The sequence below is a fragment of the Macaca thibetana genome, chromosome 2, assembly GCF_024542745.1.
Source record: "Macaca thibetana thibetana isolate TM-01 chromosome 2, ASM2454274v1, whole genome shotgun sequence".
NCBI classification, from domain to species: domain Eukaryota; kingdom Metazoa; phylum Chordata; class Mammalia; order Primates; family Cercopithecidae; genus Macaca; species Macaca thibetana.
This window is the reverse complement of record NC_065579.1, coordinates 16,953,740-17,025,828: the sequence shown is the minus strand read 5'-3', so window position 1 is coordinate 17,025,828 and position 72,089 is coordinate 16,953,740. Positions and strand designations below refer to the sequence as shown.

Here is a 72,089-nt window from a genome sequence, read left to right as displayed (position 1 = left end):
CTTTATTTTCAGTCTATGTGTGTTTTTATAGGTGAGGTGTGTTTCTTGTAAGCAACAGATCAATGGGTCTTATTTTTTCATCCATTCAGTCACTCTATGCCTTTTCATTGAAGAGTTTAGCCCATTTATATTCAATGTTATTATTAATAAGTAAGGACTTACTCCTGACATTTTGTTTTTTGTTTTCTGGTTGTTTTGTGGCCTTCTCTTCCTTCTTCCTTTCTTTCCTGTCTTCTGTTAGTGAAGGTGATTTTCTCTGGTGATATGATTTAGTTTCTTTCTCTTTATTTTTTGTGTCTCCCTTGTTTGTTTTCTGGTTTGAAGTTACTGTGAGGCTTGCAAATACTACCTTATAACTCATTATTTTAACCTGATAACAACTTAATGCCCTTTGCACAAACATACAAGTAAAAAGAAAATGAATAAAACTCTATGCCTTAATTTCATGACCCTGCTTTTTAACTTTTTGTTGTTTCTATTTATATTTTATTGTGCTATGTTTTGAAAGGTTGTTGTAGTTAAGTTTTTTCATGTTTTATTTCATGACTACATGCCAGCAGTGTAGTTATCATGTTTGATTAGTTTATTATTTAGTCTTTCTATTAAGATAAGAGTAGTTTACATACAACAGTTGTAGTGTCATCATATTCTGTACTTTTCTGTGTATTTACTATCACTAGTGAGTTTTGTACCTTTAGATAATTTCTATTGCTCATTAGTAGCATTTTCTGTCTGATTGAAGTACTCTCTTAAGAATCTCTTGTAGGATAGGTCTGATGTTGATGAAATCACTATACTTTTGTATGTTGGGAAACTATTTCTCTTACAGGTTTGAAGGATATTTTCACTGAATATACTATTCTAGAGTAAAAGTTCCTTTTTTCCTTCAGCACTTTAAATATGCCATTCTCTCTTGGCCTGTGCCTTAGCCTGTTTTCACACTGCTGATAAAGACATATCTGAGACCACGCAATTTACAAAAGAAAGATGTTTAATAAATTCACAGTTATATGTGGCTGGGGAGGCCTCACAATCATGGCAGAACGTGAAAGGCCCATCTCACATGGCTGCAGACAAGAGAAGAGAATGAGAATCAAGCAAAAGGGGTTTCCCCTTATAAAACCATCAGATCTCTTGAAACTATTCATTACCATGAGAACAGTATGGAAGAAACTGCCCCCATGATTCAATTATCTCCCACTGGGTCTCTCCCACAGCATGTGGGAATTATGGGAGCTATGATTCAGGATGAGATTTGGGTGGGTATACAGCCAAACCATATCATTCCACTTCTGGCCCCGCCTGAATTTTATATCCTCACATTTCAGAACCAATCATGCCTTCCCAACAGCCCCCCAAAGTCTTAACTCACTTTAGCATTAACTCAAAAGTCCACAGTCCAAAGTCTCATCTGAGACAAGGCAAATCCCTACTGTCTATGAGCCTGTAAAATCAAAAGCAAGCTAGTTACTTCCTAGCTATAATGGAGATACAGGCACTGGATAAATACACCCATTCAAAATGGGAGAAATTGACCAAAATGAAGGGGCTAAAGTTCCCATGCAAGTCCAAAATACAGCGAGACAGTCAAATCTTATAGCTCCAAAATGATCTCCTTTGACTCCATGTCTCACATCTGGGTCATGCTAATGCAAGAGGTGGGTTCCATGGTCTTGGGCAGCTCTACCCCTGTGGCTGTGCAGGGTACAGGCTCCTTCCTGGCTGCTTTCATGGGCTGGCATTGAGTGTCTGCAGCTCTTCCAGTCATGCAATGCAAGCTGTTGGCAGATCTACCATTCTGGGATCTGGAGCATGGTGGCCTTCTCATAGACCCACTAGGCAGTGCCCCAGTGGAAACTCTGTGTACGAGTTTCAACCCCACATTTCCCTTCCACACTGCCCAAGCAGAGATTCTCCATGACAGGCCTTCCCTTGAAGCAAACTTCTGCCTGGACACCCAGGTGTTTCCATACAACCTCTGAAATCTAGGCAGAAGTTCCCAAACCTCAGTTCTTAATTTCTGTGTACCTGTAGGCTCAACATCTTGTGGAAGCTGCCAAGGCTTGGGATTTGCACTTTCTGAGGCAAAAGACTAAGCTGTACCTTGGCCCCTTTTAGCCATGGCTAGAGTGGCTGGGAAGCAGGAAACCAACTCCCTAGGTTGCACACAGCATGGGGGCCCTGGGCCCAGCCCACAAAACCATTCTTTCCTCCTAGGCCTCCAGGTCTGTGATGTGAGGGGCTGCCACAAAGGTCTCTGACATGCCCTGGAAACATTTTCCCCATTGTCTTGGCAATTAACATCTAACTCCTCATTACTTATGCAAATTCCTGCAGCTGGCTTGAATTTCTCCTCAGAAAATGGGTTTTTCTTTTCTATCACACTATCAGACAGCAAATTTTCTGAACTTTTATGCTGTTTCCCTTTTAAAATGGAATGCTTTTAACAGCACTCAAGTCACCTCTTGAATGCTTTGCTGCTTAGAAATTTCTTCTGCCAGATACCCTAAATCATCTCTGTCAGGTTCAAAGTTCCATAAATCTCTAGGGCAGGGGAAAAATGCAGCCAGTCTCTTTGCTAAAACATAGCAAGAGTCACCTTTACTACAGTTCCCAACAAGTTCCTCATCTCCATCTGAGACAACTTCAGCTGGATTTCATTGTCCATATCATTACCAGCCTTTTGGTCAAAGCCATTCAACAAGTCTCTAGAAAATTCCAAACTTTCTCCCATTTTCCTGTCTTCTTCTGAGCCCTCTGCACTGTTCTAAACTCTGCCTGTTACCCAGTTCCAAAATTGATTCCACATTTTTTGGGTATCTTTACAGTAGTGCCCCACTCTACCAATACTAATTTACTGTATTAGTCCATTTTCATGCTACTGATAAAGACATACCTGAGACTGGGCATTTACAGAAGAAAGAGGTTTAATGAACTCACAGTTCCACATGACTGGGGAGGCCTCACAATCATGGCAGAAGGTGAAAGACACATCTCACATGGCAGCAGATAAGAGAAGAGAATGAGAATCAAGCAAAAGGGATTTCCCCTTATAAAACCATCAGATCTTGTGAGACTTATTCACTACCATGAGAACATTATGGGGGAAACTGCCCCATGAGTCAATTATCTTCCACCTGGGTCCCTCTCACAACACGTGGGAATTATGGGAGCTACAATGCAAGATGAGATTTGGGTGGGGACACGGTCAAACCACATTCACCTGTAAAGTTTCCACTAAAAAGTCTGCTGCCAGATGTGTTAGAACTCCATTGTATGTTTTTTGTGTTTTTATCTTGCTGCTTTTAGAATCCTTTCTTTATCTTGACTCTTTTGAGTTTGATTATTAAATGCCTTGAGTAGTCTTCTTTGAGTCAAATCTGCTTGGTCTTCTACAACCTTCTTGTACTTGGATATTGATAGCTTTCTCTAGGTTTGGGAAGTTCTTGGTTATCATCCTTTTGAATAAACTTTCTACCCCTCTCTCTTTCTCTACCTCCTCTTTAAGGCCAATAACTCTTATATTTTCCTTTTTGAGGCTATTTTCTAGATGCTGTAGACATGCTTCATTGTCTTTTATTCTTTTTAATTTTGTCTCCTCTGATTGCGTATTTTCAAATAGCTTGTCTTCAAGATCACTAATTCTTCTCCTTGATCAATTATGCTCTTAAAGGACTCTGATGCATTCTTCAGTATATAAACTGTATTTTTCAGCTCCAGAATTTCTGCTTGATTCTTTTTATTTAAATCTGTTAAATTTATCTGATAAAATTCTGAATTCCTTCCCTGTGTTATCTTGAATTTTTTTGAGTTTCCCCGACACATATATTTAAAATGTTCTGTCTGAAAGATCACATATCTCTGTTTCTCCAGGACTGGTCTCTGGTGCCTTATTTAATTCATTTGATGAGGTCATGTTTTCCTGGATGGTGTTGATGCTAAAAGATATTCATTTGTGTCTGGGCATTGAAGAGTTAGGTATTTAATGTAGTCTTCACTGTCTGGGTTTATTCGTACCAATCCTTCTTGGGAAGGCTTTCCAGATATTTGAAAAGACTAGGGTATTGTAATCTAAACTCTATCTGCTTTAGGGCATAATCCAAGCCCAGTAATGCTGTGGCTCTTGTAGACTCATAGGGGTATCACGTTGGTGGTCTTGGACAAGATCCAGAAGAGTTTTCTGGACTAGCAGACAGAGACTCTTATTCTGTTTTCTTACTTTCTCCCAAACAAACAGAATATCTCTCTCTGTGTCTGTTCTGAGCTACTTAAAGCTGGGGGTGGAATGTAGCCACCACCACTATGACTGCACTGGGAAAGACCTGAAACCAGCACAGCACTGGGTCTCATCCAAGGCCTGCTGTAACTACTCCCTGGCTACTGCCTATGATTATTCAAGGCCCCGAGACTCCATAATCAGCTGGTGACAAAGCCAGTCAGGCCTGTGTTCTTCCTTTCAGGGTGATGAACTCCCCCTGGCCTTGGCTGGGTCCAAAGGTGGCATCTGGGATTTAGGAACCATAGAGGTCAAAAATCTTAGACGTCTACATGGTGCTCTATTATACTGCAGCTGAGCTGGCACTCAAACCACAAGATGCAGTCCTCCCACTCTTCCCTCCCCTTTCCAAAGACAGAGGAGCATCACCCCAAAGCCACTGCCATCCCGGGCCACAAGGAGTACTACTAGACTACTGCACATATTCTTTTAAGGCTCAAGTGCTCTTAAATCAACTTGTAGTGAATACTGCCTGGCCTGGGACTCACCCTTCAGAGCAGTGCACTCCCCTCTGGCCCAGGTAAGGTCCAGAAATGCCAGCCAGGGGTCAAGTCCTGGAATCGTGGACCCCAAGAGCCTTGGTGCTCTACTCCCCTGTGACTGTGCTGGTAATGGAAGCCGGTAAATCTCAGAGGCTCACCGAAGGCCCTCGACGTAGTACCTGGGTATCACTACCAGTTGTTCAGGGTCCAAGGGCTCTTCAGTTGGCAGGTGATGAATGCTGCCAGAACTGAGTCCCTCTCATCAAGGCAGTAGGCTCCCTTCTGGCCCAAGATGTGTCTAGAAATGCCATCTGGGAGCTAGGACCTGGAACAGGGGCTTTATGACTCTGACCAGTGCCCTATCCTGTTGTGCCTGAGCTGATATCCAAGATGCAAGACAATCCTCCTCACTCTACCCTCTCCTCTCCACAAGTGGAAGGAAGAGGTCTCTTCTGGAGCCACAAGCTGTGCAGCCTGGGGTTAGAGCAGGGGTGATGCCACACTCCCTTGGCTGCCCCAGCTGGTTTCTCAGTATGTCATTTGCTGTCCGACCCGGTCCCCACCTCCCAATGCCAGTCCACTGTCTCTGGGCCCAATTCAGCACTAGAACTTGCCTAAAAGTTACAGTCCTTATGGCCTAGACTGCCTTTCAAGTTTACTTGGACACACAAAACACTGGAGCCCTCAGTGTTGAGGTTTGCAGGCACTCCAGTTTGGACTTCTGGGATTGGTGATTCCAGGCTGTCTAGGGCTGGGTGAAATGCTCCCTCCATGGGTGGGCATCAGCTGAGTTTGGTCTGGTTTTCCTTTCTTCTCTAACACAATAGCACTGAGTTCAATGCCTCACAGTTGCTGTGTTCTCCCTCCTCCAGTTTCCAGAGAAGCTCTCTGCACCACATTGCGACTGTTGGGAGTGGGAGAATGGTGGTGTTGGTGATTCAGGACTGGTTTTTTCTATCTCTTTGGTCCCACTTTCAGCCATATGAAGTCAAAACCAGGTGCTGTGGGTGCTCACCTGGTGTTTGGTTCTTATAAAGATTTTTTTCTTGTGTGTGTAAATAGGTGTCCAATTGGTGTCCTTGCAGTGGTGGGGGGCAATTGGTGGAGCCTTCTATTTGCTTCACCTTTCCAATTTCCATATTTAAATCAAATTTTTTGGCCCATTTTGAATTAACTTTTGTGCCTGGTAGTGTTTTTTGAAGGAGATTGACAAACTGAATTTTAAATTTTTGTGAAAGAAAACTTTACAAAAAACTGAGAAAATTTTTACGAATAAACGCAAACATGGATGACTTACCCCACCAGCAAGCAAGATATATCACAGAAACATATTACATTAATTAGGATACATTACTAGTTCAATAAGAGAAAACTAGGTCAATGAAATACGAAACTACAGAAGCAGAACTGAAGATGTATATGTGGATTTTCATATATGTGTGTGTATGTGGGTATAGAGTTTGCATCACAAATTAAAAAGAAAATAATTGGACTATTTAGTAAGTGTAGTTAACAAAATTGGTTCACTAGCTGAAGAAAAATAAAGTTAAAATCCATATACAATATATATAAAACTCTCGGTATATTAGAATCTTAAATGGAAATAGTAAAACCATTAAGGCAAAGGTCAAAAATACATTAAAATGTCTCCGAGATGTTAAAGTGGGCAAGGATTTCTTACATAAACTCTAAGAAGTGTCATTGTAACTGAGGTGTAAATTGATTAATTTGTCCATATCAAAATTAAAGCATTTAATTTAACAAAGCACACAAAATTATCATGCAGGTGACAGACTGAGAGAAGACATTTGAGTCATCCAAAACGCACAAGGAATTAATATGTAGAACTATTAGGACATTTATGAAAATCAGCCAAAAAACAAAAGAAAAATGGACTAAGGATAAGATTAGAAACTTCAAAAATTGGGAAACAAATACAAACAGATAATCCTAATAATCATAGAAATGCTAAAAATATAAGATACAACTTCATACAAATAATACTACTAATAATAGAAAACTGGATAACATCAAATGCTTAGAAGTTATCAGAAGAAAAGGAATCCCCACAGACAGCTGATGGAAGTACACAGTAGTTCAGACAGCGTGATGAAAAATTTGGCATTATTCACTCCTAGGAATGAGCCTCAGAGAATCTCTCATACGGGTCCATAAGGAGATGCAAGTGAAGATGTTTACTGCAACATTGTTCTTGAAAGGAATATTCATCTCCAGAAGAATGGATAAGAAGAACTCGACAAGTGCATGTGATTGAATGCTATGAAAACTATGTAATAGTCAGGAGCAATAAACCAGATTTACCAAGTACACATAAATAGTTCTTTAAAACATAACATTGAGTGGAAGTAAAAATGGAAAGAGAATCTGATTTATATCTCAGTTACATTTAACAGATTTAAAACACAAAAACACACACACAACTCCATATATTTTTCCAAGGTATGGCAATATCTAAATAAACATATTTAAGAAACCTAGGAAGGTCACTTATTATAATAAATACACCAGAGTGAGCATCTAAGAGGTAAAAATGGCACTCCAAGTGGGGATGAAAGGGAAAATAACAACAAAATAAACAAAATAGGAGCCACACACAGAATAAAGTGGATAGCATGCCACCAAAGGAAGTATAGAATCAACCCCTTTCTAGGCAGCTGAGTCACAGACACAGTCATTCCTAGGGTATGTTTTTAAATTACCTGTAAATCTATTCAATTCTCTCACCTCACAGCTTTCATTTTATCTACTTATCCATAAAGCTATCAGAGGAGAATAAAAAGTTTTGCTGAGATCACAGAAGAATGTGGAGTAACTTTGAGCTTTCAAAATAGTAACCAGGTCTCTAACAAGTTATTGTTACTGATATGACTGACTTGTATTAGTGACCAAGTCAGCTAGACAGAAAGGATTTATACCAGTAATTGTCAAATTCTTCTCCAAAGTTCCACAAATGAGACACTTCTTAATTATCTTCAAGAAGGGTTTTAGATTTTTCTACATCAAGCTTTAGGTAATTCTTCACATCTCCCTTTTGAAAATCACATCGTATTTTCTCAGGTTTGCCCTTGTTGTGCCTCTCCCATTCTCCAAAAAGTCTCAAAAATGAGGACAATCATCATCATCTTAAAATAATAAGCATAGCGTAAATCTGAAAGTTTCTTTAAGACTTCAGAATATAATCCATCTAGGCTTGGACGGCTAAATGCATTTAAAGTAACTTTGTGATTTTTTTTTACAGACTCATTAATATTTTATGTATTTTAATACTAAAGTATTGATTATGCACTACAGGTCATAGTAGCCTTTGTAAAAGGATTTAGTGATGTAGAACAATACATTAAAAATAAAAACACAACATGGAGATGGCCTTAGCAGTGAAACATATAACTACTGATTCAATATTCGACTGATTATATTTAAAATAGATTTAATGGTGATGTAGTGAGTAAGAATCAAAGATGCAAATTCTAGTTTCAAATTGTCCACTAATGACCTTCATCTCTAAAATGGCATGCTATTTGTCAAGATCAAATGAGATAATGGATGTAAAATATTCCTGTAAACTGCAAAGTAAAAAATAAATGGATATTTTAATTTTTATTTCTAAACTTGTATCCAAAGAAATGGAAGGGTGTATTAGCTAAAATGCTTTTGCTTACATTTAAGAAGCAACCCAATTGCAACTAGCCTAAGCAATAAAAGGAATTTATTAGCTCAATTTCTGAGAAAGCCTGGAGGGAGACTAGATGCATGGGCTGAAACAGGGCAGGCAGGGCCCATTTTTTCTCCCTTTATTTTTCAGCTCCAGCTTCTCAACAGTTCACCACCTTCATAGTCACAAAATGGTTGCCAATAGCATCTAGGCCTACATGTTTCCTGGAACAAATCTAGAAGAAATTTGATCTGCAACCCTGAGAGTTTAAATAAAATCCCTGAAATTAAGTGTCTTTGGCTCTGATTAGCCTGACTTGGGATATGTGCCCATCCACTAACCATCGCTGTGGCCAGCAGCATGGAACATACTGGTGGGCTTAAGGTAATCAGGAATTGTGGCCAAAGTGGTTGCTTTGCAGAGCTCCATGGGGCAGTATTCCCAAATCTTTAAACAATAGATGCTGAAGAGCCAATCAACACAAGTAATTTATTGTGGGTATCCAGGAGAAAAGTTAACATTTACACTAGACGTTTTTTGAGCTGGGAATAAGGCAGTCAGCCTCACTAATTGCAGGCCAAATCAGCGAGAAAAATCCTAGATTTTACTTATTAATAATTTTTCTCACACACAAATGCCCCTACTATGGATGGAAGTGTGTCCGGTCAAAATGCTTATGTCCAAGCCCTGACCCCCAGTGTAACTGCATTTGGATATAAGGCTTACAAGGAAGTAATTAAGTAATTAAATGAGGTTGTAAGAGTATAGTCCTGATCCAATAGGATTAGTGTCCTGGTAAGAAGAAACACCAGAGAGCTATTCCCACCGCCTTCACTGGCACTGTGGAAAGCCCATGTAAGAACACAGTGAGAAGGCAGCCAGGAAGCCAGCCCTCACCAGAAATCAGATTTGCTGGCACCTTGGTCTTCAACTTCCCAGCTTCCAAACCTGTGAGTAGTAAGTGTAAGCCCCCGAGTCTGTGGTATTTTGTTATGGCAGACTGTACAAAGATAGCCCCTCTCCCCATGTCCTTCTGTGTACACGAACACACCTGGGTTTCTGCATTCAGAGCCTTTAAGAGTCATTCACACTCATGGTTTCCACTTCCCACACCCCTTTCCTGTATCAGCTTACTATGAGGATGCTTTCCTTCAATATTCTCGTAAAATTTTCTGGCAAACACTGTGTACTTTTCAGTTCTAATCTCACATGATCATTTAGAATCATGTGACTTCACTGAATGCCCCCTTCTCCTCTACCTTTTATGGAGTCCATGACCCAAATCATGATTTTCGTCTCGCCCTCTGGCTTACTTCAGTTTTCTTTATGGATTTCTTCTTTGTTTTTTGATAAATGTTGGTGTATGTTTTGCCCTCTTCATGTCCTTATTCTCTTGTTATTCCGAGTTCTCAAGAACTTCACACTTATGTGCTGATGACTCCCTCGTGTAAATCCACCCTACCATTCTCATACCTTCAACTTCCTATCAGCCATCTCCAAGTCAGTGACCATCCAGTCCTCAAGCTCAAGCATTCAAAACAAAGTGTATTGATATGATTATATCCACTTCTGAATGAAAACAAAGCCCTCTTACTGTCTGGATAAATGATGCCACTAAACCACACAGCTACTCAAGACGAAAATCTCAGAATTATTCTCAACTCCTTCTCCTTCACTTTCCACATCAACTAGTGACCTACGACTAGTTTTCTCTCCCCAGGTAGTCTCTCTGCTTTCATTTTGTGCATTCTCTGCACATTTAATGCAAAAGAAAAGAAAATATGAAAAATCTTACCACTCCCCTGCTTAAAACCTTGCCATGGTTTCCCAGTACATAGCAAGTAAACTAACCTTTGCCTCAGGGCATGGGATGCTATGTGATGTAACAGGCAGCACCCTCGACAACTTCACCTAAATCAGTGAGTGGATAAAGTATTATAGCAGGTTTGGTCACAATACAGTTCCTCCCTGAACTTAGCACTACAGCCCTGTGGCAGATCATATCATTATCTCATTTATTACACACCATAGCTTTAGGAAGTAAAGCTATCATATTATTCCCATGCTGTAGCTAATGAAACTGAGGAATAGAGAGGTTAAGCAGCTTGCTGAAGATCACACAAGTATCAGAGCAGGTGAATAAATAAATATGGTGGCCTAACTCAAGAGTCCACTTTTTAAACCATCCATGCAAGGAGTTATCATATATCTCAATCGAAGCCCTGTTAATCTGTCTAGGGATAGTTCAATAATTACATTAAAATTATTGTATGGATGTATCTTTTGCTAGGGAGGGGATCCATAGGTTTCCTAAGATTCTCAAAAGAATCCATGGCACAAAGTGCATAAAAAGAAGAAAAAAATCCTGCTATGTGACTGTCATTCCTAGGAACTATAAAGTGACTTCCAGAAATCTTTCTTGGGAGGCACTGAAGGTTGTAGAACTTTGGAACATTTTTTGTTATCATAATATGTTCATTTAAAACTCATCACATCTATGACATCTTCTCTGTATTAATTAAACTTCCTTCCAACAGGGTGAGAGCAAGGTGCTGGCAGGGCAAGTGGTGACCCGTCCAGAGAACTGTGAGTGTCAACAGTCCCTCCAGTCCAGAGGTTGAGGTGAACAGCTGAACATACAAGTTTAGGAAAACAAGCTCACCTTCAACAAAGCATAGATAAACAGAATTCAGGCCTGATCCATAAGGATTTCTCTCAGGTAATAAAGTCCTTCAGGCTGAAGCTCAGTCATTTCCAGGGAGGGCTGAGTCACATTTAGATTCTTCCAGGTATAAGTTTCCTCAATTGAGGTGGTTGGGTTTGCCAGGTCCGGATATTTGCAAAATGCCCTGCTTGCCTTGATTAATGACTTTCTCCATAAAGCCAGTCTTAGTGATGACATGACAAAGCTCCTCTGTCCCTGTGTGTTAATAGTACAGCAAGACCATTAACTGTTGGCAAGTATCCCAAAATTGCTCTGAAGATGTAGAGGAATTCTAATGAAATGTAAAGCATTTATCAGAAAGGAGCACAATAGATTTTTCAGAGCTCATGCTCAGTACTTCCACTTAACAAATGCAATACCATCCCTCTTTAGGAAATATAGACATTTCCCAAGGAAGAAAGAAAACTATTTCAAATTATCCTCTTTACTTTTCTGTATTTTCTAAATTTTAGGTTATCAACATGAGCTAATAGTATTGTTATAAGGGAAAAGAATTCATGGAAATTTTTAAAAATTTTTCTAAAGTCATGTATTCTTGTGGTTCCCAAAAGTGTTTTATTGTCACATAAATGGGGGAAATGCACTAAAATGCAGAGCTACTGAATCAGTATCCCTGGTGCTGGGAGTCTAGATTATTGGCAAGTGGCATCCAGAAGTTCAGTTTATGTCAAGCATTCTTGCTTATAATTGACACAGTTGATTACCCACCCAATACCTTTCACATCTTTCTTTTAATAACTCCCATATGTTTTTTGAATAGCTACATCTCTCCATGCATCCCATATTATTTCGGAATAAGCTCAACCTTCCCCTCACTCCAATAGTTGGTTTTAATCAAGCATGAGTTCAAGGGTGGGCATGTGACCTGTGCAAGCCAATCAAGGTTGATTGCAGGACTCTTGCTCAGAATCTTGGGCCATAAACCCACTGTACCTTACCAGCACTGAAGAGAAACCCTAATACCCCAATGCCTATGACAGCCATCTTAAAGCCATGAGGGCAACCAAACTTAGGAGGAAAATGACACCATGAGAGCCACAGAGGGGAGATGGAAAGAAACTAAGTTTTTAGTGCTGCCCTCAAACTGCTGGATCAGCCAATCATGGAAGCTTTATTGCCTCTTCATGCTCAGGTCCATAAAATAATAAATCCCTTTCATTGAAAAGGTCAACTGAAATTAGATTTTCTGTTCCTTGCAACATGAAATCCTAGCTCATATGGAACTCCTTACAGTTATTGGTTTCAGTTGCAACACAGTGTATCAGCTGATTTAGTTCAGTCCAGCATTTTATTTATTTATTTATTTATTGGCATACCGAGATCAGACTTTAGCCATCCTCCATGGCAATCAAGTAATGTTTACCTATTTTAAAAAGCCAGCTGATGCAGTGTACTTCAGGACTTTCTTCCCATCAATGATTATGACCATAACCGACGTTCCTCTGTAACAAGACTCTGGTTTCAGTGTTTCGTACCTCCATAGATGTCTCAGAATCAGCCCCTCTCTCAGATCTACTCATCCTGCCTTGAGGTCTCTAGTTCTCTCTCATTACTTCTGACTTGGACCTTGACTCCTTGCACAACTATTTTAAACTGACCCTCTATTGGGATAGTCTATGTTATTTTTCAGTTCACTTTTACACCAGATGTTGACTTTCAGATACGCTTACCTTTCTTATTCATCTGCCATGATCTAGCCCAACCTGTCACAATGTCAGGATGCACAAACCCTGGGGTGCATCCAGAGAATTGGGCAGTCTGATCTGGAGATGCTGGAGATACAATAAATAAGCATCAATCTCTGTAAATAAAATGAGAACATTGGATTTAAGATTACTCTGAAATGTCTTCAATTTATAAGATGTAAGAGGCTAGAGACATAGTCCTTACTCTTGAGGTATTAACAAGCCCCGTACTCAGTAGGATGCTGATAATTAGAGGACTCAGTAATCAATATTTTCAAACAGCACTTTTTGTGTAACAACTGAATAGTGTTGAATCCACTCCACAATTGTTAGAAATAGGACACATATTACTTAGTATTTTCAGCTTTATTTTTCAGAATGTAGGACACATTTTAATAATACAAAAAATGTTCTCTCTAAGATAGAAAATGCCATAATATCACTATCTTGGTTAATCCCCAGAGTAGCCTCACCACTGACAGGGAACATTCTTTGCATATAATAAAAGACTACTGGAGATTTATCCATTTTCTACCTCTGTGGCCACATATCTTACTATATCTGTCTCAAATCCTACACTCCAACCTAACCAGATGACCAACAGTCTCTGGAAGTCACAATTTTGTCTTTATCTTTTCTTTTTTCTCTAACCAGAATACTCATACGCAGCTTCTTCATCCAGTGGGCATACTCATCTTTTGAAACCCAGCTAAATTCTTACCTCCTCACATCAACCTTCTCTGATTTTCTGCAAGCTGTGGCTGCACCTTCTATGTAGAAGACAGACAGTGAAGGAAAGATTTCAGAGAAGAGCTGCAAGCCATTTGAAGCCCAGGAATTGCACCAGTTATGCTTCTTAGTGAATGCTTTAGGGTTTAACCAGTCAGATCTACAACTTCTCCTTTGCAAAGGAGCCAAGAAGCAGAATGGAAGAATGGACAAAAAGGTAGATGCTCCTTCCTGCAGTGTGTTACCAAATTAGAATTCAGGCAGAAGTTCCCTCTCCAACATATAGTATGTAAAAACACTTAAAACTTTGTATTGTACATGTGCGTATAATGGGTCGTAGAAGTCTGTGTTGTTCAAGTATGGTTGAACAAGTCTGTGGGCCCCTAACTCAAATATGAGGTTTATGACAGTAAGAACAATAACCTCTTCACAGCACAGGGCCTGTTCTACTATAAGCACTCAATTAATATATTTTTTAATAAAAGTGAATGAAGGACCAAATAAACAATAGTCTTCACATCGAATAAAAGAATACCAAGTGCTAGTGAGAATGTGGAAGAAATGGAACTCTGATCACTAGTGATTGTCAATTGGCACAATCACATTGGAAAACTATTTGGTAGCTCTTCCTAAAACTACACGTAAAACCATGACCCAGTAATTCCACTCCTGAGTATATACCCTAAAGAAATGAGTACATATGTCCACCAGAAGACTTTAGCAAGAATGTTCATAGAAGCTTCATTCAAAATAGACAAAAATTAGAAACAACCCAATTGTTCATCAGCAATCAAGTGGATAAGCAATGGTATATTACTGGTAGCAGAATACTACTCAGAAAGAAAAAAGATAAACTATTGCTAAACAGAACAACATAGATAAATTTTAGAAGTACAATAAAAAGCGAAAAAGACCAGACCTAAAGGAACACATAAGGTGTGATGATTCCATGTGTGAATTATGACCATGAATGTGAATATGAAGTTAAAGAACAGGCTGAGAAGAAGCAAGGCTGTGGTGTTATAAATGTTCTCTATCTTGATCGAGGTGCCGTTTCATGGGTGCGTGCATGTGTATATGTGTGTGTGTGTGTATTTGTACATATACACACATGCGACACATACACACACATACAAATATACATACATAAAAGTTCATAAAGTTGTATATTTAAAGTTTTGTATACTTAATACATATATACATATATACAAATTTTTAACAACTTGAAGGAATTTCAGATTCATTTCATTTTCTGGTTGAACTTGAGAGAACACAGTAAGAAATTTCATCAGAGTCGAAAGTTCAGAGTTGGAAGGAACAATTTCCTTATTTTTCAAATGAGAACACAGAGCCCAAAGTCATTAACTTATTTAACCAGTGACCACTTTTTTTGTTAGTCACAGAGCTAAGTCAATGTTTTCATTACCCCATGCCTTCCAGTCTACACACATGCACACACACATACACACACACACACACACCCCCAAAAAAATACCAACAACAACAACAAAAACTGTGGGCATGTATGTGGAATGGAGAGATGTCAGAGGAGCCTGTAGAAACAAAAGGGGTTTTCTCTAAATCTCATTTTCCTCATTGCCTCTTCCCCATTTCTCCTTGATTTTCCTTTCCTTGACTTAATTCCAGGCATTGTTGACTTCTCTCATCTTCCCTGATGTTTATTCTGCCTTTCTCTACAATTACCCATCCCAGCCAAACACAACTCTATCTTAGTGGATCTCAGGATGGTCCTCAAATGATAAAAATGGAAAAGTAGATAAGAACAAATCATGTTTCTTTAACATATAATTAATACAATTATACATTTATTTACATCACACCTCATTTCCAAAAAGTCACCTTGGAAAAATCCATATATTACAAGATGATAAATACTGAGGAAATTGCTGTGGAGGAAATATCAGAATTGGAGGAATAAGGTAACTTGAGTAAGTGCCTTAGGGTAGGGAGATATTTTCCTCATGCTTCTACAACTCTAATATCAAAGTCAGGAACTGCTGCTGTACCTACCTCCCCAGTGGAATCTCCTTTGCAGAGGATCCTGAAAAGGAAGATTTGGATCCAAAGACACCTCCTTTCTTTCTTTCTTTTTTTTTTTTTTTTTTTTTTTGAGATGGAGTCACTCTTGTTGCCCATGCTGGAGTAAAATGGCACGATCTCAGCTCACTGCAACCTCCGCCTCCTGGGTTCAAGCAATTCTCTGCCTCAGCCTCCGGAGTAGCTGGGATTACAGCCTCCCCCCACCACACCTGGCTAATTTTTATATTTTTAGTAGAGATGGGGTTTCAACATCTTGGCCAGGCTGATCTCAAACTCCTGACCTTGTGATCCACCCAACTTGGCCTCCCAAAGTGCTGGGATTACAGGCAGGAGCCACCTCACCCAGTCAAGACCTCCTTATTTTACAATGAATTAGAGGAAATAAAGGCCTTCTTATTTTAGTTGGCCCTGAATATAAACCTAAGAAATACGAAATTATGCCTGCCATCTAAATTACCTAGTGGCTTCCAAGGTGCTGTTGAGTTGTAAACAAATTGAAGAGAAAGCATAATTTGATCAGAGACATGTTGCAAAGGACTCCTCCCTCCACACTAGCTCAGAAGCCTCAGGACACAAGCACTAGATTCTACCATGCCAATCAAATTGCCATATGGTGGGCCTCTACTATGTTTACAAAATGATGCACAGAATAAAGCATTTATTAAAATTGGGTTGTGGGAAATAAGCCACCATTCCAAATGTTGACAACACAGAAGCCAGGAAATACACATTTCAAGTATTCTCTTTTTATTGCTCATTCATCCAAGTTTCACATATAAAACCAGCATCCTAGAAACCAACCAAAGAGTTAAAAGTGCTACTTGCTACTAATGCAAGAATGTGGTTATTAATTCCTGTCTATTATCTATTATTGTTGTCTGAGGAACCTCAAATAATACACCTTAACTTAGTTAAATGAAAATTATGGTCAGAGTTTTTGATTTTCATTATGAAAAACAGAATGGAAAACAAAAGATATTTGAATACTATAAAGATCCTTGAATGTTACAAATATTTAAAAATTCTAAGTAGTCGTTAAAGAATTCATGGCCCAGTAGCAGAGAATTGGTTCAGGGTGTGGACAAAATGAATCCTTAGAGTTCTTTCCAGCCAGTAGCTACTTCCACACAATTATAATTCCTAATTAGTCCATGACCCAATCTTTAGATTTGCACATCTGATCTCCTAATTTAAAACTATATTTGTAAATGTTTATATTTTTATTATCTTAGTGGTTAAAACCTGGGACTCCATAGACAGTTGGACTTGGGTTTCAATTCCAGCTCAAAAATGTATTAATGATGTAATCTTGGGCAAGTTAATTTAACTTCTCTTAGCCTCAATTCTCCTGTCTGCAAAAGGAGTATAATAATACAAATAATATTCTCAATCAATTATTACATTTGCAAATAATTTATATGAATAAATTATAACTAAATATTAAATAATATAAAAATCTCTTTATAGGAGTTGTTGTGAGGATGGCATGGTAGTAGGAAGCACAATCATTGTTAACATCAACATCATTATCTCCATGATCATATTCACTTCTACCATCATAATGAATTTTTGCAAAAAATATAGAGGAAATCATCTTCATTTTCTTAAAAGAAAAATAGCCCAACCCCAAGGAAACAGACTAGGGCTATTTATATATGTAATTAGTAAAGTAGTAAAGGCCAGTTTTGCCAGACTTAACCTTCTAGAGATACATTATGGGGGCCGTGCTAAAAGGGAATATAAGGAAAGTATGCCACAGAGCCTAAGAATTTGTGGTAACTAGTAACAAAAACTGGGACAAAAGGAAGCACATGCCATCAAAGCAGGCTCGGGATTCTCTGAGGAAAGTCAGCAAAACCTGCACAGTGCAAGAAAGAAACCAGTCTAAACCAGTGTAAAGGCCACTTGCTTGGGCTCAGTGTCTGAAAGTCATCACTCCCTCCTTAGGGTGGAGACTTCAAAGTTGTATCAGAATTTACTACGTAACCTTTGTTGTATGTTGTTATAGTGCTTTCAAGCTCATAGAGTATGTAGTCAGTGTAACATAGTACTCAGTTTAGGGTGTGGATTTGGTCACTCTTAGCTAATCTTTTTTATTGTCACAAGAACATCCCAGGATTTTTTTTAAAAAATCCTCTGAGAATGGCTATAGATAGAAAATTGGGACCTGATGAATTGACAGTTTTACTTATAGTCCTACAGTGGCCAAAATCAGATGCATACCTTATTTGTGCATTCAGACACCTCATGTTATAATATGAACGGCTTTCTTCAACTCTGAAATAAAGTGAATCCTATTCATGGCAATCAGTTTAAAGTAATTCTTTAAGACACCTAATATTTATTTATTTATTTATTTATTTATTTATTTATTTATTGTTATACTTTAAGTTCTAGGGTACATGTGCACAATGTGCAGGTTTGTTACATATGTATACATGTGCCATGTTGTTGTGCTGCACCCATCAACTCATCATTTACATTCGGTGTATCTCCTAATGCTATCCCTCCCCCCTCGCCCCACCTCACAATAGGCCCCGGTGTATGATGTTCCCCATCCTGAAGACACTTAATATTTAAAGCAGCATAATGTATTGCTTTCTAGAAAGCCCCAAATTCATGAAATCCAGCAGGCAGAAGTCTCGTCTATTTAACCAGCAATGAGGCATACAAAGAAGTTTTCCAAAAATAACGAAAACCAGAAATTACTTCTCCCTGGAGCTGCAGGGAATCATATTTACCAGTTTCACTGAATAATCAACTACAAGTGGAATTCCTGAAGAAACACTGGCCATAACCAACAGGATACAGAAATCAACATCACGTGAAGCTACTGAGGCACGTAGAGCAGACAGTCACTACCCTGCAGAGATCAAGGGAAAGAAAACACTTCATTCTAGGAGCCTGAGAGCCACGCACATCCAAGCGCTCTTATCCACACCCTTCTCATAGCTCTGCTGCAGATACCACTGAGTAAACCAATATCTGGCTAATTGTTCCCTTAACAGCAAAGAGTGAAGGATGATGACAGCAACAATAACATTAGCTGACACTTGTGAATGCTTATTATGTACCAAGTACTTTTACACATGCTTTATTCTACACTAAAACATTTCGTTTTCCCACAACACTATGAAGTAGGTGCTATTATGATATACGTTTCACAGATAAGGTCGCTGAGGCATAGGAGAGTTTAATAACACATTCAAAGCCACACAGCTAATAAGAGACAAATCGCGGACTTAAAATTGAGCTTTGACTCTACAGCCTCCATTCTCAACCATCAATTTACTGCCTCTTGGAAAACGGAGGTGTTCTCATTGACGTCCATTTTCCCCTGTGCTCAGAAGCTTCTCAAGTGTCTAAGCTAACCTAGCATGAATAAAAGGAGAGGGGTAGGAAAAGGGACAAAAAAAAACTTTGAGGGGAGAGAAATAGGGTTGATTTAACAAGCAATCCTGTAGTTTAATTTCTATGCCTACTAAATATAGCCATTCTTCCCTTCAAACTTTTTTTTTTAAATAAAAGAACAGAACAAATTTTAATGGAAGTCAGGCAGAGAAAGGACAAGAGAGCAAGTAAATTGTTATCTGTAGATCATTGCACAAATGTAAGGTATTCTTAGCAGTATTTGAAGCTGTAAGAAATTCAGTGAATGCAATGCAATTCTACCCAAACGAACTCTCTGTTAGTCTGCTGAGTGTTTGGCCAGTGTATTAACTCGTTGTGGCTTCTTGCAGTCTTTACTGAAAAGTTGTTTGCTTTCCTGTATTCCTTTTACCAAGGGTCTATTCAGGGAATAAAGAAAAAGAATGGTGATTCAGGAAGCAGATGGGGTGAGTGAGCTCAAGGTGAAAGAATGAGAACTAAGGTACTTATTCATTTGGCAAATATTTATTGAGCATTTCCTATATGGTATAAGTGCTAAGGATGTAAGGAAAACTGAAATAGACCTCCTACCCTTAAAGAACTTACAGTCTACTTCAGGGGTCAACACATTTTTTTCTGTAAAGGGCTAGATAATATATATATATTTTATATATATGTGTGTGTGTGTGTGTGTGTGTGTGTGTGTGTGTGTGTGTGTGTATACGTATGACTGGGCAGGCGATAAGGTCTCTGTTACAACTACTCAACTTGCTGTTGTGTCAGGAAAGCAGCCAAAGACAATATGTAAATGATGAGTGTGGCTACATTCCAATAAAACTTTATTTTAAAATCAGGCAGCGGGCTGGATTTGGCCCAAGGGACATAGTTTGCAAACCCTTGTTCTGGTAGCCATCTCAAGAAAGTCTGACAGGAAAAACAATTTCTGTGTGGTTTTATGTTCTGATCTGTTGAATGTAGCCTTGAACAACTTTTGTCCCGGTATCAAATCTTTGAATCTTATTTAGTTCCTTGAGGGTTTTGTAGCTGTTACTCTAGTCTTTTAGCACTGAGTGCTGCTGGGGAAAATCTGTATCCAGTTGATTTTTTCCCCTAATAGGTGACTCCCCAGGTGATTCTTTCATTGTCTTTGAGGTCCAGGAAACTTGTTAGGGTATGTTGTAGTCATCCCAATATGAAAGGCTTTTTCTTTCCACAGGAGATTTTAGCCCATTTATGAGTACGGATATGACAAGTACTTTTATCATCCTATTTTATATTATGCTTTCTTTTTCTAGCTTCAAAACTTACACTAACATGTCATCTTTTGCTTTATGTTTTCTGTTTCTTTTCATCTTTAGTACCATACATATTTTTGTGCTAGCAGTTACCTTTATAACTGTAACTTATACACTACCTATTAATTCCTTACTATAAACGATGAATTTAATACATTTTTCCCTTTCTCCTTCCTTCCTCCTTCATCTCTACTATCCAATTTTAGTTAATTATTTTATTTAATAGACACCTTTGTAAAGGTTATGTAATATATTAATAGTTACTATTTAATATGCTCTTTCATGTTTTTTGCTAAGGTCATGTTTGGTTTCTTTTTGTATCCTTACTACCTGCTGTGGACTGAACATTTGTGTCCCTCCAACCTTCATAGTTGAAGCCCAAATACCCAATGTGACAGTATTTGGGAGTGGGGACTTTAGGAGGTAATTAGGTCATCAGGGTGACGCTCTCTTGAACGCGATTAGTGTCTTTTACAAGAGATAGGAGAGAGAGAATATTTCTTTTCCTCTCTATTATGTAAGGAAACACAGAGAAAATGGTCATTTCCAAATCAAGATGAGTGCCCTCACCAGAGGTCAGATCGGCTGATGTCTTAATCTTAGACTTCCCAGCCTCCAGAAGTATGAGAAATAAATTTATGTTGTTTAGTCATTCCATCTATGGTATTCTATTTTAGCAGCCCAAACTGACTAAAACACTATCTTTATTTTGAGCTCTTACATTTCTGCTTTTTGTTCTAGCTCCACAAAGGTGATGGGATTATTAGGTTTATTTACTCATAATGGAAAAATGGTTGCGATTATTAGCTTTTTGATAGTAATATATTTTTTTCTGAACACGTATCTTTCTCGGCCACTGTTTTCTGTTGCTTCTCATCACTCTGGTTTCTTACACTCATCCTGTACTCTACAGTTTTCATTACTCAACATTGAAGTTGATCAGTATTTTTTGTAACAATTATTGTGTAGATTTCTTGTTATAGGTGTACTTGAATATTGCTCTGTGTGTGTGTGTGTGTGTGTATTTATGTGCGTTTACCCTTTCCTTCCCCCCCACCTTATGGAGATAGACAACTATAGGTTTTTTTGCAGTCTAAGGACTTATTTCTCCTCCACTGCCATGTAAACACCTTGCTTCCTGCAGATGTGGCTTACCTGTGTAATTCATTTAACCTCATCTCCTTTGTTTCTTGAAAGGAATACAAGTCCGGGGAGTTCCAGCAACCACTGGGATTTAGGTATTTTTCACCTGAGTGTGTGCTCTCACTTTTCATGGGTGACTTGTTTCTGGCCATCTATAAGCTCTGTGGCCATGGTGTTTCTTCATTCGTACCCCTTTGTTTGGGCTCCACTGCTTTTTATAGCACTTCCACCAGCTTTGCACTTTGGGATTTTGCTGTTATTTAGTTTTTTCTGAAAAAAATGAGTTTGTATCTGTATTTTTCATTCTTTTTTCCCTTAGGGGAATGTATCCTTTAGGAGAATTTTCTTAGGGAATGTTGGCTTTGCCGTATTCAAAGCAAAAATCTCAATGTAAGTATCGATAACTCAGGAATGTGAATGTGTGTGAAATTGTTAAAGTGACTGAGAGTAACCTAGGCTGGCTGAAGCTGAAACATGAAAACCAGAAAGAAAAAAAAATTCAGGTGAATTGTTTCCATATACCTGACCGCCTAAGTAAGCAACATCTTACTAAACAAAACATAGGAAGGCATCCAATCTTTTGAGAGCAAAATGATCCTTACCAAACCTGTTCATGTTCTTCAAAGAAAGACAGGAGAATGGGTGTGATCACAAGACCAAGACTGGGGAAAACAGGACCTTTCTATGGGGGGAAATAAAATCTTAAGAGTAGGATGTGATCTCTCTATTCATAGGTACAATGTCAGAATGAGTTTGCCGAATATATTGGGGTTAACATAAGTGTTTTGTTGTCACCTATGTTATTACTTCTAATTTAGAATATTTACACACATACTCACACATACACCTGATTTTGCCTACATGCATAACTGTGATTTTTTTTTTTTTAACTGCAGTGTCATTTTCTCCTTTATCGCAATAGTTTGCTTCACCCTATCTCCAAAGTGGCACTCTGGCTAGCCCTGACCTCTTCCCCAGGTAATTTATGCTAACAGTTTTCTTTTTATCTTTCCTGTTTTCCTCCTTATTTATATAATTTATGCACACATGCATGTACCTGCACACAGATGCACACCACTTCTTTGTCATTATTTACTTTATAAAAAGGATTATGTTACATATTCTTTTTTGCCTCTAGCATTTCTTGAAAACATTACCTTGTGCTAATTCCTCAAAATCATCCTGAATAGCTCTAATTTGTCTTTTTAAATGTCTACATAAGATGTCATGGTGTAATTATATACCATAATTTATTCAGCTATCTCACTATTGATGAACATCCATATATTCTCCATTTTTTTGCCACAACTTAGCAAAAACACATTTTTGCATATGTTTTATGTATCAGTGTTTGTGTATCTACAGGATAGATTTCTACAATTGGTAATTGTTGGGTCCATGGAAATATATATTTTGTAGTCTTAATGGAAACTGCCAAATTGCTTTTTGAAAAGGCAGAAACGCCTCATATTTTTACTAGCGATGCATGAAACTCCCCTTTTCTCCACATGCCCTCAATGAATATTTAAATCAGTTAATTTTGATTTATATTATTTTTCTTATCAGTCTTGGGATGATTTTCTCCTTTTTCACAAAGTGGTGTCATGGAAGAAGACATGGGCAGAGAGAGGTTCAAAAGGAAAAGTCATAGTGTCAGACAGTCTCCCATATGGAGCTTGGGAAACATTTATTCAGCAAATACTTTTTGGACATTTATCATGCATGCAGAAACTGTACAGTGCACTGGCCAATTTTTAAAATACATGCATATGCCTTTTAGAAGCACAGAGTCCACATGGGAATAAATTATATAATAAATTAGAATATTTAGGAAGGCCTGGAATCTGCTTCCTGTTCATATTTGACTTTTGGAAACCTTAGATTCCTCTTCTATAAAATGGTTTTGATGTTCCTATCTATACTTTGGGATTATTCTGCAAATCATATGGGGTGATGTACGTAAACCACTTATCACAGTATATAGGATAGAGCATGCATTCAATAAACAGTAAGTGGTATTATTAGTAGTAGTAGTAAAAGTTTATGTATGAGTGTAAGAAGATTAGACAGGTAGGTTGGGGCCAGAATGGGGAAGACCTTGAAGGTCAGGTTGAGAAACTTCATCTTTAAACTATGGGGTCTTCAAAATAGAGTGATACGTTGAAAAAGGTGTTCTAGGAAGATTCCCAGGTCAGTCATTACTCAGTAGATAAATTAGGGAATAGAAGAGGCTAGCTGCAAAAAGACTGGATAGGAGGTTTATCAGTTAGATACTTCTAGAAATGGGGTGATATTTGAAATATTTCTTAAATGGCACAGCACCAGCACTGAGCAATTAAAACATGTGACTGGGTCTTCAAAATGGTTGCTGGCTGTAAACAACACATGTTGCTAGCCCAGCACATATAAGCCAAATAGCCATCCTGTTTCTAAGTGAGAGAGCACCTTCCTGAAAATAGCTTAAATAATAGGGATTTGTTTACCCACACAAAAGTAAATCTGGAGGAAGATGGTTCTGGAGGTGGTTAATTGTGCAACTTAACAGGAACTGTCAGGGCCCACTCACATCCCTCAGAACTCATCGTTCTGATGTACCCTGTCCCAAAGGATTCTGCTGGCCAGCACTGGTGATTCTCTCTCTAGCCACAGGCATGTTCTCATCCCATGTGTAGGGCAGGCAGGAAGTGCTAAGAGAGAACACACCCTGGGAGCAGTGCTCAAACAACGCCTCGTGAGAGCTGGTAGATAAACACTCAGGTTTCCTCACCCCTTGGGTGGGACAACTCTGTTCTTAGCGAGACTGGGGCTCAGTTGCCCACAGAAACCTATCATTAAACACACTCCATTGACCCCCCTGTCTTTTCCCATCACTTCCCCGCTTCCCTATTTCTGTTTCTGAAGATCATTCCCCAAATAAACTTCTTGAACTTAAATATTTTTCTCAGAGTTGGCTTCTCGGAAAGGCCAACTTAAGACAAAGTGTGTAGATTTGCAGCTTGAAGTCTATCCAACAAGACAGAGGTTCCAGACATTCTTCTCATTCCATCAGAGAAGAAAACATTTCCCAGAAGGTCCATGACATCCTCTCCCTTCATATTACTGGTGACAAGAGGGTCACATGTCCATGCCTAACCACAAACTAATCACAAAGAAAAATGGGTTCACCACAATGCGCTTAGACTTGACACATTAACAGTAAGTACTTAAACAAAATTGGAGTTTTGTTACGGAGGAAGAAAGAAGAATGGCTGCTGGGTAGGATTCAACAGTCTTGAACAGAAAAGCCTTCTCTAATAATGAGGGCATGAGGTAATGAGAACATCTCCCATGGGGTTGGCAGTGAAAATCTTCATGTAAATCCTGGACGAGATTCATCATTCACTGAATTTGGAAACTTTCATCTTCGCTCAAGAAAAATGAAAAAGTTTTAGCATTCAACTTGTGATTAACCTACCATGAATCTGATCTGCATATTTCTTACATGAAATGGGCTTAATACATCTTAATTGCCCACAATAGGAATAACATTTTTCATAACGATTGGGTATTCACCTTGCCCTTTCTCTTCATTTATCTGAGTGCTCAGACATATGTCAGGAAAAGCCAGGAGTAGATTTGTCACACAGCAGCTCGTGACTACACTATCAAATCAGCCCTCTACACATACACATTAAGACACATAACACAGGCCTAGGATGGCTGCCTGAAAGTCATTTATTAATATCCAGACAGTCTGAATGGCTAAGACAGGTAATGATTGATAACTTAGGCCACAAAGGGTCTTCGGAGACAGAATTTAGAGCATATTCTTATTTTGTTTGAATGTCTAATGAAAAGACCAAAGTTGCCTTGTCAACCCTCTCATGACAGCCAGGAGCTACTTCAGGCCGGCCTTCTGACTCAGCCTGGGACCTTCGCTGCCATTTTGCTTACTTAACTTTTCCTAAATCCCAGGCAACTGCACAGTTCACCAAGACTGTTTCCCAGAAGTGAGACCCATCTGAGGAGGTCACAAAGAAAGAATTCTCCCTGGGCCAGGCCTGTCAAACATTTCACTGTTTCACTGCAGAGGGGGAAGGAAGAAGAGCGAGCGTTTGGGATGTGGAACTGTCACCACAGTCATGTCAGCATGTACTTGAGCCCAGCTGCTAACGCTGCCAGTGGCATGTGAGGGGCACGAGGTGATGGAATTTGCCTTTAGCTGGTGCTCTTTTATCTTTGTTGGCATGGAAATAAATTGGTTGCACTGTTTTATTTCCTTCTTTGAAAGTTCTTTAAATTCTAACAAGCTAATGGAGCCAATCTCTTTTGCCACCCCAATCCAAGTTCATTAACACCCACTCTACATTTTTTCATAACCTCATGCCCCTTTTTAAGCTATGCAATTGTCTAGGCTTAGTTTGTCCTGTAGGAGAACATACCCAAAGGTGTCTGGTAATTCCCAGTGGAGAGGAAGATTCAGTGAGTGATGTCAGCGACTTCAGAGCCCTCCAGAGTTGGTCCGCTTGTCAGTCTTGGCCTTGCTGCTCTCTGGGCTGACAAGCAGGAAGACAGGCCATCAGTAGAAAGCCACCTTTGGCCGTCACTACTAGAGGGAGATGCAGAAGTGGTGGAGGGGCAGGAGAGTTGGTAAACCCCATCCTTACAAACAAATGCTGAAACCCTTCACAGAGAAAAACAAACAGCTGAAGCTTTCAGCTTTCACCTCACTTAAGAATCAGGCATTGTATAAGAAAAGACTGGAAGGACTTGGAAGCTTTCTCTCAGTGCTGTATTTTCCCCACATTTTCTCATGATATTAATAGGAAAACCCGATATAGCAGGCGTCTGTGGCCCTGAATGAAGGAAACGGAGGAAGGCAGAGCAGAAGGGCTGAGTCTCGTCCACTACCAGTTTCAGAGGCAACAGAAACCAAGGAATCGCGTGAGTGGTGGCTGCTATAAGGAAAGAAGAAGTTAAACTGAGACTCTGGGGGTGTTTGTGGGAAGAAAAGTCAAATGCAGGAAGATGTTCTTGGACTCAGAAGGTCTATGGAAGTAAGACCAAAGCTGTAACTCTAGGAAGCATTGTGTGCAAAGGAGCTGCATTAGTTTTTAACTTTAGACCTGAGCAGTCTAATATGGTACCCATTCACCACATGCGGCTGTTGAGAATGTGGCTATTAGAACCGTAATACATACCACATTTTAAAGACTTCATACCAAAAAAAGGATATTAGATGCTCATGAGTTATTTTTATGTTACATGTTGAAACAATAATTTCAATATATTGGGTTAAACAAAATATGTTATTAAAATTAATCTCACCTGTTTCTTTCTACCAATTTTAAGGTGGCTCACATTACCTATCTATGGACACCACGGGTCCAGACAAAGAGATGCAAAATTTCAAAACTCTGGGTAGATAGGTTGGCCGTACTGAAATTGTGTCCTCCTCTGGACCCCTGAGCTTCATGCTTTCTTGAGAAGCACTGAAATGGGCCTCAGCAGAGCAGTGAGGTAGGAGAATTTTGTGACAATAAACCTAGAAAACAAACATGGCTTTCAATTAACGCATTAACTCTTCCTCTTGCTTTCAAAAAGAGCCAACTTTGGGAGATGCTGAGGCACAGGAAATAGGAAGCTGGAAAGAGGTGTCAGTTCCCTCCTCTGCCCCAAGTAGTTTTGCTTTGTTTTAGCTCCACTTTGTCATGAAAATTGGCATCTTCTGCCTGCTGACCCTGACACAGACCAGCAGCCTATTTAAATAATCATGCCACAGGATGGTGCCCAGTGCCCTCCCTTCTGCATCGAGGCACCAAGCACAGAATCATTTTATTACTCACTGTCAGGAGGCAATTTAGACATTCTGGAAACAAACTTTGTTCTATTTGCTCAAGTACTGAAGCTTTTCCTTGTCTTATTGACTTATTACTGGAATTTGCAGAACATTTTGTGAATTCTAGTTGAATGGTAGGTTTCAGTTTTTAAAAGCTCCTGTTTTTTTATTTTTAAGTTCTGTGTTTTTCTTTTTTAAGAAAACCTATTCATCTGGTTAATGAAAATGAATGACTCATGCAATGTACAGGGACATTATCAGATACCTTGTTCTCAGTGAATTCCCAAACTAATTGAGTGAGACAAATTTGTTTTTAAGAAAAGATTTACTGATACCATGACAGAAATCTGTAGAGAATACAGAGGCAGGTAAAAGGAGGAGTGATCAATTTTCTTACAGACCGATCAGGAAGGACTCCAAGGGCTTTGAATTCAGATTCCCTAACCTCCACCACATGCACACTCCTGCCCTAAGTCTGAGCTCCAAATCAGCGTATCTAGATGCCCCCAGAAGTCTCCACTTGGGTGCCTCGGAGACATCTCAAACTTGACACATACAAAATGTGTCTCACTTTTAAAAAAATCACTCTCTGTATATCATCTCAAAGTGCCTTCAGTTCCACATCTCAGTAAATGGCACCATTACCTACTCAGTTCTAAACTATAAGCCGAAGATCACCCTTCATTCCCTTTTTTTCCTCCACCTCAATGAAGCCAACCCATCTGTGAACCCTGTCAATCCTGAGCCATCATCTCATCATCTCTCACTTGGGCTGATGCAATTGACCCCGGCATGGAATTCCTTCATTCTCATATGTAAGTAGCAGCATATGTGAATTTTTACAAACATAAGATGATCATGTCACTTTCCTGCTGTGCCTTCCTCATTGAGCGTGAAATGAAATTCCACTTCTCTTGGAATCTGAAAAAGCTTTTTTACACAGGGCACAGAAAGCACTAGCCAAGAAGGGGAAAACAATAAATTGAATTATTTTGAAGTTAATAACTTCTGTTCAACAAAGAGATGTGAAAAAGAAACCCATAGAGTGAGAGAAGGTATTTGCAAAACATATATCTGATAGAGGATTCATATCTAGCATATAAAAGAATTTAAGCAAATCACTAAGAAAAACAGGGACTACTCAAAAGAAAATGAGCTAAATATTTGAACAAATACTTGACCAAGAGAATATCCGAATGACCAACATACATACAAAAAGTCACTCAGCCTCATTAGTTGCCAGGAACTAATTAAAGCCACACTGCAATAGTGCTACCCCCTTCAGGAAGGCTAGGATGAAAAAGGCAGATGGACTAATACCAAGTGTGGAGCAATTAGAATGCTCCCACACTGCTAGCAAGAGTGTAAATTGGAACAAACTGGCTGGAAAACTATTTGGGAGCATCTATTAAAGCTGAACATATGCGTATCCTATGTCCCAGCCATCTTAGCCTTGGATATATACATTCCCTTGCCCCAAAATACATACATATACATACACCAAAAGACAGATACAATATTATTCTTAGCACCACCATTCATAAATGTGTCCACATTGGAAATTAACCAAATGGCCATCAATGTAGCTGAATAAATAAATTTTGGTATAGTCACACAATGACATACCCAACAGCAGTAAAAATAAGTTGAATCACAGAAAAAATATGATTGAATCAATATTATACTGTTTAGCAGAAGATAGAAGAATGCCTACTGTATGATTTGTTAACTTACGTTCAAAAACAGGCAAAACTAATCAATGCTGTTAGAAATCAGGTTAGTAATTACCCTGGACAGGAGTGGGGCTCTCAGACTGGAAAGGGGACCAAGGGATACATCTGACGACTATGCTGTGTTTCCTAATTTGGGTGTTGGTTACACAGGTATGTTGAGTACGAGAACATTTGTTAAAAGTATGCTTATGGTTTGTGTACTTTTCTGTACGTGTCTTAAACTTTAACAAACCTAAAAAAAAAGCAAACTTCAACCATAGCCTACCAGGCCCTGTCTCCTTTCCAATCTCCCTGAGTCTATTCCCCTGGTGCTCCTTGTGCCCGCCCAGTGCATTTTTTTAGCTTCTCAAATACATCAAGTGGGCCTGTAATCTCTAGCACTTTGGGAGGCAGAAGCAAGACGATCACTTGAGGCCAGGAGCTGGAGATCAGCCGGGGCAACTTAGTGAGACTCCATTTCTACAAAAAGTTAAAAATTTTTAATTTTTTAAATTAAAAGCATGGTGGTGGGGCACACCTGTAGTCCCATCTACTCAGGAGGCTGAGGCAGGAGGATTATTTGAGCCCAGGAGGTCTAGGCTCCAGTGGGCCATCATCATGCCAGGTAATAGACCCAGATCCTGTCTCTGACATAAATGAATAAACAAAATAGAATTTTTGAAATGATGTCAAACACACCAAGCTCATTGTCACCTCAGGGGCCTTACTTATTTTGTTCCCTCCCTCTGAAGGCCCTCTCCCCCACTCTCCACCTCGCTGGCTCCACATCTCCTTTATGCCTAAGCTTAGACGTCTCTTCTTCTCAGTCATCACGCTCAAAAGGGAGTTACTACCTAGTATTTTCTACCTTGAGCCTATATTTTCTTCCTTCAAGGAACTTACCAGCACATGCATAATTTTATTTGTCTGTGTAATTTGGGGAGCTATTCTTTCTGGTTAGAATGTTTGTTTCATGAAAGTGCCGACTATGTCTGCTTTGTTCACCATAATACCTCAGAACTAGGGTGACCAACTTGTCCTTGTTTGCCCAGGATGGTTCCAATTTTAAAACTTAAAGACCCAAATCCTGGAACACCTTTCAGTCCTGAGCAAATGAGATGGTTGATCACAGTAGTTAGAACAAAGCCTGCTGTCACTACATAGTAAACACTGAACAAATGCTAAACAAACAAATGAATTTATTTTAAATGTGTTGTTCAGGTAGACAAGAAAAAAAAGGGGGAGCAGCAAGGTAACACTTATTTTCTAAAAGTGATAAAGAAAGGAAAAGTGGCCAGAATTGAGGTCTCTGCACCCAACGGGGCCTTTGTAATGTTTTGACTATGTTTGATTCTACATTGGTGCAATTTTGTAATGTATGTCGGGGTTTCAAAGTTGCTTTTGTAGATGGTAAAGCCTCCCCAAGGCTATTCTTTCACTTCATGGAAAGAAATCTGCTGAAAGACAAAGTAACAGCTCTGCCTGCAAACACACTGGTCACAACTTTTCATTTAAATGATTGTGCTATGTTGGCATCCTCTGTAAATGGAAGCCCTTCCAAAAACTCATCATTATTCTGTCAGGTAGAGCAACTTTGTAGCCTCCACAAGCCCCAGGACAATTTTCATCTCCTTCTAGTTGTGTCCCTTTTGGAGTACAGTCTTCACAGCAGGCGCAAGTAGCAAATTCTGAAATTCAAATTATGACTTAAGTTTTCCCCTCTTCCACTTGCACCCAATCCCTCCTTTTTAAACCACCAAAGATTCTGTTATGACCTCCCATTAGAGTAACTGCTTCTTGACTCGTCATTCTTTACTATGTGCCTAAGGAAGGGATTTTGCAAGCTATGTTCAGCTGAAATGAAGCAGCAGCACTATTCTCATCACTGGGAGGTACAAGGCAGTCAGATGGGAAATCCCAGAGCAGATAGAGCTTTGGTCACTCCTCATTTGCCATGTCTCCACACACACCCTTAAAATGTTTCTGTGGTCCATAAGTTCAAGCTGGCTTTGTTGGGGAAACCATTTATAAATAAGCGTATAGCATTATTATTTCCTATGCTTCATCATGTACTTTTGGCCTTGTGATTTTGCAGTTTCTCCAATTAAAGGTTGTGTTCATTTTCCCATGCACTGATGTTGGACATAACCATATGACTTTTTTAACCAGTGGGATGTGAATGGTGCTGAACATTTCTCAGCCTAAATCTTAAGAGGCATCACATATTTTCATGCTTTTATTATTCAGCCATCACCACAAGAAGAGCATTGTCTAGCAGCTTATGCACCCAAGAATAGAGAGAGAGACAGGTGGAGAACACCTGGACCCACCCCATAGCTTCAAGCCAAGTTCACATGAACAGCCACCTAGATCAGCCAACCCTTGATGAGTACATGGATGTACATGTGAAAAGATAAGACTGTTGTTTTTAACCACTGAGTTTTGGGGTGGTTTTTAAAGCAACATTGTTGTGGTAAAAGAAAATTGACAAAATGAAAATAAGTCTACCTATGACTTGGTGTTCTCCTCAATCTCTTATCATTCCCTTCCACAAGATCAATAGCAACTCTTTGGCAAACAAAGTCATCTCTGACCAGTATCGATCACCTACTCTGTGTCAAGTCCTGAGCACATAGAGATGAATACAACACAGCCTCTCAGCCTGGAAGAACTTATATTTTGGGCAGGACACAGATAAAACATCATTTCATCGTAATATGGCAAGTGATAAGTTTGTAAATGCACTGTACTATGGTGGGAAGTGATAATCCCATTGTCCAGGAGAGACCATTTTCAAGGTTAGAAGACCATGCTTGAGAAGACTGAGAGCCCAGCAAGGAAGCAGCAATGCAGGCATGAAACCATTATCTGGCACTGAATGGGCACACCTATGACCAGTGTAGTGCCATGATATAGGATATCCAGCCCCTTCACTCCTAAACAGTTGCTAAATGGCATTTCAGGCAATTTCTACAATAGAAAGCGACTGTCTCCTGACACTGGGAATCCACTTTCCGTCAGTTTGAAGGCAAAAGAAGACATGGTTTATAGGGCCAACTTGTACAATTTCAAACACAAAAACCTATGGCTTCTGTCTGGCAGAAATCTCTTCCTTTCTGAACATACACTTTAAGGTACACTTTATTTACCACACATTTCAGCTGTTTTCGGTGTACAATTTAATGATTTTTAGTAATGATTTTAATGATTTTACAGTTACGCAACCATCACCTGAATTCAGTATCAGAACATTTCCATCATGCCAATAAAGATTTCTTCTATCCATTTGCAGTCATTCCTTGTTCTCATCCCCAGCCACAGGCAATCATTAATCTACTTTCTGTCTCTATAAATTGCCCATTTTTGATATTTCATATAAATAGAATCATACAATATGTGGTCTTTTGTATCTGGCTTCTTCCACTTAACATGTCTCTGAGGCTCATCCATGTTGTGGCATTTATCAATCCATTTTGTTTTTTAAGGAAATGATTTTTCCTTACCTGCTCCATTTCTGCCCAATAAAAATAACAGTAACAAACAATTACTCACAATTCATAGCTTTAGCTTCTCAAGCAGTCAGGCTTAGGGAGGCTGGTGCCTATAAGAAATGGAGATAATACTTATTATAGTAAGAACAGGGTTTATTTTCCATCTCTCATATCCAGTTTAGTACACTGGCCAGCAAAGAAACCCCTAAGTCCTTGGCTATCACAGAGACCATCACAGATCATCATTATTCCTTAGAAAAAACAATGTCCCCTACATATTTCCCTGATCATGCCATGGGCAAAGTGTTTCTTAGACTACTTTGATCTTGATTCTCTCTCTCTCTGTCTCTCTCTCTTTCTCTCTCTCTCACACACACACATACACACACACTCTCTCTCTCTTTGTTGTGTGTGTATGTCCTATTGAATCTCCAACTTGTTTATCGAGAACTCTTGAACTTTTACAGCAGTACAGAATCAGGACATTGCAGACCAAGACTGGATAAATTATCTAACTGAAAGACAAAGACAAAGACTATAAAATTCTTCCACTCATGTCACAGCATCTAAATAGATACCAACAGAAAGGCACCATTAATTTCAACATGTTGTTGTTGTTGTTTTGGGAAGACCAAGCATTTCAGTTGAGCAATTCAGGAAAGAGAACAATGTTTTTATACAGTTCCTTATTATTTCCATCAGTGAAACTGTATCACCAAATCAGTTCACAATTTAAGGAAATTTCAATGCATTTCCTTTTGTAAAATCACGGAAAAAAACAACTTAAGCATTATGTAGAATAGAACTTTGAGTGCATAATTAGCCATGAGAATTGTCCAACCTAACTGGGAATCATGAACAATGATTAGACCACCTGTGCTCCCAAGCTAGGACCTGTATTCAATACTGCCATCTCTAGCCTCATACCCAACATACATTTTTGGATTTGCATGGCTATTTCGGATTCCATGTTGAGAACCCTATCTATCTTGCAGTTGCACATTAAGACCACCTATGACATCGTTATGGACAGCTGAGAAACAATGCCATACTCAACATCTCCACACAAAGTGACTGTGATGGTGCAAAGTGCCATGGACAAAGTGTTTCTTGGACTACTTTGTAAGCCATACCAAGGCGAAGTGATCTGCCAGTGCTTTGATAGCAAGTTTGAATCCAAAACAATCTGGAGAAAGAGAAGGCAAGGTTTAAATTACACAAAATTAAATTGAACAAAGAGAAAGGGAAGATAGAACCTTGTAACTGTAATAAATCTTGCCAATTCAGAGCTGAGAAATAGTGAATGGGAGAAAAGAATGTGAACATAAAACCTCCAAATCTATCACAATCAACCATGCTCATCTGATAGAAAACAGTGTTGCAAGCAACACAAAGAAGATTCGACCTAAGGGTCGCTTATCTGTCTACTCCCATAGTGTGAGGCTTTTAGGAAAAGCAAGGACCACAAGAATTGGCCTACATTTTTTTACATGTGCATGTGTCATGGGAAGGGTTGAGTTAATCATATTCCCTGGTCCATGGGACATTATCAGTTTACACAAGGCCCTGCCCTACTTTTATTTCCTCATTTACTTATCCTTTTTTAAAAAATGAATTGTGGTTACAAAAATACAAACCATAAAATTTACCATCTTAACCATTTATAAATACAGTTCAGTAGTGTTAAATATAGTCACATACTTGCGTGATCAATCCCCAGAACTCTTTATCTTGCAAAATTGCAATTCCCATCAACCCACCCTGACCCCTCGGCCCCTGGCAGCCACCCTTCTACTTTCTGTATCTATGAATGTGACTCTTCTGGGTACACCACATAGTTAAAATTATATGGTACTTGTCTTTTTGTGAATTGTTTATTTCACTTAGCATAATATCTTCAAGATTTACCCATATGGTAGCGTGTGTTAGAATTTCCTTCTTTTTAAAAATAATTTCAACGTTTATTTCAGATTCAGGGGATACATATACAGGTTTGTTAAATGGATATATTGCATGATGCTGGGGTTTGGAATGGGAATGATCCTGTCACCAACGTAGTGAGCATAATACCTAACAATTAGCTTTTCAAGTCTTGTCCTCTCCCTCCCCGTTCTGTTTCTCCCCAGTGTCTGTTGTTGCCATCTTTATGTCTATGAGTACCCAATATTTAATTCCTACTTATAAGCGAGAACATGCAGCATTTTGTTTTCTGTTTTTTGCATTAATCCACTTAGGATAATGGCCTCCAGTTGCATTCATGTTGCTGCAAGGGACACGATTTTGTTCTTTTTTATGGCTGCACAGTAGCCAATGGTGTATATGTACCACATTTTACCACCATTGATAAGCACCTAGGCTGAGTCCACGTCTGCTACTGTGAATAGTGTTGCAATGAATGAATGAGTACATGTCTTTTTTAGAAAGATTTATTTTCTGTCCAGGCGCGGTGGCTCACGCCTGTAACCCCAGTACTTTGGGAGGCTGAGGTGGGCAGATCACGAGGTCAGGAGATTGAGACCATCCTAGCTAACATGGTGAAACCCTGTCTCTACTAAAAATACAAAAAATTAGCCGGGCATGGTGGCAGGCACCTGTAGTCCCAGCTACTCGGGAGGCTGAGGCAGGAGAATGGCGTGAACCCGGGAGGCAGAGCTTGCAGTGAGCGGAGATTGTGCCACTGCACTCCAGCCTGGGCGACAGAGAGAGACTCAGTCTCAAAAAAAAGAAAAAAAAAAAAAGAAAGAAAGATTTATTTTATTTTGCATATATATCCAGTAATTGGATTATTGGGTTGAGTGGTACTTCCGTTTTAAGTTTGAGGAATCACCAAAGCAATCACCACTAGTTTCTACAGTGGCTGAAATAGTTTGTATTTCCACCAACAGTGTATAAAAGCATTCCTTTTCTTCCTCAGTCTGTTAGCATCTACTGTTTTCTTGACTTTTTAATAAAGCCATTCTGACTGGTGTAACATGGTATCTCCTGATGGTTTTGCTTTGCATTTCTCCAATGATTAGTGATGTTGACCATCCTTCCACATGTTTGTTGGTTGCTTGTATGTCTTATTTTGAGAAGTGTCTGCTCATGCCTTTTGTTCACTTGTTAACGGGGTTAGTTGTTATTTGCTTGTGGCATTGTTTATGTTCCTTATAGATTCTGGTTATTATACCTTTGTCAGATGCATAGTTTGTGGATATTTTCTCCAATTCTGTAGACTGTCTGTTTACTCTGTGAATAGTTTCTTTTGCTGTGCAGAAGTTCTTTAATTAGGTCCCAATTGTCAATTTTTTGTTTTTGTTGCAATTGCTTTTGAGGACTTAGTCATAAATTTTTTCCTAAGGCTGATGTTCAGAATGGTATTTCCTCGGTTTTCTTCTATAATTCTTACAGTTTTAGGTCTTACATGTGAATCTTTAATCCATCTTGAGTTAATTTTTATATATGGTGAAAGGTAGGGGTCCAGTTTTCATTCTTTTGCATATAGTTAGCCAACTATCCCAGCTCTGCTTATTGAAAAGGCAATCCTTTCCTCTTTGCTTATTTTTGTTGACTTTGTCAAAGATGAGATGTCTGTAGGTATGCAGCTTTATTCCTGGGTTCTCTATTCTGTTTTATTAGTCTATGTGCCTGTTTTGTGCCAGTATCATGCTGTTTTGATTACTGTAGCCTTATAGTATAGTTCGAAGTTGGGTAATGTGACACCTCCAGCTTTGTTCTTTTGGCTTAGGATCGCTTTGGCTATTCAGGCTCTTTTTTGGTTCCATATGAAATTTACACTAGTTTTTCTAATTCTTTGAGAAATGACATTAGTGGCTTGATAGGAAGAGTGTTAAATCCATAAATTGCTTTGGGCAATATGGCTATTTTTTTTTTCTTCTTACAAACAGAAGTTGTATTGTGTTTGGTCCATGGTCGTATTTCACATTATCTCATGTAGCAGGGTGCCTAGGTGGGGATCCCTATGCAGTACTTGGCAGGGTATGTGGCCAGGGCAGATGAAGCAGTATAGCTGGTCAGGCCCAGAATGGGAGAAGCAGGGCTGGGGGCTCCTTAAAACCTACTGAGAGGCTGGGCATGGTGGCTCACACCTATTATCCCAGCACTTGGGGAGGCCAAGGCGGGCAGATCACCTGAGGCCAGGAGTTCGAGACCAGCCTGGCCAACATGGTGAAACCCAGTATCTACTAAAAATACAAACATTAGCCAGGTGTGGTGGACCACCTCCAGTCCCAGCTACTTGGGAGGCTGAGGCAGGAGAATCCTTTAAGCCTGGGAGGTGGAGGTACAGTGAGCCAAGATCGCACCACTGCACTCCAACCTGGGCAACAACAACAACAACAACAACAACAAAAGCCTACTGAGGCCACAGTGTGGGGGTTAGCATGGAGAGGGAGTCAGGCTTAGCCCCAACAGCTCAGAATTCCACTTCCTTGTATGGGCCTCACTTTCCCCACAGGGCCCCGGTGCAGGTCTAAGGGTCCTAAGGAAATCCAGTCGCTTGGGAGTCTGAGATATTCAGCATCATGGCCGGGCCCCCTTTCCCAGGGACTGATTTCCCATCACCCTCACCACTGTCCCCACCCCATTCCTTGGGGGAAAAAATGTATTTTTCTTTTGTTAATACTTCCTGAAACTTTTGCGGGTACAGAAACCACAAACTGATCCGCTGACAAAAGGGGCAAGAGGTGAGGCAACTGGGAACCTTCGGGAACAAGTTCCCTGCAATCCCAGGTCTCCTCGCCCAGCACAGCTCGGCCCACAGCGTGGACATCCCAGCAGGGAACCTCACCCTACACATATCGGAATACAGCCTCCACCCTTCACCCCACAGCCGGGTGGCTCAGTCCTGTGAAGGACCAAGGCAAGGGGGAAAAAGCCCTGCTGCCTGATCCCAGGCTGCCACTCATAGACCCTCAGTTGATTGGCAGCACTGAACAGGTTAAGAAAAAAAGAAGATGAAAATACAGAAAAACCCCAAAACCCAGACGGAGAGACGAAGTGGGAGAAGAGCGTGCTGGGAGCCTTAGTAGCCGGCCTCCTCCTAGTAGGTAGGGGGATGTTCAAGGGCCTTCCCCGAGCCCGGACAATCCCCGGCGCCCAAGGGAGCCCCGTCAGCCATTGTGCCATGAGGGCAGTGCTTGGGGTCGTATATCTGCTGGCCCAGGCTGAAGACCTGGCCACTCTGGTTGGCGCTCTGAGGGTAGCCCATCTGCAGGGACATGGAGGAGTTGTCACACTTGTTGGTTCCCAAGTTTGGTGTCATAGATGTGCCACTGGGTCCCGGGAGCCGTCATGCCCACCTGGCTTGGCACAGTTGTTTGTACCCATCTGGAGGCTGGTGGTCGAGTGGTCCCTATGGGGGCAGGATGTGGTTCTTGGGGTCATAGAAATGCCTCCTTCGTGTAGACACGGTCATGTCCAACTGGTTGGCGCATTTGTTGGTGCCCATCTGCCGCCCGATGACTCACTGGCCAGCCTTCATGGTGGCATCGTCAAAGTTCCGCTCCCGTTTCTCTGAGTACTTGATGCCGATGTCCACCCCATTCTGCAGTCCCTTAGTCTTGGCCTTCCCCGCCAGGGTGAGAAGAGAAACCTGCACCTGCAGTCATGTTCCCATTCTCAAACAGGTTGTTGGCCTTGACCAGGTCCATGGGGTTCATGCCATGGCTGACCATGGCCTTGATGAAGTTGGAGAGGTTTTCTAGCTGGTGCCAGTTCTGCATGGAGCGGTTGATCTTAGGGACTGAGCCAGGCTGCAGCTTGTTCATGAGTGTGCATAAGATAATCCCGTCCTCCAGGCCCTTCTGGAAGTTAGGGCCCATGGAGGGGCCGGTGAGTTCCCTCGATCCAGCTGCGGAGCTCTGCCTCCTTCTGGGGGCCATATTTGGACAGGAGTCAGTTCTTGACCTCAGCCAACAGCCCACAGGAGAGTAGGACCCACTGCTGGTTCAAGAATCAGAGCTGAAGTCCAGGTGCCCCCTGGTTTCAGCAGAGAGAACAAGGCAAAAAATTGCTGTCAAGTGTTTTAACAAATTTCACACAAATCTCATATCCATTCATTTTCCAACTTTTATGGCTCTCTGAAATCTTTATATGGTATTGACACACCCTGATTCTCTTTTTCTGAGAGCTGCCAGGAAATCAGTGTGCTTTTGAAGCCCTGCCTCTACTGACCTGACCCGACTTTCCAGCCATTATTAACTGGACAGTTGGACCTGTCAGTCCCTATCCCAGGATCTTGGAATTGGGATGCGTAGTTACTAGTGACTCCTCTGAACTGAGGACTTGGAAACTCTGGAGATGTGGGACAACTTTGTAGCTATACGCATGGGAAAGTGAAGAAAGCAAGTCTGGAGAGATGGGTGAGGCAGATGCAAAGAAAAATGGAAATGAGAGACAGAACAGAAATATTTAAATTTATAAATTAAAATTTTAAAATAGGGACTAAAAGAAGATATTGGAAAGTTAGGTGTTACGTATTTAGATACTTTTATTAATAAATAACAGGACACGTATCAAATTAGCATTAGCAAAAGGCAAGCAGGTAGCATTTATTAGGACTCTATGACTTTCTTTCTTGCTCTTGCTCTCATTTTCTCCCACATAATAGCTGCAATCCTCACAGTGACCCTATGAGGAATTTTTATCATCCCAATTTTGGGTTGAGGGGATGAGAGGTAAATGATCAAGTAATTTGCCTAAAGTTTGAAAGTAGTGGGCATAAAGCTCAGATCCAAATATATTTCATGTCCAACCTTTGTTTGTGTGTGTGTGTATTCATGCTTTTTATTCACTGGCCCACTGCTGTTATTGTCTGTTTTGGAATATGACAGCTCAACAGGTGGTAACTACTTTCTCTTTGCTTTATGTTGTGTCTCACATCTCAGTTTCTGTGTATTCCTATAAAAAGAATGGTAAATCCAGTGGGTATATAATTCCCAAGAGCATAAAATGCCTTATTTGAACACTAAGGAAAATCCTCTAGACACAAATCCAACACATGAAGAGGTTTAAATAAAACACTGGAAAATGTGGAAGGACAGAATGCTCGATGAACCCAGTCAGACAGAGGAGGCTTTTAGAGTCTATGTGTCTACAGCCTCTTCTGAGAAACAAAGTACAAAACAAGAGGAGAATCCCACCCTCCAGGAAGAAAGGCCCAGTGGCTGTGGCTGTTGCAGACAGAATCACTTGATTCCTGATTGTAGGGACTTCTCCCAGATTGGCTATAGGAGTTATTGCAGCAGCATAGGCAAGGGACAGGCTCTGAATCCAGAAAGCTCCGTGACTGATCCCTGCTTTTGCTGAGCATTCGCTATTTGGCCTTGGAAAATTTATCTCCCAGGGCTTCCGTTTCCCATCTGCAAAACAGTCTTTCCCTGGGAGTGCTGTTGCAAGTACTAGAAAGGACGAAAAATCCTTATGGATGGCACATGGGAGGCATTCAATAGATACCATCATTGTTATCACCATTATTGTGCAAGGGGGAGAGAGAATATTAGGGACTTCGCCGTACCCAAGTAATAATACTCTGGGGCTATGCACACATGGGCTTCTGGGTTCTTACAAGTTGGCTGAAGCCTAGAAATGGCCAATAAATCTCTGTCTCCACTCAAAGAGAAAGAAAGGATCTCCCGGTCCCATGAGTCTGGAAATCCTTCAGATAAAAGTTCCCTTCTTACTGATGAAGGGAACTTTGTTGGCTCACATAACCGGACAGACCACAAAAGTGCTGATTTCAGGACCAGCTGTATTTGAAGCTTAACCTCAAACTTCAGGGGTCTCTCTCCTTCCCTTAACTCTGCTTCCCACCTTGGCTCTACAGTGTGGCAAAACTTTAAAGATAAAAAAGGCTGCCAGTAGCTGTAGCTTCACACACTCTGCTTTCAGCAACTCCATGAAAATATTGCTTTTCTAGTTGCTCCTGGAAAAGCCAGAGGGTCACACTGCTTGGACCAACTTAGCTCATACATGCATCATTGAACCAATTCCTGGGACCAAGACAAGGAAATTATATTGATGGGTTTAGACCTGGTTCCCACTCACAGTCCTGGGGCTAGCACTGAATTCAGCCCCACCTAAACCATATGAACTGAGAGTGAGGTAAAGGAAGTTCTCCAAGAAAAACAGAGGCACTGTTAGCCGCAGCAGAAGTAAATGGATGTTGGCAGGCTAAAACAACAAATACGCAGCACAGGCTCTAAATAACATCAGTGGAAACCATAATCACCAATATTTACTCAATGTTTATTGTGCTCTGGGATAAGCACTTTTCATTAATTTCCTCACTTAATCCTCACAAAAATGATCAATGCATATATTATTATAATTATCCCCACTTAAGGGATAATGAAACTGAGACACAGAAAGGCTAAGTATTCATCATTTGACTGAGGTCATGTTGCTAGTGAACAGCAGGGTTGAGGTTTGAACTTTAGCCATGGGACTTAAGAATCCACAAGTAATTTTGTGAGCTGAATAATTCCCCCACCTCCACACCCCACCCCTACCCCTGCTAAGATATCCAGGTCCGAATCCCTGGAACCTGTAAATGTTAACTCGAAGGGACTTTGCAGGTGTGATTAAGTTAATGATCTTGAGGTGGGGATGCTATTCCGAATTAGTCCAATGGGCCCCAAATATAATCACAAGTACATTTGTAAGAGGAAGCCAGAGGGAAATTTGTCAACACAGGAGAAAAGGCAATGTGATGACAGAAGCAAAGACTGGAGTGACACACTTTGAAGATGAAGGAAGAGGCCAAGACTAGAGGCATTTAGATGTCTTGTAAAAACTGAAAAAGGCAAGGAAGGAAACATTCTCATTTAGAGCCTCCATAAGGAAATTTCTCTTCTGTTGTCTCCTCCTCTACTCTCCCCTCCTCCTTTCTCTCCACTTCTCTCCTCGTCCTCTCTTCTCCCCTCCAGATCTCCCAGCACTGCTTGCATATGGCTCCCCAAATGGCAACCCCATCTGTGTTAGGCAGAATTCTAAACTGACGCCCAAAACTCCCAGCTCCTGGTGCATGGGCCTTGCATAATCCCCAGGACTGTGAATACCATGGATTTCTCTGCCATGATTCAGTTATATTGTATGGTACTTTCTCCTTAAGAAAAGGGGTGTAGGCAGATGGCTCACCTAATCTGGTGAACCTTAAAAGAGTCTGGGCTCTCCCTAAGAAAAAGATGAAAAGCATGAGAAGAATTCAACAGAGGAAGATTCTCCATTGCTGGCTTCAGAGAGGAAGGACAAGGGTTACAAGTGGCCTCTAGGAACTAAGAACAGCACCAGTCAACAACCAGCAAGGAAATGAGAATGTCAGCCCTGCAACAACCACCACCACACAAAACTGAATTTGGCTAACAACCCAAGAGAGCTTAAAAAAGAATTCTTCCCCAGAGCCCTGATAAAGGAACACAACTCAGCCAATGCCCTTATTTCAGCTTTCTGAGACCCTGGGCAGAGAATCCAGCCACACAGGGCCAGGTGTTAGCTAATACATGGGTACTGTTTTAATTTGCCAAATTTGTGGTAATGTGTTACACAATGATAGAAGACTAGTATATTACTCCTGGGTCTATGCAATCTCTCAATTCAAACACCCACCAACTATAGTCTTCATGTCCTTAAAGAATAGAGAGAGCTAGTGTGGTGGGGCATGTCTGTAGTCTCAGCTACTTACGAGGCTGAGATGGAAGGATCACTTGAGCCCAGGAGTTCGGGTCCAGACTGGGTGACAGAGCAAGGCTCTGTCTCAATAAATAGATAAATAAATAAATAATAAATAAATAAACAATTTAAAAATGTTTAAGCAAAATAAAATCATCTTGTCCCTAGTTGGGTCAAGGGTCCACTACTAATCTAGACAGCACTGGCTGTCAAGGGTCCAACACTGGTCTAGACAGCACAGATTTTCCACCACCTACACAGTAGTGGTTGCAGATATACAAACTCAGGAAAAGAGAATAGGCAAGGCAGCCAAGCTGGCCGGTGTGTTCTGCTACTGTCCTTCCAACTTGTATGTGACAGCTTTCTATTAGTCTATCTCCTGCCTTGCATTATGCACATTTTCTCTCACCTAACTAGTTCCTGAGTTCATCAAAGGCAAAAAGGTGGTATAGTGCAGTAAGACAAACATTATCTTAGGGGACACAAAGAGCTGGGTGCAAATCGACCTATTTGCTGTGTGAGCTTAGACAAGTCACTTAACCATCTCAGGATTCCGTTCCCTATTTGTGAAACAAGAGTAATATACCTACCTTGCAGGGCTGCTGTGAGAATTAAATGAGATGAAATAGGTAGTGTCCTTTGTGAGTCTTTGATAAATATCAATTCCCTTCTGCCATTTTTAATCCATTTTCTATCTCCACCGTAGCAGCTGGCACAACAGTGTAAGCTTATTCCTGCATCACATCAAACAAATAAAAACAATCCACACGCTGATGGAAAGGAGTAGGGCAACCAATAGCATGGAAGTAGCCCAATTATTACATGAGCAAGGTGTCAGCACAGGAAAGGACTGGTAAGGAGTCCCTTGGATTCGAGTTCACCCTGAAAGTAATAATGAATAACAAAAGGATAGCATCAGGCATTAATTGGAAGCATTCTGTAATGTGTGCCAGGCACTGTGCTGAGGGTTCCCTTGATGTAACTCATTTAATGCCTAACAAGGGCCATTCATTGGTATTGTCATTACTCCACTTTACACAGGAGGGATGAGATCCAGAGAGGTGAAATGATTTACCCAGGCTAGGAAAAGGCAGGGTCAAAATTCACCCCTGAGTCTATATGACTCCAAAGTCCAAAGCTTTTACCTACTCTTCTTTAAATCGCCATGAACATGACATTCCATTTTTGGAAATAAAGTTGTTACAAACACCTGTACCCATGGAGACTGAAACTGAATGATAACATACAGTTCCTTTCATGGACTTCTAAACTCTTTTCAAATATTTAAATTTCCAGGAAATTTTTTTTAATTGCAGGGAGAGAAAAATATCCAAGAAAAGGATAAAGGGCTTATGTCTGCCAAACCAAAAGTAGCTATTCAAAAAACTCCAGAGCACCTCCATTTCCTTGCCTAGAGGAACACTCCACTGGGGAAGTCTTCCAAAGAATTTCTGCTGGATTTTTAGTTGTTTCAAAAATTAAGACAAAACGAGAAGACTGTTTTCTGTCTGCAGAAGCCAATAGTCTCTGATTTTTTTTTTTTTTTTTTTTTTTTTTTTTTTGGTGAGGACTGAAACCTTTCCAGTGGCTAAAAATTCTGTGCACTGCTTGAGGCATCAGAGAAATTCTGTGTCACCCTTGAAAAACAGCATTTCCCCCAGGAACCTGGCATCCTTATCTTTATTCCTCACCCAGACCTGGCATGGGGTCCTCACCTCTCCACCACGTAGTTTCACAGCTCACCCTGGCTGCTACAAATGCCCCAACGTGCACTCTGATAATTTTAATAACCTTCTCCATTCCCCATTTAAGAGTCAGCCATTATTGCTCAAGCCTTTTCAAGCCAGCTGGAAATTCACCTTGCCAAGAATTCTATCCTTGTTGGACACTCACCCCTGGCTTTTCAAACTTAGTAAAAAGAATTGAGACCTAGCGGGAAAAGCCCGCCTGTCGTTGCTTTCTTTCTAGATTGTGTATGAAATCTCCCACAGGGCTGCCCTGGCTCTAGGCTAATTAGGCTGTTTTATTATACAACAGTATCAGGAAAAACTAAGGGCAGTTATTTACAACAGCCTCCAGGCCCTTGTCTCTAAGAGTCTGGAGGATCTGTAGAAATCAGAGAGCAAGACACTGAGGCCTACAGTATGATTTGCTTACATGGATGTCCAGGGTGTGGTTTTGGTGCCTAGGTTCTATTTAAATAAAGTGTTAACTAAAACCAAAACATTGGATATTAGAGTTTGCTAAGTGATCAGCGATCCCCAGTGACCATGTCTGTGAGCGCAGGGTTGGGCCAGAAAAGCTCCGTTATCTAGGAAAGTGCTATTCAAGGTGTGGTCCACCAATTATCAGAGACCAGCCCACCAGGAGGGAGGTGCAGACGTGAAGATAAGCATTTAGAAATCTCTGTAGTTATTTGACAGTACTGGGACATTTTACAAAAGTACCAGTCTGCAACAGATTAGAAATACAAAAATTAAAAATGAGGTTTTTATTGGCTTAATGCTTGTTTTTTAATCAGAGTTTGAGAAGCACTGGTATAAAAGACAAACGGAAAAGAAGAAAGGAAGAGGGGTGGAAGAAAGGAGGGAGAGAGGAAAGATAATGAAGGTAAGAGAAGTAAAAATAATAATCTTTGGATTACATAATTATTTAAAACATGCAAAGCATTTTTGCATGTATTATGACACTGGGTCTGTCATCTAAGATCTTCCTTCTGTGTTTCAAGCACTCCAAGCACCTGTCCATCTTTTTCCCTTGTTCTCTTCTTTCCCTGGGGTATGTTCCTCTACACTGGCTCCCTCTGTAATTATGATCCCAGTTCATATGTCACCCCTCAGGGAGCCCTTTTCTAGCCACCCAACCTAGAGTGTTCTCCCTCATCCATGCCACCCATCTCCGTCATGGGGCCATGTTTATTTATTTTTTCTTCTATGAAGCTTAATCCCAAACTATCGTGTTAATGTATTTGCTTATTGTTTCTAATCAATCTCCCCACTAGAATATGAGTTTCTTCAGAACAGACATGCTGTCTGTTTTGTTCACTCCATAACTCTCATGGCTAGAGAGTGCCTGGCATAGGGACAAGTACATGAATGAATGAATGAATGAATGAATGAATGAATGATGAATGGCTGAATACCATAGGTATCAGTGTTTCCATTTGAAATGTAAAGAAAATAAGAGTTTTAAGATTTTACCCAAAAGAATTTAGAGTCTTTCCCAAGGATGCCTAGCTCCTCAGTAGAACCAGGGCTCCAAGTGAGCCTCCTGGCTCCAAAAGCACTGCTACTTCTACCTTACGACGTTACCAGAGGTAGACGTTTCTGGAGAAAGATCTATAGAGCCTCGTAATACCCAATAAGAAAAGTCACATGGGGTGTACACGTAGCTTTTGCTGTTGTAAGTAAAAATCCCTCTGAAATTAAGGAGAAAACAGCAAAGGCGCAGGAGATTGAGTAGGAGATCTGCTTCCTACTGAGTTGACATCTAACCCTCGCTACCCTCCTCCCTGCCAGCCACCTGCCAAAATCCCTGAAGTGCTCTCTATAATTGTAAGACTGGTAAAAGTTAGAACTCTGGGGCCAGACACACTGGAGTTCAAATTCTGAATTTTTTTTCTTACTTGGGCCATAAGTAAATTCCTACATGTCTCTCCTACTTTGCAGGGTATGTACACAGTTAAATGGGATGACATAGGCAGGTGCCCCCAGGGATATTCAACCAAGATGAATTCCCTTTCCTTCTTCCAGTTGACATCTCTTTAACATCAGCTAATTATGCTGGTGGCAAGTGGATGGAAGAATGAGTACAAAACGAATGAGGATTTACAACCCACACAGCTTTTCAAGGTAGTTAAGGGCTTACCAGTTAGCTTTACTGTGTGAATGTGGTCTTTACATTTACCATCCCAACTAAAAAAAAAATTATCCAGTCTATAACCTTACATGCAGTCTCACTGCTAAGAAAATGACCTGCTAAGAAATTGATCCTTATTCATCTCATAAAGGAGTAAATGGCTGCTTCCAACGCCAAAATACAATTATGTGAGGAAATAGTGTTCTTGAAAACTCAGTCTCCATTTTATTTGTGCTTTTCTTCTCTGGCAGCTTAACAAGTAGAAAGATTATGAGCTTTGAAAACAACTAGGGAAGGGTTCAGATACCAGTCCTGCTACTTGTCTTCATATGTCTAAATCTCAGTTTCTGGATCTATAAAATGGGCATAACCCTTCTTACCTTGATGTATTCTTTGGTGGGCCTGGAGATCGTATAGCACAGGCTATAAAAGGTGCTCAATAAATGAGAGCTTTAATCCTTTCTCCAAATATTTGGTCCTAATCACAGGAGAAAAGGTCTGACCACAGAAGCATAAAGTGAGGGGCACCGTTACAACAGAGCATGCCTAGAACATAGTAGGTATTCAATAAATATTTGGTGAATGAATACAATGGAAGTGTGATTTGTTTGCAACTGTCAAAGAGGAAAAAGGTTCATAACCTGAAAACTGGCATGGTGTCCAGAATTTCAGTTGATGACATTAGCACTTATTCACAAGAATCCACCAAGAACTAGAGCAGTTTTGTCTAAAGTCTTTCGTTGGGCCATATTTCAGCTCCTCCCCAACTTGGTTGAAGACCCCATGATCTAAGGTCAATTGTGAGTGATGACATGGTCTATTAGGAGTTAGGTTGAACGTACCAAAAGTAATATGTCCATGTCCACCAAAGCGACCCTATACTCCCTGAGGGAGGAGCAGACCCACATGGAAGGAAGATTCCAGGCTGCCACCCTCAAAGCCATCTGGCCTTGATTTAGAAACACACAGTTCCTTCCAAGCAAGGCCCCTTACTGCATCCGAATTTTTAACTGGGTTCAACCCTTCCTGTCAAGAAAATGATGCCTGAAATGCCATCCTGAAATTTAATATCAGAAGGAAGAGAGTCAGGCAAAAATTGAAGGTCCTGCGAGGAACCTCCGTGCTGGGGTTTGCAAAGCTATGCAGAAATTAAGATCCAGCACTTAGCAGCAGAGATGTAGTCGTCTGTCAGACATCAAGCCTGGTTTGCGAAGCTGTCAGTCACTGCTGTGAACTACAAAGTCACTGCGTGAACTGGCCAGGACCCAGGAGGATTTCCACAAAATGAAAATCCAGATAAAGCAATGCCACCGAGTCCAGGGAACACTGGAATTCTTAATAATCCTGGTGTTCCAGGCCTCCAAAGCCACATCAGGGCTCCTCTCTCTTTGTCTCTCCCCCGTCCCATGTCCTCTTCCCCCCATCCTCTGGCTCTTCCCCCATCTCCCGCCCCACTCCCCTCTTTTATTTACCAAATTTTGCATGATTCAATACATTCTTTATCAAGCACAGACTGTGCTTTCTCTCCTCCTTTCTGCCCCAGGTTAGTTTTACTACAAAGTTGTGGCCTTCAGCCTCCACTGGGCCTTACGTGCTACTTGGAGTCTTTCTGCATTTCTCTGGCTGGCACTCTCCCATCCTCCACACAGGCAACTTCATACTCAGCAAAGCTTCCAGCTGGGCATCACCCTCTTACTGACAAAAGCTCCTCACCTCCTCCTTCACAGTGAAAATAGAAGCCATAATGCAAGACTTCCCTCACCCATCTACTGCCCGATGCCCCAGTGTGGGATCCCCGCTGTTGTGATCGCAATGGTGAGAATGTTAGTAGATGCTCAGGACCCCATTCCATCCTGTGCTACCTCCTCAGGAAACCATTCCTGTGGGTCAGTCCTTCTTTCTCTCTCCAGATCTTTTCTACCAGTTCTTCTCCATCAGTATTTAATACACTTGAGGTTATCCCATCTTGAAAACAAGCAGACAGACAAAACCCCTCTTCTTCCTGGGCTAGCCCTTCTGGTTCTCTCTTGCCTTCCCTCGAACCTCAGACCCTCACTGTTGAGAGCAGGTGGACACTCACTGTCCCTCTCTTCTCTCTAATGAAATTAGGAATTAAGGATTAAAGTAGACTTGAGTCAGAGTCATTCTTCTCCCATCTGATTTGTGTGATGGGGGGCATAGTATTTAATTTCTCTACATCTAAGTTTTCTCATGTGAAGTGAAATAAATATTAGTTCTACTTATTGGATTGCTGTGAATATAAAATGTAGCAATATTGATAAAGAGCTTAGCACGGTGTCTGGTACAAAATAAGCTATCAAAAATGTAGCTATTGTTATTATTATTTGATTTTTTTAAACTTTGCAATCTGGCTTCTTCCCTTGTCATTCCACCACCATTGCTCTTCCCAAAAATGTCATTATTGCTAAATTCAATCAAATATGATTTTTCAGGCTTGGCATGGTGGCTCATGCCTGTAATCCTAGCACTTTGGGAGGGCAAGGTGGGAGGATCACCTGATGTGAGGAAATAGTGCTCTCAGTGTACTCAGGAGTTCAAGACCAGCCTGAGCAACACAGTGAAACCCCATCTCTACTAGAAATACAAAAAAATTAGCCAGGCTTGGTGGCCCACACCTGTAGTCCTAACTACTTGGGAAGTTGAGGCATGAGAATTGTTTGAACCTGGGAGGCAGAGGTTTGCTGTGAGCTGAGATGGGGCCACTGCACTCCAGCCTAGGTGACAAAGTGAGACTCAGTCTCAAAAAAAAAAAAAAAAAAAAAAAGATTTTTCAGAATTATCTCACTTGACCTTTTTGCCACAATTGGTGACATTTTTCCTTGTAAAACAAGTTCTCCATCCACTTGTTAGTCTCCTTCCTCTAACATCCTGATACCTATCGATGTCTCTCAGAGTTTCATGCCTCAACCTTCCTATTTTTTAATCTTTATATTCTCTCAGTAATCTCATCTATTCCTATAGGTGATTCTATGGTATTTTAGGTATTCTATTCCTATGGCTTCTACAAACTGACAATGCCTAAATCTAAATCTGCACTCCCAAACTTTCTCCCAAGCTCTAGATTAAAACATCTAACTTCCTGTAGGGCATCGCTACTGAGATGACTCTCGGACACTTCCAACTGTCCCAAGCAGACATTATCAACTTCCCTGCATGTCCCTGTGTGGACCATTATCACTCACCCATTTGACCTTCCAGAAACCTAATGACACACACTTCCTTCACTCCCCTCCATGTCCAATTCCAATTCTACCTCCGACATGTGTATCCCATTTGTGTATCTCCATTCCTACTGGGGCACTGCCTTGCTTAGCACATAATTGTCCCCTGTCAAAATTACTGTCACAAATTTCCAGCTGATGTATGTGTCACATCTCTTCTAATCTGTTCTCTACTCTGTAGCCAGGAAGAGCTGTATTTGTCTAGTTCATTTGAGTCAGACTTTTGAAAATACAGAAAAGTACAAAGAATGGTAAAATGAACACTCATATTCCCACTACCCAGAATTAACAGTAACGTTTCTAAAACTAAAATCTTACCATATGGCTAGTCTGTAAAATGCTCATTGGCACCTCCTTGTCCTAAGGATCAAGTTCAAATTCAGTTGCAAAGTTGACATGACTCTCCACGATTTCCAATCTCTTCTCACCCACACCTCCCAACTCAACAATGTGAAATCCAGATCACAGCCAATTATTTGTGTTCCTCCCAAAATGCCAGGCTCCCTCTACCCTCCAGGCCTTTCCACTTTTGAGGAGGAGGGCATAAAAGGGATGAGAAACTGCCTGAGTAAGGAACAGTGCAGAAATAAACATAAGAATGTAGTTGGCAGTCAGCCCATAGAAGTGATGTTCAGAGCAGTACCTTAGATCATGCAAGTGACAACATCACAGAATCTTAGAATTGCTCAGAAATGTATTTAAATCCAGCCCTCCTGCAACCACCCCTGAACTTACCCATCATGCCTTCAAAGAACCTATATTTGAAAAGTAGTAAAGAACATGCACTGTATGTTTTGCATGTTATGGCTTTTTAATGTACTCAAAGGAGAGTATATTATACATGGAGACAGATGATTATAATTCTCTAAGGCTTTTGGAAGGCAGAAATCTTTCCCCTGACATCTCTCCCAGGGGGTAGAGGTGATCTTTGAACGCAAAAGGAAAGAAGGTCAGTAACTTCAATTAAGTAGTCCTTTTCATGAAGACAGAGGAAGCATCCAAAGGTTTCTGGCAATTCCTTTGTTTTATAGAGATAGTTAAAAGGAAACCAAGAAGGAAGAGAAATCTTTTCACTTCTTGTGACAGGCCTTGCTAATTGTCTTATTTTAAGGAAACACTGGTTTTTTGTTTCGCTATCCAGTTACAGTAAATGATGCCTAGAAAATGGCACAGCCATTGTAAACCAAAATTCTCTTATTTTAGTCTGTACCGAAGTCAGTTTCCAAAAACGCCTACGCCATTCAATGCCTGATGCCATTTGGATTAACAGAAAAATTAGTGAAATATCAGTATTGCACAGCCACACAAGCAGAATTATTTATGCAATGAGTAGCCAATGTGAAGGAAAATGGATTGTACAAATAAGCTGCCTAATCCACAAGGTTGTAATGGAAATTGCTTCAATTTCTGTAGATGATTTAAGATGGAAGCTTTGTTGTTTTTTTCAGAATTCAATAGTTGTTAACTGATCACACCTCTGCTTCTCCAATGATTTTTGTAAAATATGAGAAGAAAACCAAAGGAACTTATTGCTGATTTTTAAAAGTTAATGAAAGAGAAAGAAAAGGAAACCTGTGGGTGAGTTCTTTATACGTTATGCGGGGTTTTTGTTTGGTGATTGATGGTCTTCATTACGTATGAGAACTACCCACCCCGCCTGCCATAGAAAACATTGATTCTGGAACATAACTGACTTTCCAGTAAAGTGTAATATTTTCAAAGTGTTGCCATTTCCATTATGTAAAAAGTACATTGCCTTTTAGAACAGGTGTTTTGGAAAAATTAAACTTGTGTCAAAATGGATATTTTAATTTGTAATGGGAAGTTAACACAGATGGCTGCAATGAGGGCTCTAAACTATCTTTTAATTTATTATTTAGAACCTTATATCATTATGCACACACCCTCAAAATGTGCAATCCTCCAAGCACAGTTCTCAGCAGATGTGCTCAAAGGTGTCAGTAATACCTAAGTGATGATCTGAACTGCATGGCAAAGTCAATAGAAGGTTGATGGAAATGTAGATTACAATGGAACAGACTTTTGGAAAACAGTCTCCGTGTGATGTATACGCCATGCTATTCAGCGAGGGCATGGGTGTGAGCACGTAAACACACACACAGAAGAATCCTTCAGAAGCACAGCAAGGAAGTCAGAGCATTGTGGGCTCATGCTTATTTCTAGAAGCATCACCCATTGGAAGGGGCTGAGTCAGTCCTTTAGATTAATATAGTGGTCATGATTTAGTACCAACTATACAGCAGGTACCACCACTAGTCCTTTAGAAGAATGATCTCATTTTATTCTCTCAACAGCTATATTTAGTAAATTGTAATATTCCTATTTTACAGACAATAAAATAGAGGTGTGCTTCATCACCAAATTACCACAGGACCTTGGAAAAGGTAGCAAGGTCATTTATTTATCCAAGTCATATTTGTTTCAGAAACGCATGTTTTCCAACTTCAATAGGAAGCAAATTTGGTTTTATGTCAGATTTGTTCATTTATTTCAAGGAATTTGTAATTGAGATACACAGAATAGCTCGTTTTTATTTAGTTATATTCTTCCTTTGACAACAGTATGCTTTATTTGAAAAGCTGAGGATAAATATTGGGAAGAATGACATGGTACCAGGTATTAGAGATGGGTAAGGATGGCAAGAAAATAAGGCTGGAAACATCAGGGCCAAATCATTAAAATTCCATGTGCCATCTTAAGAAAGTTGAGCTTTATCCAGAGGATGATGAAGCACCTTTGAAGGACTTTCATCAGTGGCTACTTGATTTAACTCCACTTCTGTCTCCAGGATTGAGTATAGCTCTGCCTCAATCTCTTGTAGCTAAAATCTTCCAGAATTTTCAGCCTCATGGCATGTTAAAATTCCTAAAGCTTTTCTTCTGCAGTGAACTTTACCATCGGAAAGGAAAATCCCGATGTCGTAGACTTTCCCGCCCAGCCAGCATGCTCAGCCCTTCCCACCTGTTCTTTGATAGGGTAATTCCTGTCTCCCAACTCAAGGAGCAGAATCCTCCTGATCCATTCAGAGCAAGAAGAAAAGATGACAGTGGCTCAGCACTTGTAGCATGAACCTGTATAACTGCCTCTGTAATATGTTTCTCCCTTTAGCCACCCCATTTACCTTTAGCTGTTTGTTCCTTAAGGCTGGAGCATTTATTTCACTCAAAGCTACTAAATGGAAGTATTCCTTAGTGACATCACTAATACTAGGCTAAATTCAAAAGTGTTCCCTCTTTAAAAGTTTAAAATCACAAATATGTTACGCCATAATACAACCTTTAAGGTATAAACAGGTCATTTTTTAAAAAAAGCTTGAAGTGTGTTCTCTACAAGTTTTTTTTTTCTCCTTTTGGACAAAGAGAAAGTTCCTAATAAGAAAATGGAAAATGCTTTTGGTGTGAGATAATCCAAAACAAACAAACACACACACACATACACACACACACACACTTCTTTTGAAGATTGAATGGAGAAAGAGTTGTTTAAAAGGAGTAGTAGAATGTCTACACAGATAATATCCCAAATATTTCAAGCACCACCCAAGAGGGAATTTCCACTAGCGCGTGCTGCAATTTGCCACAGGCAGATGAGAGCCTCTAATTCAGAACATAAGCTGAGCCTCCATCTATAAGAAATTCTACAAGCAACAGCATGACCTGGCTAGAATAATGATGTATGACTTGTGGCTGAAAACATGCCACAGCTCAACAGATGGCTCTCTTCTGGGGTTTGAGACAGGCAGGCACCAGGCAATATCCTGACAAGAGTGAAATACTGACCTGAGGAGAAAATCAGAGCCCAGGGAGATGGCGTATCTTTTGTGAAGCACACCATTTTCTAGGTGTGCCCTGCAGGAAGCGCCCCCTGAAAACAGCAGCAAAGCAATTGCTTTGTTACAGAAGCATGTCAAGGAATTTGTAAAACAAAACCATTGGTGCAAGTGAAATTCTGTTATTTTTTTTTTTTTTTTACACTGAGATATTTCGATTTTTGTTTGTTTGTCTCTGCATTCAGAAGCTAAATCTTGTTACCATACATCTTGATTCTAACTCAAGGTTTACTTCTCTGGCATATTCCAGCCCAAATTCCTTGCATCCTCAGTCAGATCCTCTTCTATTCCAGGGAGAAAAATAAACCATGCTTGTTAACTGATGATGAGCCTGTGCTTGGTGCTATAAACAGCCTCGCCCACCCACCCAGACAGGCACTGGATTAGTGCAAAAGCAGGGCTTCCCCCTGCCACCCTCAACCCCCAGACATATCCAAAATTGAGTTCATTGTCCTCCCTCCAAAACCCAATTCTCCTCTTAGTTCCACAAACAGACAAATAACTATACCATCCACCCTCCGTTATCCAATCCAGAAACCTAGAACTTGTTTTCACTTTCTCCGTCTTCCTCACGTCTCTGGCCAATAACCAGGCCCCGTCATTTTGACAACCAAATCTCTCTCCTGTCTGTTTTTCAACGGCCATCTTCCAGGCCAGCTCCTCCTGGTCTCAGCCGTAAATTATGCAACCTGTAGCCTGAGTGACCTTTCCCAGCACAGTTCAAATTGAGTTTCTCTTGCTAAAATCCCTTCTAGTAGCTCTCCATGGCTTTTAGAATAAAGTCCAAAGTCCTTACCATGACTTAGGAGGCCCCTCAAGTTATGACCCTTTCTTTTATTGAAATCTTCATCCCTCGCCATGCCCCACCTATCAGTGTATGCCTCAATCAGTCTGATGCCATATGGCTTCCCCAAAGTATTGTTGGCATGCTTGCCACGTGGCCTTTGCCCCAAACGAGCGTCCTCCACTTAACTGCTACTTGTCCCTCAACTCGGCTTTCTCCGTCAATAGGAAGGCTTCTCTTTTCTCCTTTGGTGCCCTCCCTATATGTTCTCATAATGCTTTTTCAAGTCATAGAACTACCGCATCATGTTGATGGCTGGGTCCTGGTAGTATTGCATACCAAGATTTAGGCCCAGAACTTAGAACATTTTAGAAACTTAAATATTTGTTGAATGAATGAATGAAGACTTCTTGACTAACTGAATGATATACCGAATTAATAAATTACATTCCTGATTATTTTGGCAATTGATAACACATCTCTCTGCCTCCCCACACCATCATACGGTTCACTTCCTTCCTTGTCTCTTACTGACTTTGGCACGGATCTGGTTCCTAATCTAGTCCTTTCTCAGGCGCTCTTCACTTGGTGTACATGTGTGATATCCCTGCTGTCAGACCCTTGGCGTTCCCATGGTGTCTCTGATTTGGCCTGCCTTCTTGTTTCGCTATTCTTTTTTGGGTAGGGCTAGTCCCATAGAATCAATTGTTGGTCCCAGTCACTCACTCGTCCTGTGCCTGGGCCAGTCACTACTCTTGCCCCACCCTACTCATGAAATGAGGAGTCAAGCATATTAATAAACATCCACAGTTCCCAGAGTCCCTCCTCAAGACTCAGACAAAATTATGCCATTTTTATTCCCTTAAATTGTGATGTTGAAGCAGGACACACACAGCTTTGTGAGCAGAAGTTTTCTCTGCTCTGCCGAAGAATAAAGGTCAAAGCAGAGATATGCACATGCCCTTTGACACAGGTGCCGCAATGACCACCACCATGGAATCATTGGCTAATTTCTCATCTTTCTGTAGAAGAGTCATATGGCTTTATGTCAGAACAGTAGGTATCCATGCATACCCAGGGCTTAAAATCTTGGGGACTTTTTTCTTACAAACCAACTGCTGTGGGGCAGTGTAAAGAAGAGTCACCTCATCCTTGCACAGAAGACCCTATCAATATCTTGGCTACTCTGCAGGGCATTCTCAATGGCCACACCCACCATCCCGTTTGCTGCCAGGAGTCAGAGGCCCACATGGCTAGGACACTGCAGCTGAGCACTGCTCGTCTATAATGTTCTCGCACAACTCTTACAGTCTGAGTCCTCTCCCATTCCACCTCTTCAGGCACCATCCTCTGCCACTTCCACAGGTTTTTTCCACTTACTTTAGTCTTGATTTCTGCCACTCTAACCTTGGTGCTAAGATCCTGGTCTTGACCTTGCCTCTGACACTCTCAACTCGATGTCTACACATGGACTTCCAAGTGTGTGACATATGGCTTCCCTTTATGACTTTGATTGACTCATCCTCCAGCTTAAGATTCCAACTCCATAGAATCAGCCTATCCAAAGGCCCCTTGGAAAGAGAAGGAGGGCTGGTAGAGTCAAGCAAACAACCACCTTGCTTTGCCAAGTGGGCAGCATGCTTCCTGTGGATGCTCTTTACAGAGACCACTTTATCCTAGATTTGTGTAGACTGAGACGGAAGGCTAGTGTTGGAAGACAACTATATTGCAATTGACTGAGAGAATAAATGAGGTGGATTTTGAAGAGCATTCATGTCTATTTATGTCAGCTCCGGATACCCTGCTGTCCTTCCTTAAGGCATTTTTAATTTTAAAAGTGCAATTCTTAAAACACAAAAGGTGGAACTGAAAACATCACCAGACATCACAGAAGTGTGGGCAATCCTTTAAGGAAGAAGATGGAATCTTGATCTCAAAAGCTATTAAAAGCCCTTTTTTTCCTGTCTCTTCACCTGCCCACCTGATTGCTTTTAGGTGAAGAGGTAAGATCACAAGGAGAAGAGGGTGCAAAAAATAGAATGCCATTTTTTCTTCTCCATTCTCTCATAGATAATGATGTGGGAGCACTGGCCGGTATAGATAACCAGTGTAAATTAAGAGCTTAACTGGAAGCCTATTAAAGGCCATCTCCACTTGCTCTTGCCTATTCCTGTTCTCGCACAATACACAACACAACTTGAGAGAAGGACAAAAAAATTAGCTCTAGAAAACTCAATTGCTATAACCAATTGTTCAGTGAAATGTCCTTTGTTAAGCCTCAAGCCTTTGATTAGTGTGTTTAATTTAAAAAGACTCCTCCTTCTCCACTTAAAGCTGACCTGCATCAAATACTGTCTTTGCTTATCATGGTGCTATAAAGTGTTTATAGGCCAAAACGGGTATTAAAATTCTGAGACAAAACATTTTAAACATGATCTTAGGGACAATATTTTCACCCCAATACTGTCCATGGTATAATTAACTTCATGGGAAATTTAAACCACAAAACCCATAATACAAGTTCAAATGTTCTGAAGGATTTACTCAATGAATTTAGAACTTGAGAAAGAATGCAAAAGTTCTTAAAAAATCAGGCCACAAATCATCCTCTTATTCTAATTAGGAGCAATTAAAGGAAAATATGTCACTTGATATAGCTGCTCTGTCTAAATCTCTGCCCAAATCCATGCCCAGAGTCCTGTTAAAGACATCGGGAACCATGGGACCCTTCCCCCGCCCTACTGATGAACACCTGATGAAAGGTAAGCACTCAAGGGTCTCCTTCAACAGGAAGTTGAATTCAGACACCAACACTGTAGTTATTTAGCCACAGGTACAAGACTTGGAAAGCCATGTAAACTAAAGTGCTTACTACATTTTGGAATGGGTGAAGATAACACCCAATACTATGGGAGGTTGGTGAGGGAGAGAGACAGAGAGAGGCAGAGAGAAAGAGAGAGAAAGAGAAGTATCTCAAAGCTTTCCAGTTTCAGGAGTTACACCTTCTTCAAAATACCATCAGAGTCCCCCGAAATAAATTGCTTTTCACACAAGCTTTCTTAGGGGATTTCTGTTGCTTGCCACCAAGTGATGACTGCCCATGCCTGTATCTTCCATGTGACCTTTTATTGTGATTTGTGTTTTCCTGGATTAAGCCATACCTTTGAACAATCATGTATTTTAACGACAGCCCAATCCTTACAAATGTCCCAGATTCCCAGTGGCTTTATGACAGATATTTTATTACACAAATTACAAGGATAGAAACCCTATCCCCAGTTTTCAAGAGTCTATAACAAAATAGGGTTTGAGTGAAATATCTTTGTAGTAAAGGAAGAAGAGAAGAAACACTTTAAGTCCACTGAGAGAATAAAATTGATGTCAAAGGACCTTTACAACTATACTTTAATCTCTACCTTCCACACCTTTCCCAATCTTCTGGAATCTTTGATGATGTTATTTTATTTTGTTTATGCTTTTGAAAGCAGTTGGGGAGGTGAGTAGGGTTTGCCAGATTTTGGAGATAGAAAGGGACAATCAACTGGAATCTTTGACACCAAAATAATAAAATTGTGAAGAAGACACTTTTCTTTTCTTTCCTCTATAAATAAACACGGAGCACAATCAAGTACATCAATTGCAGAGGATGAATGACATGTAGGCACAATGACTAGAATAAGCAAATGCATTGCAAAATACAGTATGCCCGGTCAAATTAAATTTCACATAAACAATGAATGTTGCACAGTATGTACTTACACTGCAAGAAATTTTTCTTGCAATTCTAGAAACCTTAACTTACCTTCTTGTCTCAAAAGTTCAACTGAAACTCCAAAGCTGAAAACACCGGGGAAAAAGAAGCCAAACAAACAAATGTCCCTAAAATGAGCTGCTAGACACACTTTGCCTTCAGTTTGGATTCTGCCTCAACTTTTGTGCTTAGGGTTCCTTAACTTTCCATCTCTTCTATATACTCTTGTCAAAGTAGTCTATCTAAGAGTTCACTCACACACTTATCATTGGCTATAACATGCAAACTCCTTTAGGGCAAGGCCGTATCCAATTCATCTCTGTTTCCTCAGAATCCTGAGAGCACATAGAAAGTGTTCAATAAACGTTCACCGAGATAAAATATTGCCAACTACCTTTTGCCTCAATTCCAGACTTCCCTTCCTGGCTTTTTGAAAACTTTCTTTCTATCTCTAATCAAGCCTCAGCTGGCTAACTTTATTTTTTATTTCTTCTCAACAAAAGCATCCACGTTTATTAAGATTTTGTTTCTCCTATTTGTTAAACAAGCTCTGCCTCTCTGCTTGTGCTAAAGTAGATGCCCTTTCTGTAACACCTTACCTCTGCTCCCTGAAAGTTACATAAACATACTTAAGATCTAGTTTGACTGGGCACAGTGGCACATTCCCTGTAGTCCCAATGACTTGGGAAGCTAAGATGGGAGGATGGCTTGATCCCAGGGAGGTTGAAGTTGTAGTGAGGTGTGATCATGTCACTGCAATCCAGGCTGGGCAACAGAGTGAGACTGCCTCAAAAACAAAACAAAGCAAAACAAACAAACAAACAAAAACCAGTTCAACTATCACATTCTTCAATTGTTCCATCCAATGCTATAATGCTATCTCCGTTTCATGAAACTTCCATATTAGAAGTTAAAGGAAAGTTTCACCTGCAATGGTTTTTGCTGCTCTAAGACCCTTAAAATAGAGGACTATATCATAAATCTCTCCCGTCTGCCCCTTTAGCACAATGTTATCCAGTGGGCATGGCCCACGAACAGGAATTGGATGGTATTTTTATTGCTACCAGCACAATTCATGGCTTAAAACCTCCCACAGCATCTAAGGAACAAGATATTGGAGGCTTTCATTATTTGCCTTGTCAAGTCTTACCCACCCAATATCCAAATGCTCTGATTTACAGCAGGCTACTGGGGGCTGGAATTTGAATTGCCTTAGTTAATGGCTTTCCAGAGGCCGAAACCATGTGTGCTAAAGATAATTTTTTTAAACTCCACTTTAGGGGCCAGCCATGGTGGCTCATGCCTGTAATCCCTGCACTTTGGAAGGCTGAGGTGGGAGGATAACTTGAGCCCAGGAGTTCAATACCAGCCTGGACAACATAGCAAGACCCCTGGCTCTACAAAAAAATAATAATAATAAATGAGAAATATTAGCTGGGAGTGGTGGTGCACACCTGTAGTCCCAGCTACATCAGGAGGCTGAGGTAGAAGGATCACTTGAACCCAGGAATTCAAGGTTACAGCAAGCTATGATCATGCCACTGCACTCCAGCCTGGGTGACAGAACAAGACCCTGCCAACAATAAAATAAATAAATAAGTAGATAAATGAATAAACCTCTACTTTACATAAAAAGCAAAACTCGGAAAATTGTTTAGGGAAGGGGTTAATAGCATGGGGGTTTAATCTTGGCCCTTCTACAAATTTTAATCAATCCAACAAATGTTTTTACATCACATCTCATTTTGATACACATTTTTCAGACCATGAGAAATTGGCAACTTCACATTTATCAGACATTTCATTTCTTCTTCTTTCAATGATAGTTCATATTCTGATTTGGGTTCAGTTTGAAATCTGAGCTTGAGATGTAGTTTGGGGAGTAAACAGGGGTGGTCATTGAAGTATTGGTGTTGGAAAAGACAGACCAGGGAATGTGGTAGGTGTGACTACCTAACCGAGTTTGTAAAAAAAAATATGGATTTTTATAGTTAATTATTCTGAATTATTCATTTAGCAATGGCCAAGTGAACCAGAAATGAGCAGTTTAAAGCCTAATCTTAAGCCCTCTGCTCACATTTGATGTTATGGGATTTTTGTTGGGATAAACTAAATCATGTTTCCAAGAATCAAACATATTGGTAAGTGGGAAATTTCCAGAAGGCAATATCAATAAAGCTGTGTCTGCCACTCCAATTTGACACTGTGAGATAGAGATAAATCTGGCAAGGGATAGCGGCTGCACTGGGTTCTTTGTAGAACTGATAGTGGTCCAAAATGATGAAATCATAGCATCTGCTCTGACTGGGTATAAATTGTTTAGAGCAATTTCTATGGTTACTGGGCCAAAGTCAGCACAATCAACTGCAGATTGGAGAATCAGAAATGTTGACACAGAGTTCAACATTAAGCAAACAAGGCACGCTGCTGTAAGTCAAACCACTATCATATTAGCTTTACAAGGAAATAATTTTCAGAGATGCCAAAGAGTCAGTATATCCCACACACCACTTTACTATGGCAGAATATACTAAGGACGCAAGGGGTTATAATACTGTAACTAAGAACTACTGAATATATAGGACTCTGCAAGGAGGAGTCAATGTTTTATTGGTCCCTAGTTTGGAGATTAGGAAAGTCATGCTTGTTCCTCCACATATCAACAGAGAAGCTCAAGGGGTAAAACTCCACCATCGTGAGGTCTCATTTTTGCTCTGACATCCTAGAACAAGAATAACGGGGGTCAATGAGGTTATCTAATGATGCTTTTCTCACTCTTAAATTTTAATCACCGAAATAGTAATAATGATAAAACAGTAACAAGAGTTAACAATTAACAAGAGCTTATCTATACCAAGGACTGTACTTTATTTAATATTTAACCCAGCCAGGTGTGGTGGCTCATGCTTGTAATCCCAGCACTTTGGGAGGCCGAGGCGGACAGATCACTTGAGGACAGGAGTTCAAGACCAACCTGGCCAACATGGTGAAACACCATCTCTAATAAAAATACAAAACAATTAGCCGGGCGTGGTGGTGGGTGCCTGTAATCCCAACTACTCAGGAAGCTGAGGCAGGAGAATCTCTCAGACCCAGGAGGTGCAGGTTGCAGTGAGCTGAGATCACGTCATTGCAATCCAGCCTGGGCAATAAGAGTGAAACTCTCTCTTAAAAAAAAAAAAAAAAAAAAAAAAAAAAAAAAAAAAAAAAAAAACCCATAAGATAGGGTGGATCATTTAGGATCATTTAGGAAGTAACTCATGGCTTGGCATACTCTTTCTGGAGATCTTTCCTGTCTCTAGAACTTCCCGAAGATGCTGGTTAGAGGCAACATCCACACTATGATGGAAGTGGCATTCAATGCTAACCTCAGATGCAATATACAGTGTAAGTCCATCTTTGGCTTCCTTTTTTCTTCATCATTTCTTCTTCTTTGGTCTTGGTTAGATAGCTATGTAGCTGCATAAGGAATTAGATTAGCCTATGAGTGAACCCCATTAAATGTTGAACAGGAGCACATCCAAACTCAGTCAAACTCAGTGCTCTTATAAGATGTAAAGATGAAAGGATATGACAAAAGAAACTGATTGTTACTTTGGATGCCTAGTTTTAAAAATAAAAATAAAAATTTGGCCCACTACTTAGGAACTACTCAGATCTTGGAAGGACTCTGAAGAATTCTTGTTTTAGAGCTGTGCTATTCTCAAATAGCTATTTTTATGATTAACTTCTATTCTGAGTGATAAATGAAAAAAAAGAAATTCTTGAACTTTCAGCAAAACAATTGCCAAGATTTGTTTTATCATAGTGACTCAGAGAATTACATTTATATTGTCCTGACCTCAGAAGTCTTCATTCTGTTTTGGAAAGTAAATAAACTAAAACAAGATTTTTTCTTTTCCACTAAAGAGATGTTCAGTGTTCTGTTCTAGGACAAGATTGATCCATTTTATATGGTAACTGAATTCTTCACCATTGTTCTTGTCTGCATATATCTGTCAACTTTGAGTCTGGGGTCTTAGACAATTGGCTAAAAAGTTAAGAATTCAGCTGTTCATTCATTGGCAAGTTGCATTGCCTTTTCTCCCTGTATCAGTCCTTTCTCACAAGGCCAGAAAGAACTGCCTGAGACTGGGTAATTTATAAAGGAAAGAGGTTTAATTGACTCACTGTTCAGAAGGGCTGGGGAGACCTCAGGAAACTTACGATCATGGCAGAAGGGGAAGCAAGCACATCCTTCTTCACATGGTGGCAGGAAGGAGAAGTGCTGAGCAAAGGGGGGAAAGTGCCTCATAAAAACATCAGATCTCACTCACTATCATAGAACAGCATGAGGGTAACCACCCCCATGATTAAATTACCTCCCACCGGGTCCCTCCTATGATGCATGGCGATTATGGGAACTATAATTCAAGATGAGATTTGGGTGGGGACACAGCCAAACCATATCACTCCCCCTTTGTGACCTGGCTTTGTCACTTACTCATGTAAAACTGTTAGAATAATGGTGAAAAATAGTAGCAGTGAAAAAGAATTATAACAAAGTAAACCCAGCTAATGGAGAGACTTCTGTAGAAAGTAGATGTCAGAAAAAGATCTCATTCATTTGCGAAGTTTTAGTGAGCATCATGTGCCAGATACTATGATTTTCAGGCCTTAGGATGGAGGAAGTGAAGGATAGCTCATGGCAGCTTCACCTGGGGAAAGCATGGGCTGTAGAGGCAGGTAGAACTGCCCTTGATCTACCCTGGGGAATAGGTGACATTCAGCTTTACACCAGCTTCTGGTGAATCACAAAGACTAGTCATTTGATTTTTTAAAATGTTTTATTTTGAATAATTGTAGATACACAATAATAAAGAGATATCCTGTGCACTCTTAACCCAGTTTTCCCCAGTGATAACTTCTTGTATAACCATAGTATAATATTACAACCAGGACATTGACATTGATTTAATTCACCAAACTTACTTAGATTTCACCAGTTTTACATGTACTCATTGTGTGTGTATGTGTGTCTATTTAGTTCTATGCAATGTTATCACATGGGTAGATTTGTGTGCCAACCACCACAGTCAAGATACAAAGCAGTTCTATGGCAACCATGAATCTGGTTCTCCAGCTCTATAATTGTTGTCATTATAAGAAGGTTAGATAAAGGAAATCACATAATGTAACCTTTGAGATTAGCTTTTTCAACTCCACATAATTCATTTGCGATCTATGCAAGTTGTTGCATGTATCAGTGCTTTGGTCCTTTTTATTGCTTAGCAATATTCCATTGTATAGATGTGCCACAATTTGTTCAACCGATTACCCACAGACACGTGTTTGGATTGTTTTCAGCCTTGAGCTATATCAAACAAAGCTGCTATGAACATTAATGCAGATTTTTGTATGAATATAACTTTGCATTTGTCTGGGATAAATGTCCAAAAGTGTATTTTCTGGGTTGTATGTTAGATCTATATTAGTTTTATAAGAAGATGCTGAATAATTTTCTAGAATGGCTATACTATTTTACATTATCACAGCACTACATGAGTTTCTCTGCACCTTTCCCTAATAAATGTGTAGCTATATCTTATTGTGAATTTAATTTGCATTGCATTTCCTGAATGAGTAACAATGCTGAACACCTTTTTCACATGCTTCTTTCCCATCTGTATATTCTTGTTAGTGAAATATCTGTTCATGTATTTTGCTCATTATCTAATTGGAAATTGGATGGTTTGTTCAATTTTCATTGTTGAGTTTTAAGAGTTCTTTATATTATATGTTCTAGATATGTCTTTTGTCAACTATGTGGTTTGCAAATATTATCTTCCAGTCTATAGCTTGCTTTTTCATCCTCCTAACAGAGTCTTTGCAGAGCAAAAGTTTTTAGTTTTGGTGAAGCTCTATTTATCACCTTTTTCTTTAATGAATCATGTTTTTGGCATCAGGTCTAAGAATGCTTTGCTAGTCTTAGGTTTTCAAGAGTTTCTCCTTTTTTTTTCTAGAAGTTTTATAGTTTTACATGTTACATATAAACCTATGGTCCACTTTGAGTTAATTTTTTAAATATGGTATGAGGTTTAGATTGAGGTTCTTTTTTTCCTATTGTTTGCCCATGAATGTCCAATTGCTCCAACACCATTTGTTGAGAACACCGTTCCCCCCCCCCCAACTGAATTGTTATTGCACCTTTGTCAATGATATGGTTTGGCTGTGTCCCCACCCAAATCTCATCTTGAATTGTAGCTCCCATAATACCCACATGTCACTGGAGGGACCCGGTGGGAGGTAGTTGAAACATGGGGCAGGTTTTTCCCACACTGTTCTCGTGATAGTGAATAAGTCTCACAAGATCTGATGGTTTCATAAAGGGCAGTTCCCTTGCATATGCTCTCTTGCCTGCCACCATGTAAGACATGCCTTTGCTCCTCCTTTGCCTTCTGCCATGACTGTGAGGCCTCCCCAGCCATGTGGAACTGTGAGTTCATTAAACCTCTTTTTCTTTATAAATTACCCAGTCTTGGGTATGTCTTTATTAGCAGTGTGACAATAGACTAATACAGTCAAAAAATGAGGCATCTATAAGGGTCTATATCTGTGTTCTCTTTTCTGTTTCATTGATCTATATGTCTGTCCCTCCACAAACACTACATTGTTTTGATTACTATAGCTACATAGTAAGCATTAACATGAGGTAATTTTCTCCCATTAGTTATTGTTTTAAAAAATATTTTAGCTATTCTAGGTGCTGTGCATTTCCATGGAATTTTAAAATAAACTTGCCTATGTCTATTAAAAACTATGCTGGGCTGAATATCCACATGCAAAAGAATGAAGTTCCAACCTTTCCTAACAGCGTATACAAAAATTAATTCAAAATGAATCAAATACCTTAGGTAAGACCTAAGGTACATGTGCCCTGGTGGTTTGCTGTACCCATCAACCTGTCACCTACATTAGGTATTTCTCCTAATGTTATCCCTCCCCTAGCCCCCCACCCCCAAACAGGCCCCAGTGAGGAAGTTGTTTTTAATAGGTATAGAGTTTCAGTTCTGCAAAATGAAAGGAGCTATGGAGACAGATGGTGGTGAATGAAAGGAGCTATGGAGATGGATGGTGGTGATGGTTGCACATTATGAATGTACTTAATGCCATTTAAGTGTATATATAAAATATTAGGATGGTAAATTTTATGCTATGTGTATCTTACCATAATTTTAAAAATTGAAAACGAAAAAATCACACTGGGATTTTGATAAGATTTGCATTAAACCTACAGATGGATTCAGGGAGAATTGACATATTTGCTATGTCGAATTTGGCAATACATAAGACACCACCATGATGTTAACTTTCCCCTGCAGGTTGCTTTGCCTCAGCCCCTGGATTTCAACGCACCCTGGCTCATACCTGAGTTCACCACAACCTTTGGACCCCAGAACTGCCCTTGCTGGTTCTAGTCTCTTGCTAAATCCTCTATGGTTGCAGCTTTGGCTACTACCTATAGCCTTAGGGGAAAACCCAGAACTTGTGTTTGAATTCTACTACTGCCAGATGTTAACTGAGTCACCTCCAGCCTCAATTTCCCAATCTGTGGGATTCTTTGCACTGTAGACCTTAAATGGGAGTTATTGCTATTACTGCTGTAACATAAGCTTCTACCACTTGCCTAACTCAGCATGTGCAGTTAGATTTTAGCATCTAAAATGCCAATCTGCAATCATCTTTATTGGTCATATTTTGCCTATTTTTATCCATCATTCCAATTTGTTGTAATCATTTCAGTCCCTGATATAATCCACATTTTAATCTCAGATATTGTTGGCCGGGCGCGGTGGCTCAAGCCTGTAATCCCAGCACTTTGGGAGGCCGAGACGGGTGGATCACGAGGTCAGGAGATGGAGACCATCCTGGCTAACACGGTGAAACCCCGTCTCTACTAAGAAATACAAAAAACTAGCCGGGGGAGGTGGCGGGCGCCTGTAGTCCCAGCTACCTGGGAGGCTGAGGCCGGAGAATGGCGTGAACCCGGGAGGCGGAGCTTGCAGTGAGCTGAGATCCGGCCACTGCACTCCAGCCTGGGCTACAGAGTGAGACTCCGTCTCAAAAAAAAAAAAAAAGAAAAATAATGGCAAACAAGACAGAGAGTCATAGATAGAATTTGACGTACCACTAGAGAAATCTGTCCTCATCTAGGTCCTTCGGTTACAGTTAACAAAAACACATTCTAGGAAATCAAAAGAAAGCCAAAGAACCATGCCTGGGAGCAACAGAACCAGATAGAACCAAAAACAGGTACATGACAGTCTAACCTAGGAGGCTGGCTCTGGAATAAATAAGCTCCAATCATCATCTGTTTGTCTGTGTCACTCTATTCAAGATTTGCAGAGCCCAGAGAAAGGTATTATTTGCTGAGCTCAGGTCTCGTGACTGACTCCTGGTTGTACCATGGCAGTAAGAAGAAGGATCTGGCCAATGAGATTCTTTAGCATCTGTAATAGAAGGATTCCATCTGCACTTCCTGCCCCAGATGAATTCAGGGCACTGTCAGGAGAGGTCATGAGTACTCGGATGCCACAAAGTGCCAAAAATCCATTCGAACTTTTTCTCATTTGATAGTAATTCACTAATAAGCACTTTCTGGTGACGGCCATTCAGCCAGAAACAGATCCACCCAATTGTCCAGGAACATAGATCCACTAGTACTACCAAAGATGTGTTGACAAATTGTTACAAAGTCTTGTTGAAATACAAGTATGTGAAACCCATGGCATTCCTTGAATCTACTGGAACCTAGCGTAACATTCACATTGGCATTTAAGCTGCCACACTAGTTGTGTAGTGATCCCAAGTTCTTCACTTAACTTCAGTACTCAAGTCTTCTCATTGACAAAAGTGAGATAATGGTTCTAAGCTCACATTTTGGTGGGGGCGTTTTTAAAGTACTATACAGCTTATTTGCTATCTATGTGCGAGTTATATAATGCCTACTGCCTCCTTACAAGCAGAGACTAAATGGAAGTCCCTCACTTCTGTTTAGTTCTTTTGAGGGCTAAAAAGTTAAAACTAGGGAGAAGAAATCTGGAGAGAGAGTTGAGCTGCTCAGAAAAAAAGAGAAGAAATAGAAAGGGAAGACCTTGAGCCATCTAGAGAAACCTGGAAGGGACAAGTGAGAAACAGGACTGTGGGAGAGGGGGAAACCCTCTGCAAAATGGCAGTTTCCTATTAGAGTGGACAAATTACAGACCAAAGGCACACTCAAGGTAGCTGAACCCAAGTGGTATAGAAAGCCAACAGGACCCAATCACTCATCTACTGGCATTCCCATTCTAGAAAATAGCAGAAATCTTGGAGGTAAAGCTCTGTGAACCATAGAATTTGAGAGTTAAAGGCAAATTTACATAGATCGCAAGGGGCAGGAAAAAACCCCACCTGAATTTTGGCCTATATACATTTGCATTCATATACAAGAAGCAATAGAATAGTGAACTTTTCAGTCCTTGGGTGATTTTTGTTCAAGCAGAAAAAGGGGGAAAAACAGTCTCTGTGTTCTGTTATTCCAACTTTGATCTTTTATTCATTCTCTAAGGGCATAAATGATTGTTTATCTATGTTTTCATGAGTAAAACCACTCTTGAGTACTTTTTGTTTGTGGTTGTTGTTATTTCCTGCTGTGGATTTTAACACAGAAGGCTTTCGTTTTGAACCAAATGGATCAACAACGAGCATCCTACAACTGCCCTGTGCTAGATCACTTTCTTTGTGGGCTCTTTTGCCTTATGCTCATGTAGGGTACAAAATTAATTACAAGCATGAATAGCTTGTGTCTGCTGTGTTGGAGAACCTGAGGTGATATTGGCTGCCACCTACCATACCCCAGAATGTGCCTTCCCACAGCTTCTGCAGAACATGTAGCCCCAGGAGGATATGTTTTATACCATGCAGCCTGGCCATTCTGGTCTCAGTCAGGGGTGCAAATCTAAAGCAAGAGCAGCCAAACCATGGCCTCTCCATGACCTCTGGAGTGGCCACAGGTAAAAAGACAAGTTATGGCCAGGCGTGATGGCTCACACCTGTAATCCCAGCACTTTGGGAGGCCTAGGTGGGCAGATCATGAGGTCAGGAGATTGAGATCATCCTGGCCAACACGGTGAAACCCCGTCTCTACTAAAAATACAAAAATTACCTGGGTGTGGTAGCATGTGCCTGTAATCCCAGTTACTGGGGAAGCTGGGCACGAGAATTGCTTGAACCCAGGAGGCGGAGGTTGGAGTGAGCTAAGATCACAGCACTGCAATCCAACCTGGCAACAGAGCAAGACCCTGTCAAAAAAAAAAAAAAAAAAAAAAAAAAAGTTATTCCAGTCAGAGTCTCTTCCTCAGATATTTGAAACAGGAAATGAGTAAGAGAAGATGATGACAGTGTACATCAAAGAAGGCCATGAAATACCTTTAGAAGCCATGAGGAATCACGAGCAAGCCAGAATTAGGAGAAAGCAAAGTCTATAGCAAAAGTAGAGGGAAGGTGACATAAGAAACTCGATAGCACTGTGTTAACCTCAACCTGTTCCTGCCTCAGGTATGTATGAGCACATCCAAGCCATTCCCTTTGCCTACCTTTTACATTCTCTCTTTTTCCTCTTCTCATCTCCCCCGTTCTTTGCTTGAAGACAACAAGGCAGAAGAATTAGACTGTTGCCATCAGAAATCATGGAAATGCACCATCACAATTCCCTTGTTTTTCCCTATTCAAGCTGAGCTTTATGAAAGATACATTAACCACGTTGTCAGATGGAGGCATAATGACAACAAGCCCGCCCTTCATCTTTTCAAAATGCCCAGATAGCAATAATGTCTGAGAATGTAAAGTTTTCCCATCACAGCACTCTTCTCTCTTGTTGAATCTAATTGTAGCACTAGAAGAAGAGAGACTGACTCTTGCAAACCTCCCAGTGAAATGCCAACTGTAACACATCATTAGCTAAATAAGAAACAACAAGGTCAGCATGGTGTGGGAGAAATGGCAATGTTGTACTTGCTGTTGATTCAGAACTGGCGGGTTTGTGAGGAAGGGAAAAATATATATAGAAGTAATGTTGGCCAGGTGCAGTGATTCACGCTGGTAATCCCAGCACTTTGGGAGGCCGAGGTAGGTGGATCACCTGAGGTCAGGAGTTCAAGACTAGCCTGGCCAACATGGTGAAACCCCATCTCTACCAAAAATACAAAAAAAATTTAGCCAGGCATGGTGGCACACCAGTAATCCCAACTACTCAGGAGGCTGAGGCAGGAGAATTGCTTGAACCTGAGAGATGAAGTTGCAGTGAGCCGAGATCGTGCCATTGCACTCCAGCCTGGGTGACAAGAGCGAAACTCCATTTCAAAAAAAAAAAACGAAGTAATGTCACTACAGGCCACAATATATAGGTGTGCATGGGAAAATATAGTTGAGTGTATTTTCAGGATGTGGCAAGCGGATGTGGCTCAACCAGAGGAGGAATTTATAGCAGCAAGTGACAGCCATAGCACCATAAAACTGCACAGAAGCTACTTTTAGGCTTTGAAGATCAAACAGCTAGATTCAAAACACAGATAATAGAATAACAACTGCTGCTTAACAGGGAGTAGGAGATAAAAATAATTTGCTACACTTCGCTGGATTCCACCCCATTCCTCTAACATAGCAATCCTGAGCAGTTAATTTATTAGAGTATGTGTGGTTGCCGCAGATGAAGGAAACTCTATCAGTGATGGAAGAAACAGTGGACAGGAAATCCTGAGCCAGCCGTTAAAAGAGGAGTAAGATTTCTGAAGCCAGAGATGATACAATAGGAGGTGAACTGAGTTACAGGAAACAACTCCTAGTGAAAGAAGATCTCTTTGCCCTAAATCAGTAAAAGGGATCTACATTAAAAATTCATATTTAATTGTTAAAGTTTATTTTAAAATAAACTAATGGTTGTTATGCCTTATTTAATTAAGAAATTAAAAGAATTTCCTGAAATCAACCTAGTTTCTAACTTGGACGTCAGCCATGATTATTACAGACCAAGAGGCACACACAAACACACTCCCTCCCCTAACCCATCTCTTAAACAAGAGATCACCCTCCAGTGACCCTTAAAAAGATTTTGAGAACTATAAAGTCACAAGAATAAAATCTTAACACTGACAGAATATAAGCTGGCTACAGATGACATTTCCAACCTCCTCTCCTTGTCAATACAAAAGATGCATTGGATGTGGGAGACAGATTTGCTGAGATACTCATAGACTTGTACATGTGGCACTTTATGAAAAAATGAAAAGGAACCAGACTTCCCATTTAAATTCTCTCACCACTACCCCTTCCTTACCTTTTTTCCTTGCCCCCCAACTCTCACAGGATCAGAGTAACATGGGATAAAGAGGATGAGAGTATGGAAAGTAAATGATAAAAATACGTGCTCTTGAGTCATTGGAAGATTTTGATCCAAAGTAATGGGTGATTATTACTCCTTGAAGCCACAGCCAAAACCAAATTTAAAATATTCCCTCTCTTTCTCCTGATGTCTTTTTCTCCAATCTGGCAACTGGCAATGCACTAAAGGAATGTTTTCATCAATGTGTCCAAATATGTTATTCAAAGTAAGATTTTATATGAGATAGCCTCAGGGAACTTTCTGGAAGAAAAAGGCAGCCCCAAAATTGGATGCACAAATTGCTTTAAGGTTTTAAGATGTGGTGAAATATATTGTGCCTTCATCGTACCTCAAGCCAGAAATGGAAAAAAGAAAAAGAATCAGTACAAAGAACGGCTTTCCAGGCAGTGCAAAGGGACTCAGTATTTCCACAGGTTTGCAAGAATGCAACAAGCAAGGAAGCCAGTGTCCCCAATACAAAGTGACCAGACCTCTGAGCTTCTAGCTGGCAAGTTGTCCAGCAGAGATAATAGGATGTTATTGAATTTTCAGGCATCTCGGTCAGTGATGGAGGTGGAGGGGTGTTGCAAAAGGATAATGGAAGGAGCAGGGATTGGGAAAGCAGGGATGGAGGGGCAGGTAAATTCTGGAAGTGGAAAATTATTTTTCAGGCATAGAAAAACTTTAAAAAATACTACTGTACTACTGTGGAAGTCATGTACTAAAAGTGTCCTTATAAGAGGAGATGTGAAGGGTGGTACATGGGTCATAAAATAAACTTTATGGCCAAGACCTTCTGACCACTAAAACCACAGATGCTTAAACAGAAAAATCCAATAAAGAAGAAGGATGGTATTCCCCAAGTAATAAGCCACTTCAGTGAGTATTCACACTCTAATCCCAGGCCCATATTCATAATAAGGGCAAAAATGTAAACACACACGCACACACACACATGCATGCGCACCCCCACACACAAACACATGACTAGAGGCAGAGCATCCCAAGGACCAAGTGTAGGAGGAGGCAATGGGAAAACGCATTCACTCATTCAGTGGGAAAACTCATCCTTTCTAATTGCTTTGCATTTGTTTTTCATCTTCTCTCGCCTTTCTTCTGATGGTGATTATGATTGTATTTTGAAATCATGATCCACCGCTGCAGCAATGTAATTACATAAATATGGCATTATAAATGAAGGTTAGCACCAGAAATAGCAAAGCAGAGAGGAGTGCAAGTTGTCTTTGTGGATGCAAGTGTATGTGTATATGTTTATAAATACCTCTTTCATGTGGCATTTGGAAATAATCTGCTAGTGCAAGCAAGGGGGTCTTAGGAAACAAAACAAAATCCTCAATCCCATTTTCAGCTGAAGAATACAAAGGTGAGAAAAGTCATGATAAATGGAGATTGTTAAGTAAGAGCTAGGCTTAAACTGAGCTCCGATTTCTCAACTGGCCTGAGCACCATTGGTTCTTCTTGAGGACAGGAATCAGTCTGCGTCAGTACAGCTTATCAACAGCGCTCTTCAGCAACCCGAGAACCTCAGAGAGTATCTCTTAACCTCCTATATCTCCTTCTGAACAGGAGAACATCTCTCTCCCTCTTTCTCTCTCTCTCCCTCTCTCTCTCTCTCTCTCTCTCTCAATTTCACTTACTTTTGGCTGCAGCACACCACCCAGTATCTTCAACCAATCAATAACTCAGTTCCTTTCACTCTCAGGGAAAAGGAAAATTCTGAAGTGTGTACCACACAGGGTGTGTGGTAGTTCTAAAACATGTTAACAAACTATTAGAACCTTCTCTCTTCAAGAGATACAGACTGAGTTTTCTCCCCTTGAACGTGGGCTATACTAAGTGACTCATTTTGAATCACCAGAAGATGACAGTGATGCTATGTCATCATAGCATCATTTATGACCAAACTTAGGTCATAAGAAGGCAACTTCTCTTTGGCATCACTTCTGCTAGGAAAAGCCAGCCTCCACATCGTGGGAACACTCCAGCAGCTTGTGGAGAAGTTGATGCAGATAGGAACTGAGGTCTCCTGCCAACAACCATCACCAGTTCACAAGTTAC

At 40.4% G+C, this 72,089-nt stretch overlaps 1 pseudogene; it reads right to left on the bottom strand.

The window, feature by feature from the left end:
* Positions 1–37,482: 37,482 nt before the first annotated feature.
* LOC126948900 (calponin-2-like) lies at positions 37,483–47,624 on the bottom strand (annotated as a pseudogene).
* Between the last annotated feature and the right edge of the window lie 24,465 nt (positions 47,625–72,089).